Here is a 72,089-nt window from a genome sequence, read left to right on the forward strand (position 1 = left end):
ACTGCATTAGGAAGTCTGCGCACGTTTCCACACAGCCTCCGTACGGTTCGGGAGGACTTATGTAAGCTTCAGGGGACGGTGGGGGGGGTAGTTGAACGGCCAGTGGAACATCTATATTAGGCTCCGGGCCAGCAGGAGGAGACACTGCAGCGACGCTCGACTCGCGTGCTTCCACTCTGGCGTTGAGAGCCTCCATCCTCCGACTGAGGATTGCATTTTGCTCAGTTACCAGCTGTAACTGAGCAGTGAAAGCGGTAAGGATTTGCTGCAGATCACTTACCACACCTCCTGCTGACGCCCGCGCTCCTTGTTCTCCCATTGGCTGTTCAAGCTGTGGTTGACGCCCCTCGGGATCCATGACGAATGGCCGAGAAATCCTGTTGGGAAAGTGTCGTAACACGGACCCACAACAGGGGCGCAAATGAACGGACAATGGATAAGAAAAGGAGTAACAATTTAATGTTGTGAAAGTACACAACGGAATACAAACAGAAATAATGGGTGCCAATTGTACACAAGAGGACTGTGGGCAGGCTCGAAGATAGGAGACCTCTGATGATCGAAGAGCCGGAGCCCACACCGCTTCCACCACCAACGGCCTGAAGAACACCGGAGCCGCCAAGTCCTGAGTCCCCAGGTGGTCTCTGTCCTCCGTTGTCGGCCCTGGTACTGCTGGCAGACAAGAAACAGAAGGCGGTGAGTGTGAGTCCTCACACCCAGCAACCTTTATACTCAATTCCTCCGGGAGGGAAAGCCTCCACCTCCAGATACGTTTTCTCTCGTGCAGCTCCTGTTTGTCCCTCTTCTGGATCTCCACAGGAATGCGGCTGCACACAGAACAATGTTAGACAATCGATAATTCAGCAGAGAAGGTTACCTCTAGTGGTAGATGATTTCTCGGCGAGGAGGTGGAGTTGTAATCCGCTTCTTATGAGGTGGGTGATGAGAGACAGCTGGTGTGGTTGACAAGTGACAGCTGTCACTTCCAATGGCTCCGGCGCCCTCTCATGCTTGAAGCCCGCACTCCAAGCAGGGCGCCGACTGGTGGTGGTGGGCCAGCAGTACCTCCTCTTCAGCGGCCCACACAACAAATAGCCCAATTTCATAGCCTTAAGAGTGTGCATATCATGAATGCTTGGTCTTGTTGGATTTGTGAGAATCTAATGAATCTACTGGTACCTTGTTTCCCATGTAACAATAAGAAATATACTCAAAACCTGGATTAATCTTTTTAGTCACATAGCACTACTATTATTCTGAACACTACTGTAGGTTGAAGAGGATTTGCAAATCACTGTATTCTGTTGTTATTTACATTTTACACAACATCCCAACTTCATTGGAATTGGGGTTGTAAGTCATGGCGACTGCAATCAGGGGGCTTCGCACTGCTTGTGACAACTTTCTGAGTACTTGGTGAGGGGCCAAAACCTCAAGCAGTCAGCAGCAAAACTGGGTCTGGGTCATCGCTTTGTCTTCCAACACACACGACCCAAAACATATGTCTCTCCTGATGAAGAACTACCTCCAGAAGACCAACATGAATGTTATTGACAGGCCTGCACAAAGTCCTGACATGAGTCCCACTGAAAATCTGTGGGGTGAGTTGAAGATTAAGTTCCATGCCAGAAGACCATCTAATATAAGGAGTCTGAGAGATCCATCAAAGAAGAATGGACTGGGATTCCTTAGGAAACATTTCTGAGTTGCTGAAAACTACAACAAATGATTGTAGGTTGTTATCAAACAAAAAGGCCACAGAATTGACTATTAGCGTTGGGGGGCTAATAATTTTGACCCTGGTAGTTTTTGTTTTAGTGAAATAATTTTGTTTCTGTGTTCAAAAGTAAAATATTGCAAGCATCCAATATAAAACTAGGATGTTGAGAATTGCTATGTTGAAAATCCCTTCCTTTGTTAAAAAAGCAGTTGAAAGGGGGGCTAATAATTTTGCCCTCATCTGTAAAGCAAAATAAACCTTGTCAGTTACATTTTTGACTTCTGTTGATGTTTTATCCTTGCCTATAAACAACACTGAGAAGCATCTCTTTTGGAATAAAATGATGTTGAGACAGCAAAGAACACATAAAATACATGTGGCTATGCAAGATTTCATGATGTATGGAATATTTTCATTCTGGTGTTTTTGCAGAACTGCTGATCCACAGTCTGGAAGTGGCAATAAAAAAGTTCCTCTTTGCTGGCAACACAGCTGATTGGTTTGCTTCTTGCCTGAAAAATGAAAAATGACATTATATGACTCAGTCTAATGAAAACAATGATGTATGAGGCGGCAGTGGACATTTCATAATGTGTTAACTGATTACCTTGGGTTTCTTCCATTGCACTGGGTGGTGTTTTCCCTTGTAGTACTGGCAAATCGACAACAAGCAGCAATGACACTCTTCCTTATTGTCACCTTCCTAAAATAATGGCCTAAGTCATGTTTGGAAAATATGACTTAGGCCATTATTTTAGGAAGGTGACGTTATAAGAGCTTCATATTGTCAGTTAATGTAGCAAAACATTTATTGTACATCACAGTTGTGATGCACATTTCAGAGTAAACATGACATTATTGTCATAGCATCTCAGTATAACATATAAGCAAAGCCAATGGATAACTGTGCATTACAGTTTTACATCTATTTAGTCTTCGCTGTACAGTTGTGTTCAAAATAACAGCTGCGTGTTTAAAAAGTGAGTAAAGCTCAAAATCCCAATAATAGCTTTTATTTCCATACATGCAAATGCACTGGGAACACTGTACATTCTATTCCAAATCAAATCAAGAAAAAAAATGATCAAATTTGTTAATGCTTTACAGAAAGTGGAGAAAAAAGAATATTAGGTTGTTCAAAGAATATTGTCTGCATTTTTCTTTCTATGAAAAAACAGGTAGCCCTTATTTATGCACAAAGGCAGCAAATGTTGTACATGCTGGTTGTAGTGTATTTCTGAGTAACATGGATCATTCCAGACATTGATCACAAGAACAGCGTACCTTAACTAAAAAGTTGATTGCAGAAGGGCAAACATATAAAGAAGTGCAAAAAATGATAGGCTCCTCAGCTAAAATCAATCAATCAATCAATTTATTTATATATGGTACTATGAGGTCCCTAAGATAAGATGGGACCTGATTATTCAAAACCTTATAAGTAAGAAGAAGAATTTTAAATTCTATACTAGAATTAACAGGAAGCCAATGAAGAGAGGCCAATATGGGTGAGATATGCTCTCTCCTTCTAGTCCCCGTTAGTACTCTAGCTGCAGCATTTTGAATTAACTGAAGGCTTTTCAGGGAACTTTTAGGACAACCTGATAATAATGAAATACAATAGTCCAGCCTAGAGGAAATAAAGGCATGAATTAGTTTTTCAGCATCACTCTGAGACAAGACCTTTCTAATTTTAGATATATTGCGTAAATGCAAAAAAGCAGTCCTACATATTTGTTTAATATGCGCTTTGAATGACATATCCTGATCAAAAATGACTCCAAGATTTCTCACAGTATTACTAGAGGTCAGGGTAATGCCATCCAGAGTAAGGAACTGGTTAGATACCATGTTCTAAGATTTGTGGGCCAAGTACAATAACTTCAGTTTTATCTGAGTTTAAAAGCAGAAAATTAGAGGTCATCCATGTCTTTATGTCTGTAAGACAATCTGCAGTTTAGCTAATGGTGTGTGTCCCTCTGGCTTCAGGATAGATAAAGCTGGGTATCATATGCGTAACAATGAAAATTTAAGCAATGCCGTCTAATAATACTGCCTAAGGGAAGCATGTATAAAGTGAATAAAATTGGTCCTAGCACAGAACCTTGTGGAACTCCATAATTAACCTTAGTCTGTGAAGAAGATTCCCCATTTACATGAACAAATTGTAATCTATTAGATAAATATGATTCAACACCACCGCAGCGCAGTGCCTTTAATACCTATGGCATGCTCTAATCTCTGTAATAAAATTTTTATGGTCAACAGTATCAAAAGCAGCACTTGAGGTCTAACAGAACAAGCACAGAGATGAGTCCACTGTCCGAAGCATAAGAAGATCATTTGTAACCTTCACTAATGCTGTTTCTGTACTATGATGAATTCTAAAACCTGACTGAAACTCTTCAAATAGACCATTCCTCTGCAGATGATCAGTTAGCTGTTTTACAACTACCCTTTCAAGAATTTTTGAGAGAAAAGGAAGGTTGGAGATTGGCCTATAATTAGCTAAGATGCTGGGTCAAGTGATGGCTTTTTAAGTAATGGTTTAATTACTGCCACCTTAAAAGCCTGTGGTACATAGCCAACTAATAAAGATAGATTGATCATATTTAAGATCGAAGCATTAATTAATGGTAGGGCTTCCTTGAGCAGCCTGGTAGGAATGGGGTCTAACAGACATGTTGATGGTTTGGAGGAAGTAACTAATGAAAATAAGAAACCTGGGGCTGTTCTTATTTTCTTCAATTAGTAATGAGTAGTAAGATGTCCTAGCTTTACGGAGGGCTTTTTTATAGAGCAACAGACTCTTTTTCCAGGCTAAGTGAAGATCTTCTAAATTAGTGAGATGCCATTTCCTCTCCAACTTACGGGTTATCTGCTTTAAGCTGCGAGTTTGTGAGTTATACCACGGAGTCAGGCACTTCTGATTTAAAGCTCTCTTTTTCAGAGGAGCTACAGCATCCAAAGTTGTCTTCAATGAGGATGTAAAACTATTGACGAGATACTCTATCTCACTTACAGAGTTTAGGTAGCTACTCTGCACTGTGTTGGTATATGGCATTAGAGAACATAAAGAAGGAATTATATCCTTAAACCTAGTTACAGCACTTCTAGTGTAATGAAACTTATTCCCCACTGCTGGGTAGTCCATCAGAGTAAATGTAAATGTTATTAAGAAATGATCAGACAGAAGGGAGTTTTCAGGGAATACTGTTAAGTCTTCAATTTCCATACCATAAGTCAGAACAAGATCTAAGATATGATTAAAGTGGTGGGTCGACTCATTTACATTTTGAGCAAAGCCAATTGAGTCTAATAATAGATTAAATGCAGTGTTGAGGCTGTCATTCTCAGCATCTGTGTGGATGTTAAAATCGCCCACTATAATTATCTTATCTGAGCTAAGCACTAAGTCAGACAAAGGTCTGAAAATTCACAGAGAAACTCACAGTAACGACCAGGTGGACGATAGATAATAACAAATAAAACTGGTTTTTGGGACTTCCAATTTGGATGGACAAGACTAAGAGTCAAGCTTTCAAATGAATTAAAGCTCTGTCTGGGTTTTGATTAATTAATAAGCTGGAATGGAAGATTGCTGCTAATCCTCCACCTCGGCCCGTGCTACGAGCATTCTGGCAGTTAGTGTGACTCGGGGGAGTTGACTCATTTAAACTAACATATTCATCCTGCTGTAACCAGGTTTCTGTAAGGCAGAATAAATCAATATGTTGATCATTATTATATCATTTACTAACAGGGACTTAGAAGAGAGAGACCTAATGTTTAATAGACCACATTTAACTGTTTAAGTCTGTGGTGCAGTTGAAGGTGCTATATTATTTTTTCTTTTGAATTTTTATGCTTAAATAGATTTTTGCTGGTTATTGGTGGTCTGGGAGCAGGCACCATCTCTACGGGGATGGGGTAATGAGGGGATGGCAGGGGGAGAGAAGCTGCAGAGAGTTGTGTAAGACTACAACTCTGCTTCCTGGTCCCAACCCTGGATAGTCACGGTTTGGAGGATTTAAGAAAATTGGCCAGATTTCTAGAAATGAGAGCTGCTCCATCCAAAGTGGGATGGATGCCGTCTCTCCTAACAAGACCAGGTTTTCCCCAGAAGCTTTGCCAATTATCTATGAAGCCCACCTCATTTTTTGGACACCACTCAGACAGCCAGCAATTCAAAGAGAACATGCGGCTAAACATGTCACTCCCGGTCCGATTGGGGAGGGGCCCAGAGAAAACTACAGAGTCCGACATTGTTTTTGCAAAGTTACACACCGATTCATTGTTAATTTTAGTGACCTCCGATTGGCGTAACCGGGTGTCATTACTGCCGACGTGAATTACAGTCTTACCAAATTTACGCTTAGCCTTAGCCAGCAGTTTCAAATTTCCTTCAATGTCGCCTGCTCTGGCCCCCGGAAGACAATTGACTATGGTTGCTGGTGTCGCTAACTTCACATTTCTCAAAACAGAGTCGCCAATAACAAAATTTGATCCTCGGCGGGTGTGTCGTCGAGTGGGGAAAAACGGTTAGAAATGTGAACGGGTTGGCGGTGTACACGGGGCTTCTGTTTAGGGCTACACTTCCTCCTCACAGTCACCCAGTCAGCCTGCTTTCCCGGCTGCTCGGGATCTGCCAGAGGGAAACTAACGGCGGCTAAGCTACCTTGGTCCGCACCGACTACAGGGGCCTGGCTAGCTGTAGAATTTTCCACGGTGCGGAGCCGAGTCTCCAATTCGCCCAGCCTGGCCTCCAAAGCTACGAATAAGCTACACTTATTACAAGTACCATTACTGCTAAAGGAGGCAGAGGAATAACTAAACATTTCACACCCAGAGCAGAAAAGTGCGGGAGAGACAGGAGAAGCCGCCATGCTAAACCGGCTAAGAGCTAGTAGCTGCGCTAAGCTAGCGGATTCCTAAAAACACACAAAGTGAACAATGTGTAAATAATTTAGAGGTGATTCAGCAGACGGAGTGCTTTAGTTAAGGCACGTGAAGATTACACTGTGAAACAAATCGTTATCTAGGTAACTAGATCAATCTAATTGCGCAGATTAAACAGCTAACAGATACAGCAAAACACCGCTGTGCTCCAGAAAAGGAAGTGATACAATACCGCAGTGAGAGCCAACCACCAGTAGAGCAAAATGCAAAATGATCACAAATGCTTTAAAATGGGAAGCAAATCCAGAAAGATGTACAAAAAAATGGAAAACCACCATTCAAATGGTTAAAAGAATAGCCAGAATGGCCAGAAGACTCAGCCAATGATCAGCTCCAAGGTGATCAATGAAGGTCTAAAATTACCTTGAAGTACTGTAACAATCAGATTCTTACGTGAAGTCAAACTACGGACAAGAAGCTTCCGTAAACTCCCACTGTTGAAAAAACGACATGCTGAAGAGGTAACAATTTGCCAAACAACACACTGACTGACCGAAGGAGAAATGGCACTAATGGACTGATGAAAGCAAGATTGTTCTTGTTCTTCATGGCTCTCAAGTGAAGCCACAGTACACTGTGAAGACAGTGAAGCATGGTGGAGTAAGCATATGGTATGATATGGGGATGTTTATCATACCATGGTGTTGAGCCTATTTATCACATACCATGGATCACGGGTCAGTTTGAATACGTAGATCAAAATACTTGAAGAAGTTATGTTGCCTTATGCCAAAGAGGGAATGCCCTTGAAATGGATGTTTCAACAAGACAGTGACCCAAAACACACTATCAAGTGAGCAGCATCTTGGTTCCAGACCAACAACATTAACATTACGGAGTGGCCAGCCCATTCCCTGGACCTTATCCGTTAGAAACTTGTGCAGTGACATAAAGAAATGCTGTTTCTGAGGCAAAACCTAGAAATGCAGAGGAACTGTGGAATGTAGTCCAATTGTCCTGGGCTGGAACACCTGGTCACAGGTGCAGGACTTCAACTCCACGCAACATAGATGTAAAGCAATCAGAATCAGTGGTTCTACAACAAAATATTACTTCAGTGATTCAAAGGAAAGCTAAATCTTCAAGCTCTTTTCAGTTTGTACAGTAAATGTTTCAGTTTGTAAAGAAACATGCAGACACTACTGTGTTTTTAAACAGACTAACTAAACAGAAAATTACTATTTCTTCCATTTCTGAAAAAGTAATAATAAATTGGGCAATTTTTTCTTCATGTTTTGTTTTGAAATAGAATGTACAGTGTTCCCAATGCATTTGCATGTATGGTAATAAAAGCTATTATGAGGATTTTGAGCTTTACGCACATTTTAAAAACACTGCTATTATTTTGAACACAACTGTACTTTATGATGTTGCAGCTTTTCAGCTACTCAAATCAGTTTGAGTTTCTCTCAGAAACTGACTTTTGTTCATTTTTAAGATTGTGTGTAAAAGTGAGTCCCTTCGGCTGCTCCCTTGTTCACACTCAGGCTTGCCACAACAAATCTGAGGTGGCTCTTCATGTTTAACCCTCTGGGGCCGACACCGTCATATATTTGATGGCTAAGACCAAGCTTTACTAAATTAAATAACTTTTTAATGATATGAGATAGAAACTTACTTTTTTGTTTTTTGTTTTTTTTTTTTTTGCTGAAAAGTTAACTCCGCGGACTTTTGAGCCAGCCATCAGCCATCTTTGTACTCCTCACAGAAGCTGTGTGGTGACATGCGCATGTGAGTGTCCAATCGGAATTGGTTCACCGTCACATGGTTTTCCAAAATGCAATTGTAGGGCAGATTTACCTCACGCGAAAAGCCAAAGATCATTTCCAGGAGTGATATGTTACTAGTTGGCCCATTTGAATAGCCCCCTGGGTGCTCCAATGAGTACATACTATTGGGGTCCAATGCGTCTGCGCCATTACGCACAGCGATCAGTGAAAGCAAACGGAGCAGACGGAGAGCCTCTGATGACAATCTCACGTGCTCAAACAAAGAGTGTGTAACTATCAGGATTGCTCCACTAGTTTGCATGTGAATGTTACTGGATAACTCTGTTGCTTTCTCAGCGTAAAGCACTGTTTACCATATCAATGGAATGAGGGGGGAGGGCCGCTCCTCAGACTGTAAGGAGCCAAAGTGGGCTAAAGTGTGAATGAAAGCTGCTTTAGGGGCAGCACAGAACACTCCAAAACACAGTAGAACTTGCAATTTGTGATGTAATCTTTGTGTAATAGCAGACAGAAATTGCTGTGAGATGAAGACAAAAAAAAAAAAAAACCACATAGACCATGTTGTATATATTGTTCAAATGTGTTTATTGTTGAACCTTTTGTTGTACAGTCTTTCACACAAGACCTCAAATTGCCTTTATAAGGTGTCAGACAGTTGTTATTATAGTTTGCTGTGTGTTTTGAATAAATGTGTGTGGAAATTATTTCCGCTTTACTTTCCTTTCTTATTTCAGATTGTAAACCTTTATTTACACTTATAAAACCCAACAAAGCATATATATAATGAAAACACAGGTTGTCCTGAAAAAAGAGACATAAACTTGATTGTGCATGCAGGGAGGCGCTGTTAACAGCAATAATAAACATTTATGCCAGGCGAGTGAAACTGTCCAAAAAATGCCCTCGGACCCCAGAGGGTTACTTGGCACAAGTTCTACACCGGATGCACTCCACGTTACATGGAGAAATGTGGCAGGGGTGAGGTTTGAACCAAGAACCTTCCATACTGAAACCAAGTGCACTAACCACTTGCCCACCACCCCATAATTTTTTACGATGAGTTTTTCAAGTAAAGAGCAAATTTGTGAGTCCACATTTTCTGCTCAATGCCAAAAGTGTTTTTGTTAACTTAAATTTTTTTCTCCACAACTTTCTTTGCAAAGCCTTAAACTTTTTTCTAAATTCTTTCAAAGAGTTTAAATTGATCTTCCACAGGTTTTAGAAGCTGCCAGAGCATTTTTGACAACAAATGCATACCAGCTTGGGACTCCAACAAGGGCAGTCGCATCTCCTCCACTCTCCCTTTTCTCTGCTCTCTGCTTTAACCTTCAAGTCCCTACTTCACCAGACTGTGAATTCCTCAAATTATATTGGATACTAGTTTTATTGGACTACTATTGGATTAAACATGGAACTGATCAGCTGGTCTCTGAACGCTATTGACACCATCTTTTCTACAAGAAGGTCAGGAATGGGGATCCTACCTGCCCAGATGGAACGTATCCTGCTGGCTATGTTCTTGACTCCTGGGGGTCGTGGCATGTTGCATGCTTGGCGCCTTTCTCCGTTGAGGACGTCGAGGATTTATTCATATTTGTTCTTATGGTAGCAGGGCTGGTACTTTCTGGCTTATGTGCTGCCCTGATCTACCGGAAAATTGGCAAGACGGCAGCATCAAGAACCACGGCCCCTCGCTTGTCCATCATGACTAACAAGGTGGGCAAGGCAGTGCATTCTCAGACTGCTATGACTTTTGAACTCAGATGCAAATTGGATGACATCTTGGAGCAGATGCGTGCCTTGCAGATGAAGTTGGAGATTTCCGAGGCCGGGGAATATTCTTAATTCATAATTGGGAATATTCTTAATTCATAATTTTGATTTGGTTGTTCAAGTGAAGCTGTAAAAGGTGTTTTTCACTGCTCAAACCACAACACCGAAGGCGTATCAGCCTGAAGGACAAATTGCCCGACTGTTTCTCCTCCAGAGGAATGTCTTCAGGCCTTGGTGATTATTTGGCTGTTTTCTTATCTCAACTCACAAAGACAATAAACTGTTTCACAGGACTGAAGTATGCTCCACTCCCTCTCCCCACCCCCTACCCCCCATCACACACACACCCCACTCCGGCTTCTGCTCATGTCACCCCCTTCTCTTCTGCGGGGGCGGCGCAGTTTTAGCTGCTGCTGGTCCCCGTTCCCCCCCCCCCAAGCTTCAAATTTAGTGCACATAAACAATGTCAAATGTGTATGTGCTGTCTTTAATTCTGATGTGTGCCATTATTACGGTAAACAAGTAATAATTGTGGACTAATTGCTGTCTGAGGTAACTGGAGTGTAAACATAATTCCTCCACTGTGAGATCAATAAAGTATATCTCATCTCAAACACCAAAGCCTTCATCCTGGGTTGGTCAGTGAACCAAACATCTATGGAACTGCCAAACCAGTACATTCAGTCCTGCTGAGAAACCAACCAAGGCATCCGCATGCCTGTAGTCATTTGGAATGACTCAGTGGGTTTTACCTCAATGCAGGTCAATTAAGGAAGGCCAGCAAATGGTGAATCAGGAAAATGAACCGGACCAAAATGAGCCTCTTCACTCCACCCGATCCAAAGGACCCAGATAAGTGAACCTTCAAGGGATCCGATGGACTTTGCAGTCAGTGATGCAAAGTGGCTGTCTTTGTTTCATCTTTTTAATAATCATAATAATAATAATAATAACAATAATTTGTGAACGCAATATTTGCCGCTAAATTGTAATCAGGTTTATTACCTCTGCCAAGGAGGTTATGTTTTCGGTCACATCTGTCTGTTTGTTGGTTGGTTGGTTGGTTGGTTGGTTGGTTGGTTGGTTGGTTGGTTGGTTGGTTGGTTAGCAGGATTACTCAAAAAATCCTCAACGGATTTCAATGAAATTTTTACCAGGGGTGTATCTTGGCCTAACTTAGAAGTCATTCAATTTTGGTAATGATCCGGAACACGATCCGGATCCAGTAATTTTTTTTTCAGGATTCTTTATCATTGCAGATATGGCCAATTTCAGCATTTTTGCATCTAACTTCATAAAGACGGCTCACAAACGCTGAACAAAAATTAAGTTACGACACAACAATAATTTAGCATTTGTTTCTCCTTATTGAATAAACTTATTAGAAAATAAAAAAAAAAACTTCTGTAGTTCATGCAGTTTCTCTTTATAAATACATTTGCTGAAGATCTAAGGGTTTAACCCTCTGGGGCCGACGCAGTCGTATACAACGGCTGAGACCAAGCTTTACTAAATTAAAAATAACTTTTTAATTATACAAGATAGAAACTTACTTTTTTTTTGCTGAAAAGGTAACTCCGTGGACATTTGAGCCACCATCCACCATCTTTGTACTCCTCCTGTTTACGGTGCAGGTGGGGAGCTGTTGACCCTGACTGGGGATGTAGTCGGGCGGTGGAAGGAGTACTTCGAGGATCTCCTCAATCCCATCGTCACGTCTTCTGAAGCGGAAGCAGAGACTGGGGACTCAGAGGCGGACTCATCCATTACCCAGGCCGAAGTCACCGAGGTGGTTAGAAAGCTCCTCGGTGGCAAGGCTCCTGGGGTGGATGAAATCTGTCCTGAGTACCTTAAGTCTCTGGATGTTGTGGGACTGTCTTGGCTGACACGCCTCTGCAAGATCGCGTGGCGTTCGGGGACAGTGCCTCTGGATTGGCAGACCGGGGTGGTGGTCCCTCTGTTTAAGAAGCGGGACCGGAGGGTGTGTTCCAACTATAGGGGGATCACACTCCTCAGCCTCCCCAGTAAGGTCTATTCCAGAGTACTGGAGAGGAGAATTGGACCGATGGTCGAACCTCGGATTCAGGAGGAGCAGTGTGGTTTTCGTCCTGGTCGCAGCACACTGGACCAGCTCTACACGCTCCATTGGGTGCTCAAGGGTTCATGGGAGTTCGCCCAACCAGTCCACATGTGTTTTGTGGATCTGGAGAAGGCGTTCGACCGTGTCCCTCGGGGCACCCTGTGGGGAGTGCTCCGGGAGTACAGGGTCCGGGGTCTTTTGCTAAGGGCTATCCGGTCCCTGTACGACCACAGCAGGAGCTTGGTTCGCATTGCTGGTAGTAAGCCAAACTTGTTTCCAGTGCACGTTGGCCTCCGCCAGGGCTGCCCTTTGTCACAGGTTCTGTTCATTATTTTTATGGACAGAATTTCTAGGCGCAGCCAGGGTGTAGAGGGGGTCTGGTTTGGGAACCACAGAATCTCATCTCTGCTGTTTGCGGATGATGTGGTTCTGTTGGCTTCGTCAAATCAGGACCTTCAGCGTGCACTGGGGCGGTTTGCAGCTGAGTGTGAAGCGTCCAGGATGAAAATCAGCACCTCTAAATCCGACGCCATGGTTCTCGACCATAAAAAGGTGCTTTGCCCTCTTCAGGTCGGTGGAGTGTCCTTGCCTCAAGTGGAGGAGTTTAAGTATCTCGGGGTCTTGTTCACGAGTGAGGGACGGATGGAGCGTGAGATTGATAGACGGATGGGTGCAGCATCTGCAGTGATGCAGTCGCTGTATCGGACCATCATGGTGAAGAGAGAGCTGAGTATGGGGGCAAAGCTCTCGATTTACCGATCGCTCTATGTTCTGATCCTCACCTATGGTCATGAGATTTGGCTCATGACTGAAAGAACGAGATCGCGAGTACAAGCGGCCGAGATGAGTTTCCTCCGCAGGGTGGCTGGGCGCTCCCTTAGAGATAGGGTGAGGAGCTCTGTCACTCGGGAGGAGCTCAGAGTCGAGCCGCTGCTCCTCCACGTCCAAAGGAGTCAGTTGAGGTGGCTCGGGCATCTTTTCCGGATGCCCCCTGGATGCCTCGCTGGAGAGGTGTTCCGGGCACGTCCCATTGGGAGGAGGCCCCGGGGAAGACCCAGGACACGCTGGAGGGACTACATCTCTCGGCTGGCTTGGGAACGCCTTGGGGTTCCCCCGGAGAAGCTGGGGGAGGTGTGTGTGGATCGGGAGGTCTGGGCGGCTTTGCTTGAGCTGCTGCCCCTGCGACCCAACTCCGGATAAAGCGGAAGAAAATGGATGGATGGATGAATGTGTTACTAGTTTATTATAGTTTGCTGTGTGTTTTGAATAAATGTGTGTGGAAAATTATTTCCGCTTTACTTTTTCCTTGCATATTTCTGATTGTAAACCTTTATTACACTTATAAAACACAACTATAGCATATATATTTTGAAAGTACAGGTTTTCCTGAAAAAAGAGACATAAAACCTGATTGTAGGATGCAGGGAGATCTGTTAACAGCAATAATCAAACATTTATGCCAGGCGAGTGAACTGTCCAAAAAATGCCCGAGGACCCCAGAGGGTTAACCACTGAATTTGAAAAATGATGGTAGATGCGTGAAACAACGTGGAATAAGTTTCTTTGCCAAAGGGTATTCCATGTGACATCAGTGACCCTATGGCCTTAGCAGAGGTTTGCGCTCTCCGAGTGCTTATAGTTCTTATTCATTGCTATATTTAGTGCCTTGTTCTTTTCTTATTCCTTGCTTTTCACGTCTCATCAACATATCATGTCACTAATAAAATACAAATCATTGTCCATATTTTCAGATTCTCAGTCACCTGTGTTTATACCTGCACATATGTGAAAAAAATTCTGTAAATATTACACCGATTGTCTTGTGTCCAGTTGAAGACAAATGTTTAATCCAGAATTTATGACTTTCAGATCAACGACTGATTAATATTGAATATTACATTTCCTGTTTCTAAGCAGGTGGTGCCCCTTTGATCTATTTAAATTAGAACCCATGAGTTTTCCTCACCCTCAGCTGTTTCCCCATCTTTGCAATCTTACTAATTGTTCTTGACTTGCAGCTGATTGGCAGCCACCAGAAACCTGACGCTGAAAATGCCAGCAACGCGGCAGGAGGATCAGTTGTGTACAACTGCTCGAGTAGCCAGTCTAACAGGACAGTACAACAGATGCATCTGTGAGGACCAAGCCATCACCCTCTGTGACGGATGGGATGAGGGGTAGGTTTGGAGAAATATAGCATTTTGATCCCAGTATTTACAGACTGGGAATCATTAACCACACATAAAGGCAAGTAACCTAATCATCTAACAAACACCACCTTGTCTACCCTCAAGGCTCATAATCTGTTTCCAGTCTTGTATACAGTACCTCAAAGTGATACTTGAGTGAAAGCACAAGTGTCTTAGCATAAAATTACTTTGGTAAAAGTTAAAAGTCTCCTTTAAAAATATTACTTGGGTAAAAGTCTTAAAGTATCTGATACTTACTGTACTTAAGTATCAAAAGTAAAATTCGCATATAAAATGTACTTAAAGTAAAAGTATTGAGTAAAAGTAAAATCCAAAACAAGTGGAGAATGAAACAGCGACATGAAAAGAACCAGCAGGGTGCTTCAGCCTGTGGCCAAGCAGTTGGTGTTGGTGAAGGGATGAGTGAAGCAGGTGGATGTATACAGCTGTACAGAAAGCTGTCGTTCTTTTTCTGAATACGCAGTTGTTTTACTGGAAGCTCCCCACACACTCATTTTCCTGTTAAACACAACAGCCAGGCCCTTGTGAAACAGACCAGTCATTTATAGCTACACAGTTGTGCCAAATTTAAGGAAAAGTAAAAAAAAACAAAAAAAACAACAACTTTTCACCACAACAAACCACTGCAAACTTTGTCACCACAACAAACCACTGCAAAGCAACCAAACACACTCTTTGTGCTCTTGAATATGCGAAAATTTCAAATAAAATAAAACGAAACAGACACGCCGGCCAGTTTTGTCAGTTTTCCCCTTAAGTGTGCATTAACTCAGATGCGCTGGACTCTAGCGGGAGCCAATCCGTGTGTGTGTGTGTGTGTGTGTGTGCGTCAGTGTGTGCACATTTGGAATCCAAAGCGCATATGGTTTTCACCCTCCACGGTCTCCTCTTCCTCAGCGGGGACCCTGATTCAACCAGTCATGTTTTATTTTTCATCTTTTAAACGTGTTTTATGTCAAACACGACACTTGATGCTGCAGGAGAGAAAGGCGCTGTGCTCCGATTAAAGAGAGGATTGTGTCTGCTGCGCCCCAGCCTAATTACTTTCACCTCTGCAAACAGGCATTGCCTAATCAAATTTCTTTTATACGAGGTCTGTTAGAAAAGTATCCGACCTTTTTATTTTTTGCAAAAACCATATGGATTTGAATCACGTGTGATTGCATCAGCCAAACTTGAACCTTCGTGCGCATGCGTGAGTTTTTTCACGCCTGTCGGTTGCGTCATTCGCCTGTGAGCAGGCTTTGTGTGAGCAGTGGTCCACCTCTCTCGTCGGATTTTTATTGCGAATAAATGTCTGAACGATTTGGAGCTTTGCTGCATCAAATTTTTCCAGAAACTGTGAGAGACCTCCAGGTGGACACCATTCGGACAATTCAGATGGCTTTCAGGGACGATTTTATGGGGATTATACAGATTAAGGAGTGCTCCAGCTGTCTTAAAGACCGCCCACAGCATCTGAGAGCGCGGCGCACTCGACAGGCTAACACCCCGCTGAAACAACCAGATCATTTCCAGCGTGAACGCTTTGTTGATCCAGGACGTCGTCTGACTTCCACAAAAATGGCAGAAGACGTGGACATCAAGACTTTTTCGGCACATTCCACTATTACAGGAGTTTTTTTCATGGAAAGAGAAGTGGAGGGATACGCCACAGAGCCGGGAATGGCACGGGACAAAAGCACCTCCGTGTTGGTCTCACAGGATGGCTTTCAGATGGCTTTCAGACGGCTTTCGGTGGCTTTTCAGTCGTGTGAATATCCGAGAAATTGTGAATGAGCTGGACATGCCAGGACATGTCCTGTGAGGCTTCATCACGGCCTTGCTTTGCGCCATGCGGCTCCACCGCGATGCGCGGAATTCCTCCGCTCCTCTTTCCATGACAAATACTCCTGTAACAGTGAAATATGCGATTCATTTCCACACTGGACGCTGTGTTGATCCGGGACGTCGTCACAGGAATTGCGGAAGACGTGGACATCAGCACTTTTTCGGCACATTGAGACAGACGTGCAGAGGAATTCCGCGCGTCCCCCCTGAACCCCCTGAACCCCCTCTATATACGGGCTTGAGTATTAAGCTTGTAGACTCTTCTCAAATGTCATAAAACTGTCAATCTCTATAAGGAACGAGGAGAATTAATGTTGAATAATCCCTTAATAAAAAAACAGCTGACATGCCGGCTAAAACAGCTGTTACACTGTTTTAACCCGCATGTCAGCTGTGTATTGCCAGTTAATGGGCGTGGAATGTCTCCGTGATGACACAGATATATATTTATTAGATTGTTCACAGTTATATACAACACTTATTAGTGTTTTATCAGACACGATTTTAACAGGCTGCATTTATGACTAATTGCCGCAGGTGCACTAAATTTTCTCACAGCTGCTGCTTTTACCGTGACTGCATGAAAATGAACAATTAACACTTAAAAATGAGTCATCATAACACAACATCACACTTATGTAAACTTTAGAATTAATCTGTGCCTCAGCTCACTGAAGCGCACGCTGGGACGCTTCTATTAACTACATCACCTGTCGGAAACACTCGAGTACTCACTAGTACTTTGTTTTTGGAAGTCTCCATAGCTGTTTGCTGCGAATGCCATATACTTTGAAACCGGTCACAGAAGTGCACAAAGTAATCCTGGTGGAGCAGCGGATGGCCACTAACAGCTTAAATCTAAATTGCTACAACCCCTGGCAAAAATTATGGAATCACCGGCCTCAGAGGATGTTCATTCAGTTGTTTAATTTTGTAGAAAAAAAGCAGATCACAGACACAAAACTAAAGTCATTTCAAATGGCAACTTTCTGGCTTTAAGAAACACTATAAGAAATCAAGAAAAAAAGATTGTGGCAGTCAGTAACGGTTACTTTTTTAGACCAAGCAGAGGAAAAAAATATGGAATCACTCAATTCTGAGGAAAAAATTATGGAATCACCCTGTAAATTTTCATCCCCCAAATTAACACCTGCATCAAATCAGATCTGCTCATTGACATTGACCCTATGCCATGACATTGACCCTATGTGTCTTTTTGCAAGGAATGTTTTTGCAGTTTTTGCTCTATGGCAAGATGCATTATCATCTTGAAAAATGATTTCATCATCCCCAAACATCCTTTCAATTGTCCAAAATATCAACATAAACTTGTGCATTTATTGATGAAATAATGACAGCCATCTGCCCAGTGCCTTTACCTGACATGCAGCCCCATATCATCAATGACTGTGGAAATTTACATGTTCTCTTCAGGCAGTCATCTTTATAAATCTCATTGGAAAGGCACCAAACAAAAGTTCCAGCATCATCACCTTGCCCAATGCAGATTCGAGATTCATCACTGAATATGACTTTCATCCAGTCATCCACAGTCCACAATTGCTTTTCCTTAGCCCATTGTAACCTTGTTTTTTTTCTGTTTAGGTGTGAATGATGCCTTTTGTTTAGCTTTTCTGTATGTAAATCCCATTTCCTTTAGGCGGTTTCTTACAGTTCGGTCACAGACGTTGACTCCAGTTTCCTCCCATTCTTTCCTTTTGTTTTGTTGTGCATTTTTCGATTTTTGAGACATATTGCTTTAAGTTTTCTGTCTTGACGCTTTGTCTTCCTTGGTCTACCAGTATGTTTGCCTTTAACAACCTTCCCATGTTGTTTGTATTTGGTCCAGAGTTTAGACACAGCTGACTGTGAACAACCAACATCTTTTGCAACATTGCGTGATGATTTACTCTCTTTTAAGAGTTTGATAATCCTCTCCTTTGTTTCAATTGACATCTCTCATGTTGGAGCCATGATTCATGTCAGTCCACTTGGTGCAACAGCTCTCCAAGGTGTGTTCACTCCTTTTTAGATGCAGACTAACGAGCAGATCTGATTTGATGCAGGTGTTAGTTTTGGGGATGAAAAATTACAGGGTGATTCCATAATTTTTTCCTCAGAATTGAGTGATTCCATATTTTTTTCCTCTGCTTGGTCTAAAAAAGTAACCGTTACTGACTGCCACAATCTTTTTTTCTTGATTTCTTATAGTGTTTCTTAAAGCCAGAAAGTTGCCATTTGAAATGACTTTAGTTTTGTGTCATGTCTGTGATCTGCTTTTTTTCTACAAAATTAAACAACTGAATGAACATCCTCCGAGGCCGGTGATTCCATACTTTTTGCCAGGGGTTGTATGATTTCAGTGCGACATGTCCTTTCGGGGACATGTATCAGAGTAAAAGTATACATTTTAATGAGAAAATGTAGTGGAGTAAAAGTGAAAGTCACCATATGTTATGTGCCGACGCGGGTTGAGGAGCGGACCTGCGTCTGACTGAACCCAGCGCTAAATAACTAGGAAGCGGTTCCAAAAACAAAACAATTTTATTTTTCCCTCTTGTGCAATACTCGGTGTACAACATAAAATAGGGTTTGTCTGGCGGAGTGAAGGACGGCGCGCTCTCCAGCGCCCAAAGGGATCGAAGCCCGGAGCTTCTGGACTCACATTCACCACCAAACACCCCCCAGGTGGACACGACAAACTGACTCTGTGAAGGATAGAAGAGGTGAGGTAAGTCAACAGCTACAACTAATATCCTTCAAAGGCACACACTATCAGCAACACATTCAGGTCTGAATTTAAGCTTTATGTAAATGAGCAGCTTCTCACAACAGGTGGAGGATCATTAGTCCGCACGCCATGGCCGTGAGAAGCGAGCTGCACAATTCTCATCAATGTTCAAATATACTGCGTAATAAAATACTAAATTACTATTAACACTTATTCAGACAATCAATCACCTCTGATGTGTGCTGATAGCATGTGTCCCTCACCCGTCCTCCTTCACAGGCACGATGTGTCAAACCCAGGCGCGGTCCTCAGCGTCTCACAAACGAACGTCACAAGGTCGAGTTCCCGGCAATTCTGCTTGAATCACTCATGGCTTATATGCAGAACGCCATCTCATTATCTGCTTCAGCTGAAAGTCTTTAAGTTTGCACGTGAGCATCATCCACAGGTGCTGCAAATCATGCTGATGAGGGTGAAGGACTCTTCTGCCAGCACCTTCTCCACAGACAAAAACCAGTTTGCATACCACCTGGAGAGCAAAGAAAAGAAAACAACACAAAAACATCCAGCCAAACCCCCCAACACACAACACCATAAATGTAAATAAAGTACAGATATGTCAAAATTCTACTTAAGTACAGTAACAAAGTATTTCTACTTCATTACATTACAAAACTACCCACTTCAAACCTTCTTATGTTATATGAGAGGCTTGGTATTCTGCTTAACCACAATAAAAAAGGTTGCATTCTTCTTTGAGTCACCTTTTCCCATCAGTCTTGGTTGTTAACATATCTGTAGTGATGTGTATATTCTTCCTTTACTGTATCATGGCTCATTGCCCACCAGCACATCTTTTGTAAAGCACATGAGGTCTTACTTTAAGACATTCCCATGGGTTCAACAATGAAAAACTTGCAAGCAAATCTTTATTGTTGAGAATGTTGACTATTTCTTTGTCCTACTGGGAAAACATCCCAGGGTAGACTCAAAACACAATGCCAAGATTATACATGTATATTTTATCTGGCCTGTATGTGCTTTGGGATGGCGAGGAGGAGTTGAAGGGTATGGCTGATAAAACAGTTGTCACTGCTACCTCACTATCCCAACCACAACAGAGAGATGGTTAAGTACTTTCCCAGAAAAGAAAAGTTAAATTGATTAAATACTGTACAATTTTTTCCAATGCTTTTGACTCATATGGAGTTTGTTTTATGTAGATGCACTTGGAAAAGTGCCTGGCAACTATATTCAGGAGTGAGTATGGTTTTAAGTATGAGCATAAATCAAAAAATTGGATATGATAGTACCTATATCTGAAATTGTACCTGTATGTACTAATTTCTTTCATTATATATATATATATATATATATATATATATATATATATATATATATATATATATATATATATATATATATATATATATATATATATATATATATTGCCACTTCACAAAGCTCCTTTTGAGCACTTTTAAAATTCCATTAGTGTCCCTCCAAATTAAAATATAACGCAATGCTAAAATACCCTTGGCTGTATAGACATAGTCTTTATCATTTGCAGTTGTTCAATTGGTATATGTGTGTTTATGAATATTGTTATTTACATTAATTATTAAGATCCTATTGTCTTATTTATAATTTATAGATGTTCAACCAAACCCCTCCATTTTGTCACATGATAATTTCACAAGGAACACAATGGAAATAAGCGTTTATACTTCATTCTGTTATCTGGTATTATTGATACATTCACCTCTGTATGTTTATACTGATGTTGCAGAATAAACTCAATGAATAAATGAATGAATCAATCATAAATAGTATTTTACTTACATTTTAATGGCGTGTGCATGAGGGCGTGCTTGTGCGCATACATGAGCTTTTGAAAAGACCGTAAGTTATCTTTGACTGCACGTGCACGGTAACGTCCGCGAGATATCTTGTAAATCACTCCATAGGTGTTATCAGGTTACAAAAATAGCATTTTCAGTTTTAGAGGAGCTTATTTCTCACTAGCTTTTACATAATATACTGTCTGAGACACGTTAGATTTACAGAGAAGCGAAACTGTTTCGCAGATTCCACCATATTAAATTATCAGCCAGAGAGAGACCAGCCAGTGATGTTACGGTACCTGTCTACTCTGATTGGCTGTCACACACCCCCCCCCCCCCCCCCAAAAAAATGTATTTGCATGATGCACAGCATAAAAATAGGAAAGAGAATGTGACCTTTTGACCTCTTAAAATAGGTCAGGGTTAGCCAACTTTGAACTTGACCAAAGTCTATGTCCCAAGAATGTTCCCTGTGAATTTGAAGAACCTGACCATAATAGGAATGGACTTATGCCGAGCACAGACGGACAGACCAACAGATGGCCAGACTGATGGATGGCAAGTCTTCGTAATACCTGATGGCCATATTTTGTTTTGATAAATGCATTCATGATTTTTTTTTTTTTTTTTTTTTTTTTTTTTTTTTTGCATCAGTTTACTTCATTTGATTCTTTAATGAGTAACTGTGGGTAGAAAAACTTGAAATAGCATCTGGAAATTATTTAAATCACTTCACTTTTCCACATTGTGTTACGTTACAGCCTTACTTCAAAATGCAATAAATTTCATTTTCATTTGCTCCCGGTGTGTAGTGAGTACCTTGTATGGCAGCACCCTCACATCAGGATGAATGTGAGGCATTATTTGTAAAGTGCTTTGAGCATCTGATGCAGATGGAAAGTGCTAAATAAATGCAGTCCATTTATATTTACCATTTAACAAAATGTGGAAAAAGTGAAGCACGGTGAATACTTTCTGGATGAACTGTATACATTCTTTATTTCCTCAAAAAAAAAAGCACAATTAGTAATTATGTCAAGTTAGAAAGCTTCATTGGTATCAAAACCTACAAATGACATCTGTGTGAACTCAACAACAACATGAAAAATGAAGATAAAAGCCATTACCATCAAAAACACTTTGACTTCCACCCGTTACTACAAGGCAAAGAAAAAATGGCTTTCCTTCTGCAATTTTATATTAAAAATTAACGCACATTATTTTCACTGGTCAAATTTTGACCACTTTGTGAGCCAAACTTTATGAAATAATCTGAAGGAGGTGTCTTTCATTTGGGAGGTAATGCACATTTCTAAGAGTGTCCTATAAATCCTGTGGCAATATGGAAACTGTTTAGGTGACAGAACTTAATTTCAATTTCAATTTTCAATTTATTTTCATTTATATAGCACCAAATCAAATCAAATCAATTTTATTTATATAGCACCAAATCACAACAAACAGTTGCCCCAAGGCGCTTTATATTGTAAGGCAAGGCCATACAATAATTACGGAAAAACCCCAACGGTCAAAACGACCCCCTGTGAGCAAGCACTTGGCAACAGTGGGAAGGAAAAACTCCCTTTTAACAGGAAGAAACCTCCAGCAGAACCAGGCTCAGGGAGGGGCAGTCTTCTGCTGGGACTGGTTGGGGCTGAGGGAGAGAACCAGGAAAAAGACATGCTGAGGAGGGGAGCAGAGATCAATCACTAATGATTAAATGCAGAGTGGTGCATACAGAGCAAAAAGAGAAAGAAACACTCAGTGCATCATGGGAACCCCCCAGCAGTCTAAGTCTATAGCAGCATAACTAAGGGATGGTTCAGGGTCACCTGATCCAGCCCTAACTATAAGCTTTAGCAAAAAGGAAAGTTTTAAGCCTAATCTTAAAAGTAGAGAGGGTGTCTATCTCCCTGATCTGAATTGGGAGCTGGTTCCACAGGAGAGGAGCCTGAAAGCTGAAGGCTCTGCCTCCCATTCTACTCTTACAAACCCTAGGAACTACAAGTAAGCCTGCAGTCTGAGAGCGAAGCGCTCTATTGGGGTGATATGGTACTATGAGGTCCCTAAGATAAGATGGGACCTGATTATTCAAAACCTTATAGGTAAGAAGAAGAACTTTAAATTCTATTCTAGAATTAACAGGAAGCCAATGAAGAGAGGCCAATATGGGTGAGATATGCTCTCTCCTTCTAGTCCCTGTCAGCACTCTAGCTGCAGCATTTTGAATTAACTGAAGGCTTTTCAGGGAACTTTTAGGACAACCTGATAATGAATTACAATAGTCCAGCCTAGAGGAAATAAATGCATGAATTAGTTTTTCAGCATCACTCTGAGATAAGACCTTTCTAATTTTAGAGATATTGCGCAAATGCAAAAAAGCAGTCCTACATATTTGTTTAATATGCGCATTGAATGGCATATCCTGATCAAAAATGACTCCAAGATTTCTCACAGTATTACTAGAGGTCAGGGTAATGCCATCCAGAGTAAGGATCTGGTTAGACACCATGTTTCTAAGATTTGTGGGGCCAAGTACAATAACTTCAGTTTAATCTGAGTTTAAAAGCAGGAAATTAGAGGTCATCCATGTCTTTATGTCTGTAAGACAATCCTGCAGTTTAGCTAATTGGTGTGTGTCCTCTGGCTTCATGGATAGATAAAGCTGGGTATCATCTGCGTAACAATGAAAATTTAAGCAATGCCGTCTAATAATACTGCCTAAGAGAAACATGTATAAAATGAATAAAATTGGTCCTAGCACAGAACCTTGTGGAACTCCATAATTAACCTTAGTCTGTGAAGAAGATTCCCCATTTACATGAACAAATTGTAATCTATTAGATAAATATGATTCAAACCACTGCAGCGCAGGGCCTTTAATATCTATGGCATGCTCTAATCTCTGTAATAAAATTTTATGGTCAACAGTATCAAAAGCAGCACTGAGGTCTAACAGAACAAGCACAGAGATGAGTCCACTCTCCGAGGCCATAAGAAGATCATTTGTAACCTTCACTAATGCTGTTTCTGTACTATGATGAATTCTAAAACCTGACTGAAACTCTTCAAATAGACCATTCCTCTGCAGATGATCAGTTAGCTGTTTTACAACTACCCTTTCAAGACTTTTTGAGAGAAAAGGAAGGTTGGAGATTGGCATATAATTAGCTAAGATAGCTGGGTCAAGTGATGGCTTTTTAAGTAATGGTTTAATTACTGCCACCTTAAAAGCCTGTGGTACATAGCCAACTAATAAAGATAGATTGATCATATTTAAGATCGAAGCATTAATTAATGGTAGGGCTTCCTTGAGCAGCCTGGTAGGAATGGGGTCTAATAGACATGTTGATGGTTTGGAGGAAGTAACTAATGAAAATAACTCAGACAGAACAATCGGAGAGAAAGAGTCTAACCAAATACCACCATCACTGAAAGCAGCCAAAGATAACGATACGTCTTTGGGATGGTTATGAGTAATTTTTTCTCTAATAGTTAAAATTTATTAGCAAAGAAAGTCATGAAGTCATTACTAGTTAAAGTTAAAGGAATACTCGGCTCAATAGAGCTCTGACTCTTTGTCAGCCTGGCTACAGTGCTGAAAAGAAACCTGGGGTTGTTCTTATTTTCTTCAATTAGTGATGAGTAGTAAGATGTCCTAGCTTTACGGAGGGCTTTTTTTTATAGAGCAACAGACTCTTTTTCCAGGCTAAGTGAAGATCTTCTAAATTAGTGAGACCCCATTTCCTCTCCAACTTACGGGTTATCTGCTTTAAACTGCGAGTTTGTGAGTTATACCATGGAGTCAGGCACTTCTGATTTAAAGCTCTCTTTTTCAGAGGAGCTACAGCATCCAAAGTTGTCTTCAGTGAGGATGTAAAACTATTGTTGAGATACTCTATCTCACTTACAGAGTTTAGGTAGCTACTCTGCACTGTGTTGGTATATGGCATTAGAGAACATAAAGAAGGAATCATATCCTTAAACCTAGTTACAGCGCTTTCTGAAAGACTTCTAGTGTTATGAAACTTATTCCCCACTGCTGGGTAGTCCATCAGAGTAAATGTAAATGTTATTAAGAAATGATCAGACAGAAGTGAGTTTTCAGGGAATACTGTTAAGTCTTAAATTTCCATAGTCAGAACAAGATCTAAGGTATGATTAAAGTGGTGGGTGGACTCATTTACATTTTGAGCAAAGCCAATTGAGTCTAATAATAGATTAAATGCAGTGTTGAGACTGTCATTCTCAGCATCTGTGTGGATGTTAAAATCACCCACTATAATTATCTTATCTGAGCTAAGCACTAAGTCAGACAAAAGGTCTGAAAATTCACAGAGAAACTCACAGTAACGACCAGGTGGACGATAGATAATAACAAATAAAACTGGTTTTTGGGACTTCCAATTTGGATGGACAAGACTAAGAGTCAAGCTTTCAAATGAATTAAAGCTCTGTCTGGGTTTTTGATTAATTAATAAGCTGGAATGGAAGATTGCTGCTAATCCTCCGCCTCGGCCCGTGCTACGAGATTCGGCAGTTAGTGTGACTCGGGGGTGTTGACTCATTTAAACTAACATATTCATCCTGCTGTAACCAGGTTTCTGTAAGGCAGAATGAATCAATATGTTGATCAATTATTATATCATTTACTAACAGGGACTTAGAAGAGCGAGACCTAATGTTTAATAGACCACATTTAACTGTTTTAGTCTGTGGTGCAGTTGAAGGTGCTATATTATTTTTTCTTTTTGAATTTTTATGCTTAAATAGATTTTTACTGGTTATTGGTGGTCTGGGAGCAGGCACCGTCTCTACGGGGATGGGGTAATGAGGGGATGGCAGGGGGAGAGAAGCTGCAGAGAGGTGTGTAAGACTACAACTCTGCTTCCTGGTCCCAACCCTGGATAGTCACGGTTTGGAGGATTTAAGAAAATTGGCCAGATTTCTAGAAATGAGAGCTGCTCCATCCAAGTGGGATGGATGCCGTCTCTCCTAACAAGACCAGGTTTTCCCCAGAAGCTTTGCCAATTATCTATGAAGCCCACCTCATTTTTTGGACACCACTCAGACAGCCAGCAATTCAAAGAGAACATGCGGCTAAACATGTCACTCCCGGTCCGATTGGGGAGGGGCCCAGAGAAAACTACAGAGTCCGACATTGTTTTTTTGCAAAGTTACACACCGATTCAATGTTAATTTTAGTGACCTCCGATTGGCGTAACCGGGTGTCATTACTGCCGACGTGAATTACAGTCTTACCAAATTTACGCTTAGCCTTAGCCAGCAGTTTCAAATTTCCTTCAATGTCGCCTGCTCTGGCCCCCGGAAGACAATTGACTATGGTTGCTGGTGTCGCTAACTTCACATTTCTCAAAACAGAGTCGCCAATAACCAGAGTTTGATCCTCGGTGGGTGTGTTGCCGAGTGGGGAAAAACGGTTAGAAATGTGAATGGGTTGGCGGTGTACACGGGGCTTCTGTTTAGGGCTACGCTTCCTCCTCACAGTCACCCAGTCAGCCTGCTTTCCTGGCTGCTCAGGATCTGCTGGAAGGGAACTAAGGGTGGCTAAGCTACCTTGATCCGCACCGACTACAGGGGCCTGGCTAGCTGTAGAATTTTCCACGGTGCGGAGCCGAGTCTCCAATTCGCCCAGCCTGGCCTCCAAAGCTACGAATAAGCTACACTTATTACAAGTACCATTACTGCTAAAGGAGGCCGAGGAATAACTAACATTTCACACCCAGAGCAGAAAAGTGCGGGAGAGACAGGAGAAGCCGCCATGCTAAACCGGCTAAGAGCTAGTAGCTGCGTTAAGCTAGCGGATTCCTAAAAACACACAAAGTGAATAATATGTAAATAATTTAGAGGTGATTCAGCAGAGGGAGTGCTTTAGTTATGGCACGTGAAGATTACACTGTGAAACAAATCGTTATCTAGTTAACTAGATCAATCTAACTGCGCAGATTAAACAACTAACAGATACAGCAAAACACTGCTGTGCTCCGGAACAGGAAGTGATACAATACTGCAGTGAGAGCCAACCACCAGTAGAGGCAAGCAAGAGTTTATAAGCAAATCACAACAAAGTTGCCTCAAGGCGCTTCAGACAAGAAAGGTCTAACCTTACCAACCTCTAGAGCAGCACACAGGTGACAGTGGTAAGGAAAAACTCACTCTGATGATTTGAGGAAGAAACCACAAGCAGCCCAAACTCAAAGGGGTGACCCTCTGCTTGGGCCATGCTACCAACACATTTATAAAACAATTCACAAAACGAATATACACGAAATGTTGCTGGTGCACAGGACAGGAGGGTACAGAAACAGAAACCAGACACCACACCCATCTCTGGATAGAGCCGCACTTTAAACAGAGAGGAAAGAAAGAACAGAATCAGGCATCAGAAAGTATGGAACATGGGAGAGGTCACTTAAAGTGATTTTTTGCAGGGGCATGATAATTTGTGCACGTGTCCCTTTAATTGAGCCCTCGAATGAATAAAACGTGCTCTCAAATTAATAAAAGGTGCACACGTTTTCCTGGCCATGATAATTTGTGCGCACGTTTTCCTGGCCGTGATAATATGTACACATTTTCTTTTAATTAAACCCTCGAATTAATAAAACGTGCGCACGTTTTCCTTTAATTGAGCCCTCGAATTAATAAAACGCGTGCACGTTTTCCTTTAATTGAGCCCTCGAATTAATAAAATGTGTGCACGTTTTCGTTTTGTCCAAAAAAATGAACTCCATAATATGACCTAAATTGTCATCCTCACGACGGGGACGTGCTTCGCCCTCAGCATCCTTTTTAATGTGCTTAAACTCCAGATGATGCCATGCTGGGTAGCTAGAGTTCTCTATATGTCCTTGTGCGCCCAAACCATGATGATACACCCTGACTTTTATTACAGAGATTAGAGCATGTCATAGGTATTAAAGGCATTGCGCTGCGGTGGTTTGAATCATATTTGTCTAATAGATTACAGTTTGTTCATGTAAATGGGGAATCCTCTTCACAGACTAAAGTTAATTATGGAGTTCCACAAGGTTCTGTGCTAGGACCAATTTTATTCACTTTATACATGCTTCCCTTGGGCAGTATTATTAGACGGTATTGCTTAAATTTTCATTGTTACGCAGATGATACCCAGCTTTATCTATCCATGAAGCCAGAGGATACACACCAATTAGCTAACTGCAGGATTGTCTTACAGACATAAAGACATGGATGACCTCTAATTTCCTGCTTTTAAACTCAGATAAAACTGAAGTTATTGTACTTGGCCCCACAAATCTTAGAAGCATGGTGTCTAACCAGATCGTTACTCTGGATGGCATTTCCCTGATCTCTGGTAATACTGTGAGAAATCTTGGAGTTATTTTTGATCAGGATATGTCATTCAAAGCGCATATTAAACAAATATGTAGGACTGCCTTTTTGCATTTACGCAATATCTCTAAAATCAGAAAGGTCTTGTCTCAGAGTGATGCTGAAAAACTAATTCATGCATTTATTTCCTCTAGGCTGGACTATTGTAATTCATTATTATCAGGTTGTCCTAAAAGTTCCCTAAAAAGCCTCAGTTGGTTCAGAATGCTGCAGCTAGAGTACTGACGGGGACTAGCAGGAGAGAGCATATCTCACCCGTGTTGGCCTCCCTTCATTGGCTTCCTGTTAATGCTAGAATAGAATTTAAAATTCTTCTTCTTACTTATAAGGTTTGAATAATCAGGTCCCATCTTATCTTAGGGACCTCGTAGTACCATATTACCCATTAGAGCGCTTCGCTCTCAGACTGCGGGCTTACTTGTAGTTCCTAGGGTTTGTAAGAGTAGAATGGGAGGCAGAGCCTTCAGCTTTCAGGCTCCTCTCCTGTGGAACCAGCTCCCAATTCAGATCAGGGAGACAGATACCCTCTCTACTTTTAAGATTAGGCTTAAAACTTTCCTTTTCGCTAAGGCTTATAGTTAGGGCTGGATCGGGTGACCCTGGACCATCCCTTGGTTATGTTGCTTTAGACGTAGACTGTGGGGGGGTTCCCATGATGCACTGTTTCTTTCTCTTTTTGCTCCGTATGCATCACTCTGCATTTAATCATTAGTGATCGATCTCTTTTTCCTGGTTCTTTCCCTCAGCCACAACCAGTCTCAGCAGAAGACTGCCCCTCCCTGAGCCTGGTTCTGCTGGAGGTTTCTTCCTGTTAAAAGGGAGTTTTTCCTTCCCACTGTGGCCAAGTGCTTGCTCATAGGGGGTCGTTTTGACCGTTGGGGTTTTTCATAATTATTGTATGGCCTTGCCTTGCAATGTGGAGCGCCTTGGGGCAACTGTTTGTTGTGATTTGGCGCTATATAAGAAACAAGTTGATTGATTGATTGACCAGATCCATTTCTAATGGGGAAATGTATTACACTGTCTCCTGGTTTGTTGACTATTAGCCAACATTTATGTGTCAAGACAATACTGAGTGCACATTTTACAAATTGTGGCTACGTTTAAGTAGATCGTGTCCTTGTTTTACTCAAACGATGCTTAAAATGTATAATAATATAACAATATAATAAAACGTGCACACAATATAACAAAATGTGGGCACAATATAATAAAACATGCACACAATATAATAAAATGTGCGCACAATATAATAAAATGAGTGCATAATATAACAAAACGAGCGCACAATATAATAAAACGAGCACACAATATAACAAAATGTGTGCACAATATAAGAAGACGTGCGCACAATATAATAAAACATGCGCACAATAAAACGTGCGCACAATATAACAAAACAAGCACACAATATAATAAAACGAGCGCACAATATAACAAAACGTGTGCACAATATAATAAAACGTGCGCAATATAATGAGCACACAATATAATAAAACATGCGCACAATATAATTAAATGAGCACACAATATAATAAAACATGCGCACAATATAATAAAACGTGCACAAAATATAATAAAACGTGCGCACAATATAATAAAACGAGCGCACAATAAAACATGCACACAATATAATAATTAATAACAATATAATAACATATAATTACAATAATAATATAATAATATAATTTCTCAAATACGGCACGCTCCGTTTACTAATAAAATGAATTAAAAGAGTAAAAAGCATAGTAACATGCTATGCCAGTATGCTAACCATACGAAAGGGAAAATACGAGGTCTGTCAAAGTATAGGTCCTTTTCATTTTTTTCAAAAACTATATGGATTTCATTCATATGTTTTTATGTCAGACATGCTTGAACCCTTGTGCGCATGCGTGAGTTTTTCCACGCCTGTCGGTGACGTCATTCGCCTGTGAGCGCTCCTTGTGGGAGGAGTCATCCAGCCCCTCGTCGGAATTCCTTTGTCTGAGAAGTTGCTGAGAGACTGGCGCTTTGTTTGATCAAAATTTTTTCAAAACCTGTGAGGCACATCGAAGTGGACACGGTTCGAAAAATTCAGCTGGTTTTCGGTGAGAATTTTAACGGCTGATGAGAGATTTTGAGGTGATACTGTCACTTTAAAGACTTCCCACGGAGCGGGACGTTGCGCAGCGCTCCCAGGCGCCGTCGTCAGCCTGTTTCAAGCTGAAAACCTCCACATTTCAGGCTCTATTGATCCAGGACGTTGTGAGAGAACAGAGAAGTTTCAGAAGAAGTCGGTTTCAGCATTTTATCCCGATATTCCACTGTTAAAGAAGATTTTTTTAATGAAAGACGTGCGGATGGATTGCAGTGTCGGCTCGTAGCCGCCGTGACGCTCCGCCACAGGAAAAACACCTCCGTGTTGATAACCATTTGTAAAATCCAGGCGGCTTTTGATGGCTTTCAGTGGAGTGAGTATCTGAGAAATTGTTTAACAGCTGGGCATGTTCCAACTTGTCCTTAAGGCTTCCAACAGAGGTGTTTTTCCAGTGGCGGCGCCGCCGCGACAATCCGTTCGCACGTCTTTCATTAAAAAAATCTCCTTTAACAGTGGAATATCTGGATAAAATGCTGAAACCGACTTCTTCTGAAACTTCTCTGTTCTCTCACGACGTCCTGGATCAATAGAGCCTGAAATGTGGAGGTTTTCAGCTTGAAACAGGCTGAGGACGGCGCCTGGGGGTGCTGCGCGACGTCCCGCTCCGTGGGAAGTCCTTAAAGCGACAGTATCACCTCAAAATCTCTCATCAGCTGTTAAAATTTTCACCGAAAACCAGCTGAATTTTTCGAACCGTGTCCACTTCGATGTGCCTCACAGGTTTTGAAAAAATTTTTATCAAACAAAGCGCCAGTCTCTCAGCAACTTCTCAGACAAAGGAATTCTGACGAGGGGGCTGGACCACCCCTCCCACAAGGCGTGCTCACAGGCGAATGACGTCACCGACAGGCGTGGAAAAACTCACGTATGCGTACGAGGGTTCAAGCATGTCTGACGTACAAACATATAAATGAAATCCATATAGTTTTTGAAAAAAATAAAAAGGACCTATACTTTATTGACAGACCTCGTAAGTGTGTATTAAGTCTGGACTTGAAAGTCTCTGCACATATCTGACTGTTTTATTGACGCAGGAAGATCATTCCACAGAACATTAACCGTCCACTGTCTTATTTTTTAGTTACTCTGCCTCTGTATTTGTTCTTTGTGCAGCTGAATTTGCAGCATCACACTCGGCTCTGCTTCTGTTTACAAAAATGTTCCCGTAAGCCTTATGATGGGACAATCTTATCAAAGTCCCTTTCAGCCTCTGCACAGCTTAACACACCTGCAGCTGATTTTACTCTGTCAGCAGAAGAACAGTAGATGAACAGAACAATCTTCATGGGGAAGTAGATATGTCAAACACAAATCAGAATTTGTGATTAAACTCCACAAAAATCCTCATAGTAGTAAAGAGATTTTTCATCTGTACAAGTCTGCATTATGCACTGATGGGCCTCTATCTCCCCCTACTGGACAGCCAGCATTTGTAAAGGATCAAATAATGTACATCTGACTGTGTTCAGTCTCCTATACACTTCTGTACTGTAAATTAGTTTATACTGCTGTTTGCAGCAGGAACACTGAAGTGTGTGTCTCCACTGATAATTACTGGAGCATAGAATTAGTAAATAAATTACTTTAGAAGAGTTAATTTGTAGTCCATCCTACATCGCTGTTAAACCTTCAAGTACTGCAGCGTTGAGAGGTTCACACAAGGCCCAGGAAGAACTGCAGCAGAGCCTCACCAGATCACCAGCCACAGTGAACGAGTGAGTAAATGAGTGCATTTAACCACTGTAGACTTTATGTGTATACAAATGTAGTGGTTTATGTATTATTATTATTATTATTATTACATCAGTTATTCATCAGAACATCTCATTGGAAATGGCCAAATATTTGTTTGCTAACACAAATCACTTTTTCTATTTTACTCAAAAAAATAACCAATTAACTTAATGTTTTGATTTCTTTATAGTACATGCCAACAACAAAGACCAGTATGATCAAATAATTCTACAAACTGTTCTATCAGAGAAACATTCTGCATCCAATGTCATTATTTCAATAACAAGCCAAATACGTATCAAAGTGAAACAGGTACAAGAGTAATCCTTTACCTACTGACTATCACTACAACAAACATTTTCTCCTGCAATTTCAGGCTTGCACAGAATTGCATCCAGTGTAACATGCATAGGAGCCAGGAGAAGATGACAACATATGTGGATGTACGTTTGAAAGAATGTGTTATTGAATTCCTCATGGCGGAGGGTTGTGCACCTGTGGACATTCATCGACAAATGACTGCTTTCTCTGATGATGCGTGTGTGGATGGCAGAACACTCAGGAGGTGGGCAAGGAATATGAAGTGCAAAAATCCTTCCATGACGTGTGTGCATGATCAAGCCTGTAGGGGGCGCCCATAACAGCCACAGATGCACAGCATCATGTGTGGCTGCAATGGCATAGTCTGTTGTTTGAATGAATGAATGTTTGGGACTCAACAACACTGTCAACTCTGATCAATATGTGGACACTTGGCAAAAGCTGTGAACAGCTGAAGTGGGTTCACCATGACAATACTCATCCACACACAAGGACCCACTGCAGCAGCTCAAATTTTAAGAGCTCTTATCACACCTGCCACACAGTCCAAATCTCACACCGCCTGACTTTTTTACTTTTTCCCAAGTTGAAAGAACACCTGAAGGGACATCATTAAATTAATGATGCAGATGTGCAAACAGTTGTGTGTCACTGGCGCCAAGAGAAGACACCCACTTTCTTCACTGACAGGATGCAAAAAGTTGTCCGGCTTTGGCCTAAGTGTGTGGAAAAGGAAAGGGAAGGTGACTACATTGAAAAATAACAACACTGTCTGATAGAGAATAATCCAAGCTTTAAGCAGATATGTGATATATGTGAGTATCTTGCTTGTTATTGAAATAACTGCACAGGAGACAAAATGTTTCAGCAGACCATGTTCATCAATCACAAAGACATTCAAACAGTGTGGTACTGTGTGGGAAATGTGGCTGGAGCAGCCAATTGTCAAAAGAGACCAGTGAGGTGTAGCCGTAAAGACACTCAGTCCAAAAAGCCTCTGTGTCTGGAGAAACTGCACATAGTGAAATGTTTTCCTGTTGCAGCACCAGTTATATAGCTTCATGGTGAAGTGGCACAGATGTTGTTCATTCGGCTGCTCCCAGTTTTGTTCGGGGTCGCCACAGCGGATACAGCCAGATCCACATTGGTAATTGGCACAAGTTTTACGCCGGATGCCCTTCCTGACGCAACTCCAGTTTTACCTGGAGAAACACACACAGCCGCTGGTGTTCCAAAGAGGTCTCCCATCCAAGTACTAACCAGATCTGCTCTGCTTAGCTTCTGACATCTGACGGGATCAGGCTGACACAGAGCAGACCGGCTGCTACACAGAGCAGACCGAAGATTTGAATTTCAACAACAGTTTGCCAGAAGGCACACTGGTGACTTAAGACTAGAGCTCATCTGTTTTTATGTCCGCCAAGGACGTAATGAAATAATTGGCATTTATTTATATATTTATTTGTCCGTCTGTCTGACTTACTTTTAGCAAGATTACATTAAAACTGTTGCATGGATTTTGATGAAATACAACCCCAGGCAAAAATTATGGAATCACCGGCCTCGGAGGATGTTCATTCAGTTGTTTAATTTTGTAGAAAAAAAAAGCAGATTACAGACATGACACAAAACTAAAGTCATTTCAAATGGCAACTTTCTGGCTTAAAGAAACACTATAAGAAATCAAGAAAAAAAAAAACGGTGGCAGTCAGTAACGGTTACTTTTTTATACCAAGCAGAGGGAAAAAAAATATGGACTCACTCAATTCTGAGGAATAAATTATGGAATCACCCTGTAAATTTTCATCCCCAAAACTAACACCTGCATCGACTCCGATCTGCTCATTAGTCTGCATCTAAAAAGGAGTGTTCACACCTTGGAGAGCTGTTGCACCAAGTGGACTGACATGAATCATGGCTCCAACACGAGAGATGTCAATTGAAACAAAGGAGAGGATTATCAAACTCTTAAAAGAGGGTAAATCATCACGTAATGTTGCAAAAGATGTTGGTTGTTCACAGTCAGCTGTGTCTAAACTCTGGACCAAATACAAACAACATGGGAAGGTTGTTAAAGGCAAACATACTGGTAGACCAAGGAAGACGTCAAAGCGTCAAGACAGAAATTTAAATCAATATGTCTCAAAAATCGAAAATGCACAACAAAACAAATGAGGAAAGAATGGGAGGAAACTGGAGTCAACGTCTGTGACCGAACTGAAAGAAACCGCCTAAAGGAAATGGGATTTACATACAGAAAAGCTAAACAAAAGGCATCATTAACACCTAAACAGAAAAAACAAGGTTACAGTGGGCTAAGGAAAAGCAATCATGGACTATGGATGACTGGATGAAAGTCATATTCAGTGATGAATCTTGAATCTGCATTGGGCAAGGTGATGATGCTGGAACCTTTGTTTGGTGCCGTTCCAATGAGATTTATAAAGATGACTGCCTGAAGAGAACATGTAAATTTCCACAGTCATTGATGATATGGGGCTGCATGTCAGGTAAAGGCACTGGGGAGATGGCTGTCATTACATCATCAATAAATGCACAAGTTTACGTTGATATTTTGGACACTTTTCTTATCCCATCAATTGAAAGGATGTTTGGGGATGATGAAATCATTTTTCAAGATGATAATGCATCTTGCCATAGAGCAAAAACTGTGAAAACATTCCTTGCAAAAAGACACATAGGGTCAATGTCATGGCCTGCAAATAGTCCGGATCTTAATCCAATTGAAAATCTTTGGTGGAAGTTGAAGAAAATGGTCCATGACAAGGCTCCAACCTGCAAAGCTGATCTGGCAACAGCAATCAGAGAAAGTCTGAGCCAGATTGATGAAGAGTACTGTTTGTCACTCATTAAGTCCATACCTCAGAGACTGCAAGCTGTTATAAAAGCCAGAGGTGGTGCAACAAAATACTAGTGATGTGTTGGAGCGTTCTTTTGTTTTTCATGATTCCATAATTTTTTTTAGAATTGAGTGATTCCATTTTTTTTTCCCTCTGCTTGGTCTAAAAAAGTAACCGTTACTGACTGCCACAATTTTTTTTTCCTGATTTCTTATAGTGTTTCTTAAAGCCAGAAAGTTGCCATTTGAAATGACTTTAGTTTTGTGTCATGTCTGTGATCTGCTTTTTTCTACAAAATTAAACAACTGAATGAACATCCTCCGAGGCCGGTGATTCCATAATTTTTGCCAGGGGTTGTATTCACCACAGATAGATATTAGACAACCTGGTCTCACTGCAAGTCATGATTCAGCAGCACAAAATATACTATTGGTTCGTGATATTGTGACAAAAAGCACCTCGTTTTCGTCACGGCAGCACAGATTAATTCTAATTCATTCCGTGATAGCTGCATGAAATTAAAAGTGAAGCGGGGGGTGGGGTGCTTATGGTTAGGGTTGAGGGAAGGAGTAGGGTTAGTAATAGTGAGTTAAAAAAAACCCTGTCACGAAAATTTGACTCATTTCGTCACGGGAGCACGAAAAAAAAATGAGACTGGGTTGATATTAGACCAAGAAAGCCTCCATTAACTTCTGGAGGTTATCCAGATCAAGATCAGGATTCTGGATCAAGTTTCACTTTATATAGCCTTTGAAGGATTACAGTGGTCCCTCGCTATATCGCGGTTCACCTTTCACGGCCTCGCAGTTTCGCAGATTTTTTTTTTTGTGCAATTTTGCATGCTTCTTCTTCTTTCTTTTTTTTACAGCGCACTGTGTTCTGCGTCCTCATCAGGTGGGCCAGTCGCCATCACCGTGATTGCTGTCAATGCCTCCGATGCGCTTACCGAGTCTCCGGGCTCGGTAAGCGCCGCAGCGGGCCACTCACACCGCCCCACTGTCTGCTGTGCGGAGTTGCAGCCAAAATCTGGCAACAGGTCCAGAGACTACACTCACTGTTTTGATGCAGAGTGCTCCAGCAGCCCGAAAGGATAGAATTCAGCAGCGCTGCACGGTCTCGGTAACCGCAGGTGCAGAGCTCCGTGGCCACTGAGAGAAGTTTGTATCCTTTTAATGACTTGGATTCTTTGCAGGTCCCACATCCGTCCCGCAACGGTAACACCGGAGGCAGTGAGCAAAGGGAGAGCACGCGCATTGTGTTCTGTGTGTGTCTGTTTATAAGAATCTTCTCGCCTAGAAAAAAAAAATAGCGCCAACAACTACCCATAACTGTGTTCTTCACTCAGAAAAAGACACCTGCACCGAGGTGTCACTCAATGGAAAAAGGCGCTACAGCAGAGCGGTGCCAGGATGAAGAGGCGCGATCAGAGGAACTGTGAAATACTGGTCAGTCACTATTAATAATTTCTTATATGTGTCCAACCTCGTAGGTTGATCGTTAAAATTAAATTTGTTAGTTCTACAAGCCATCATAATTATTTATAGGAAAACGTTCTATTTTTATTTCTCAAACAGATGTTTGGGCCTGAAAACAGGTTTTGATCTTTGGTTTCATTCTATAATACTGGACTTATTTTTCTACTAAGGTTTGAACTTTGAGAGTGTTTACACAGGAGAGAAAAGTGAGAAAATGTTAATGCCTGTTTGAGAAAAGTGTACAAGGTCTATTAAAAAAGTATCCTACCTTTTTATTTTTTAAAAAAACTATATGGGTTTCATTCATATGTTTGTACGTCAGACATGCTTGAACCCTTGTGCGCATGCGTGAGTTTTTCCACGCCTGTCGGTGACGTCATTCGCCTGTGAGCACTCCTTGTGGGAGGAGTGGTCCAGCCCCCTCGTCGGATTTTCATTGTCTGAGAAGTTGCTGAAAGACTGGCGCTGTGCTTCATCAAAATTTTTTCCAAAACTGTGAGGCACATCCGAGTGGATACCATTCGACAAATTAAGCTGGTTTTTGGTGAAAATTTTAACGGCTGATGAGAGATTTTGGATTGTTTCTATCGCTGTAAGGACTTCCCATAGAGCGGGACATCACGCAGCGCTCCGAGGCGACGTCGTCATCCTGTTTCAAGCTGAAAACCTCCAAATTTAAGCCTCTGTTGACCCAGGACGTCGTGAGAGAACAGAAAACTTTCAGAAGAGGTCGGGATCAGCAGTTTATCCGGATATTCCACTGTTAAAGGAGATTTTTTTAATGAAAGACGTGCGGACGGATTGGTGCGTCGGCTCGCAGCCAGCACAGCGCGCCCGCCACAGGAAAAACACCTCCGTTGGAAGCCTTAAGGACAAGTTGGTGTTGTGAAAGTGTAGTGACACGGACCCACAACAGGGGGCGTAAATGAACGGACAATGAACGAGTCAAATATGAACACTTTACTGTTGTGGAAAGCACAACCAAACACAGTAGATTACAGAATGTGTACAATAGTCAGTTAACAAAGGTGACGTGTGGGCAGGTTTGAGGACAGAGGACGTCTGTCCTGAGAAGAACCGGAACCACACGATTTCCTCCACCACCGAACCTGGAGAATACTGGAGCCGCCAAGTCCCGAAAACCCCAGGTGGCCACCGTCTCCGCGTGTCGGATCTGCTACTGCTGGCGAGGAGCAGAGACAATCAGATGTGGGTGTGTGAACACCCAGTAACAACAATGGTGGAAATTCCACCTCCACCTCTCATTCAGAAAGCTGGCACATGCAGTAGTACGTGTACTTATCAAAGGTTTGGAGTGAAGACGTCAGTCCAAACCCAGCCTCCAGCTGCAAGCACTCACAAAACCTACTGCAAAAATAACACAAGCAAATACTGTCTATGGTAGACAAAACAGTGGCTGAGATCAAATTACCTCCTAAGGTAGACAATATCTTGGCAACGAGGTGGAGATGACGTCCGGTCTTTATGGCGTGGGATGATGAAGTGTAGATGGGTGACAGCTGTCAAGAGATAATGAGTGACAGCTGTCACCCCCGGCTGTGTCCGAGGCGGCAGCGCCCTCTCGTGCCTGAAGCCCGCACTTCAGGCAGGGCACCCTCTGGTGGTGGGCCAGCAGTACCTCCTCTTCTGGCGGCCCACACAACAGTTGGAACATGCCCTGCTGTTAAACAATTTCTCAGAAACTCACTCAACTGAAAGCCACCAAAAGCCGCCTGGATTTTACAAATGGTTATCAACACGGAGGTGTTTTTCCTGTGGCGGGCGCCGTCCGCACGTCTTTCATTAAAAAAAATCTCCTTTAACAGTGGAATGTCCGGATAAACTGCTGATCCCGACCTCTTCTGAAAGTTCTCTGTTCTCTCACGACGTCCTGGGTCAACAGAGGGTTAAATTTGGAGGTTTTCAGCTTTCAGCCTCGGAGCGCTGCGTGACGTCCCGCTCCGTGGGAAGTCCTTACAGCGATAGAAACAATCCAAAATCTCTCATCAGCTGTTAAAATTTTCACCGAAAACCAGCTTAATTTGTCGAATGGTATCCACTCGAATGTGCCTCACAGTTTTTGAAAAAATTTTGATGAAGCACAGCGCCAGTCTCTCAGCAACTTCTCAGACAATGAAAATCTGACAAGGGGGCTGGACCACTCCTCCCACAAGGCGTGCTCACAGGCGAATGACATCACCGACAGGCGTGGAAAAACTCACGCATGCGCACGAAGGTTCAAGCTTGGCTGACGTAAAAACATATGAATCAAATCCATATAGTTTTTTAAAAAAATAAAAAGGTAGGATACTTTTCTAATAGACCTCGTATAAAGTGTGTAGTGAGGGGTTTTACAGCCTTAACATGTCTATAATAATTGTAAAAAATAACGCTGACTACTTCGCAGATTTCACCTATCGCCGGCTATTTTTAGAACGTAACTCCCGCGATAAACGAGGAACCACTGTACTGTTAGCAGGATTACTTCAAAACTGCTGCACAGATTTTGATGAAATTTTCAGAACAGATACATATTAGGCCATGGAAGACTCGATTACATTTTGGAGGTGATCTGGATCCAGATACTGGATCACGCTTCACTGTATATAGGCTATAAAGGGTTACATCAAACTACTTCATGGATTCTCACCAAATTTGTACCATGGGCACATATTAGGACATGAAAGACTCCATTAATTTTGGAGGTGATCTAGATCAAGATCCAGAATCTTGATCAATATTTCACTTTATGTAGGGTTTGAAGGATTACATCAAAACTACTTCAAAGATTTTCACCAGATTTGCACCTCAGATAGATATTAGGGCAAGGAAGACTGCTCTGCATTTTGGAAGTGATCAGGATCCGGATTGGTGGATGTCAGAAATCTCTGATTGTTCTTGTCTTGTATATAAATCCTTCTGTGTCACTTCACCATGAAGCTAAGAGTGGTAGTTTAACAGACAAATGTTGCACTCTGCACAGTTTCTCCAACCACAGTGACAGAAGTCTATAACTCCTTCAGAGTTGTCTTGGTGGCTTCTCTCACTTGTCTCCTTGCAGGGTCAGTGTTTTTAAAACTGCCTGTCCCAGACATATTATCTATACAGTGCATCCGGAAAGTATTCACAGCACTTCACTTTTTCCACATATTTTATGGTACAGCCTTATTCCAAAATTGAGTAAATTCTTTTTTTGTGTGTATCAAAATTGTACTCACAACACCCCATAATAACAACATGAAAATTTTTTTTTTTGCAAATTTATTCAAAATAAAATAAAAAATAAAATAAAGAAAAAAACCTAAGAAATCGTATACATAAGTATTCGCACCCTTTGCTCAATACTTCCTTGATGCACGTCGGGCAACAATTACAGCCTCAAGTCTTGCAGAATATGATGCTACAAGTGTAATGCACCTATCACTGGGCAGTTTTGCCTCTTCCTCTTTGCAGCACCTCTCAAGCTTCATTAGGTTGGATAGAGTGTTAGGGATGACCCAGAAACTGAAAGATAGTGCCCAAAGTGCAAACACAACCTGGAAACAGAATGGCTGTTTTACAGTTTATTTTGCGTGAGATACAGGCAGGCTTGGCTGGTGCAGTCTGATAGCTGAAGACATGAAAGGCCTAGGCAGGGCAGGCAGAGGTGGTGATTATGAGTAGATCAGGATCAGATGGGCAGGCCGGAGGAGGGAACACAGAGTCCCCACCCAGCAACAGAGACAGACATACAAACATGACACACCAGGGAGGGAAAATGACAAAACACACAAGGAAATGGTAAAGCAAAGCCTAAACCCTAACATAGGAAGCGTCGGTGCACAGCCATTTTCAAATCTCTCCAGAGATGTTCAATCGAATTCAGATCTGGGCTCTGGCTGGGCCACTCAGGGACCATCACAGAGTTGTGGTAAAACCACTCCTTTGATATCTTAGCTGTGTACTTAGGGTCATTGTCCTGCTGAAAGATGAACCATCACCCCAGTCTGAGTTCCAGAGCACTCTGGAGCAGGTTTTCATCCAGGACGTCTCTGTAAATTGCTGCATTCATCTTTCCCTTAATCATGACTAGTCTCCCAGTTCCTGCCACTGAAAAACATCCCCACATCATGATGCTGCCACCACCATGCTTCACTGTAGGGATCGTGTCTGGTTTCCTCCAAACATGGCACATGGCATTCACACCAAAGAGGTCAATCCTTGTCTCATCAGACCAGAGAATTTTGTTTCTCATGGTCTGAAAGTCCTTCAGGTGCCTTTTTGCAAACTCCAGGGCGGTTGCCATGTGCCTTTTACTAAGGAATGACTTCCTTCTGGCCACTCTACCATACGGATTGCTGCAGAGATGGTTGTCCTTCTGGAAGGTTATCCTCTCTCCACAGAGGTCTGACAGACCACTGGGTTTAGACAGCCAGCCGTATGAAGAGTCCTGATGGATCTGAGCTTCTTTCATTTATGGATGACGAAGGCCACTGTGCTCATTGTACCTTTAAAGCAGCAGAAATGTTTCTGTACCCTACCCCAGATTTGTGCCTTGAGACAATCCTGTCTCGAAGGTCTGCAGACAATTCTTATGACTTCATGCTTGGTTTGTGCTCTGACATCGCTTCCAAATCATGTCCAATCAAATGAATTTACTCCAGATGGATAAGAATTAAGCTGTAGAAGCATCTCAAGGATGATCAGTGGAAAGAGGATACACCTGAGCTCAACTTTGGGCTTCATGGCAAAGGCTGTGATTACCTATGTACATGTGGTTTCTTAGGTGTTTCATATTATATATATATATATATATATATATATATATATATATATATATATATATATATATATATATATATATACACACGAGGTCTAATAGAAAAGTATCCGACCTTATTATTTTTTTCAAAAACCATATGGATTTGAATCACGTGTGATTACATCAGACATGCTTGAACCCTCGTGGGCATGCAAGAGTTTTTTCACGCCTGTCGGTTACGTCATTCACCTGTGGGCAGTCTTTGAGTGAGGAGTCGCCCACCCTCTCGTCGATTTTTTCATTGTTTAGGAATGGCTCAGAGACTGCTGCTTTGTTTGATCAAAATTTTTTCAAAACTGTAAGGCACAACTGAGTGGACACCATTCGATAAATTCAGCTGGTTTTTCGGTGCCTGACGGCGATCTGTGCTTCGAGGCGGCAGCGTCTCGCCGTTTCAAGTTGAAAACTTCCACATTTCAGGCTCTGTTGACCCAGTAAGTCGTCAGAGAACAGAGAACTTTCAGAAGAAGTCGGCATGAGGAGTTTATTCGGACATTCCATTGTTAACGGACATTTTGTAATGAAAGAACGTGCAGGCAGAGTCGCATGTCGGGCCGAACCCGACCACGGGGGGTCGCGACAGGAAAAACACCTCCATTGGAAACCTTAACAGGCAAGTTGGAACATGCCCAAGCTGTTAAACAATTTCTCAGTTACTCACTTGTTGAAAGCCATCAAAAGCCACCTGAATTTTACACATGGTTTTCAACACGGAGGTGTTTTTCCTGTGCACACACAGATTTGCCGAGTCATCACGGAAACGACTCGGCGAATTTGCGCGCACGTCTTTCATTAAAAAATGTCCTTAAACAGTGGAATGTCCGCATAAAGTCCTCATGCCGGCCTCTTCTGAATCTTTTCTGTTCTCTCACGATGTCCTGGGTCAACAGAGCCTTAAATTAGGATGTTTTCAGGTCGAAACAGGCCGACGACGGCGCCTGGAAGCACTGCGCGACGTCCCGCTCCGTGGGAAGTCCTTACACCGACAGAAACACCCCATAATCTCTCATCAGCCGTTAACCTTTTCACCGAAAACCATCTTAATTTCTCGAATAGTGTCCTCTCGGATATTCCTCACATGTCCAGAAAAAATTTTGATAAAGCAACGCGCGCCGTCTCGAGCAGCGTGTGAAACAAAGGAATTCAGCCGAGAGGGCGGGACCACATCTCACTCAAGGCCTGCCCACAGGGAAATGACGTCACCGACACACGTGAAAAAACTCACGCATGCACACGAGGGTTCAAGCATGATTGGTGTAATCGCACGTCATTCAAATCCATATAGTTAAAAAAATATATAAAAGTGTCGATTTCTTATCTAATAGACCTCGTGTGTATATATATATATATATATATATATATATATATATATATATATATATATATATATATATACGCAAAAATAAATACTTTTTTTACATTGTCATTATGGGGTATTGTGTGTAGAACCTTGAGGAAAAAATGAATTTCATCCAATTTGGAATAAAGGTGTAACATAAAATGTGGAAAAAGTGAAGTACCGTGAATACTTTCCTGCTGTACAGTGCCATACCATTTGTATTTCTTGTTAACTGATGATGCAAATGAAGTTCAAGACATATTCAGTGACTAGTAAATGTTCATGTGTCTATTCCCTGACATCTAAAGAAAACAGGCCAAAAACATGATGATGCATTAAAAAATTACCTATATTTTGGTTGTCCAATTATTTAAGACCTCTGAAAATGGAGGAACTATGTCTAAAAATGTCTGCAACTCCTAAATGCAATACTTTAATTAAACCACCTTAAAGCTGAACGTGTACACTACAATCACATATTAACTGCTTTATTTTAATTCTATTGTGGTACTGTAGCCAAAATTTAAAAATGTTGACACTTTCCAAATATTTATAGATTTGACTCTAGCTCACAATTAAAAAAGTATTGCTGCTATGGTTGCAGGACATCAAAGTTTACCTGCTCAAAGAAGCATATATGTGCACAAGGTGCCTGCAGAGGACTCACAGGCACAGAGCTCTGCAGGAACAAGGAGACATTCTGCCAGCTGCTGTCACACTCAAAGCCTCAGTCATTACAATAAGCTGCCATTGTTAGAGTTTGGAGGTTGATACAAAGTGATGGAAATGTCAATAATGACCCTCTGGACATTCAGAGGAAATGCTCTCACTGTGATGAAGACATCATTTTGATTCACAGTAGGTAGACACCATGACATCTTCAAAATACGAGGTCTGTTAGAAAAGTATTGGACCTTTTTTTTTTCAAAAACCTGATGGATTTGAATCACGTGTGCTTGCACGAGCAAACCTTGAACCTTCGTGCGCATGCGTGAATTTTTTCACGCCTGTTGATTGCGTCATTTGCTGGCAAGCAGACTTTGTGTGACGTCGTGTGCAGCGCTCTCGTCGGATTTTCATTGCAAGGATAAAGACGGAATGACTGGAGCAGCGCTACTGCCTTAAATTTTGCCAGAAACTGGGCGACAGCCAGGTGGAAACCATTGGGAAGGTTCAGATGGCTTTCGGTGACAATCCTATGGGCATCACACAGATTAAGGAGCGGTACAACCGGTTTAAAGACGGCCGCACAACGGTGGAGAGCGAGCCACGCTCCGGTTGGCCATCAACAAGCTGAAATGACCAGATCATTTCCAAAGTGAACGCTGTGGTGATGTAGGAATGTCGTGTGACTATCCGAGAGATTGCGGAAGAGGTGGACATCAGCACTTTTTTAGTACATTCCATTGTGACAGAAGATTTGGCCATGAAAAGAGTGACGATGAAATTCGTGCCAAAGCTGCTGACGGCGGATCAAAAGCACCTTCGTATTGAAGTCTCATAGGACATGCTGTGACATGCCCACCTCTTCCACAATTTCTTGGATAGTCACACGACTGAAAAGTCACCGAAAGGCGTCTGAATCTTCCGAATGGTTTCCACCTGGCTGTCGCCCAGTTTCTGTCAAAATTTGATGCGGCACTGCTCCAGTCGTTCCGTCTTTTTCCTTGCAATGAAAATCCGACGTCCTCACACAAAGGCTGCTTGCCAGCAAATGACGCAATCGACAGGCGTGAAAAATTCACGTATGCACACGAAGGTTCAAGGTTGGCTCATGCAAGCACACATAATTGAAATCCATCAGGTTTTTGCAAAAAATAAAAAGGTCTGATACTTTTCTAACAGACCTCATATAGAGAAATCAGCAGCACAAAACTTTCTCCTCAAACCTTTCCTTCACATTTCATAGTCAAAGAAACTGAATTCCTCTTTCAAACATTTGCTTGCACACACTTGGAAATGATGCAACTCATTTAACTAAACAGGTTCAGTATAGAGAATTAGGCCATGTAATGTTAGTGGGTGGACAAGTGAGGAGAGTGTGTTGAGAAGGTGGAGGGAATATTTTGAGGCTTTGATGAATGAAAAAAATGAGACAGAAAGCAGGCTGGATGATGTGGAGAGAGTAAACCAGGAAGTTTAGCTGATTAATCAAACAATCAATCAATCAATTTTTTATATAGCGCCAAATCACAACAAACAGTTGCCCCAAGGCACTTTATATTGTAAGGCAAAAGCCATACAATAATTACAGAAAAACCCCAACGGTCAAACGGCCCCCTATGAGCAAGCACTTGGCGACAACAGGAAGGAACCTCCAGCAGAACCAGGCTCAGGGAGGGGCAGTCTTCTGCTGGGACTGGTTGGGGCTGAGGGGAGAGAATCAGGAAAAAGACATGCTGTGGAAAAGAGGAGAGATCAGTCACCAATGATTAAAAGCAGAGTGGTGCATACAGAGCAAAAAGAGGTGAATAAAAAGAAACACTGGGTGCATCATGGGAAACCCCCCAGCAGTCTAAGTCTATAGCAGCATAACTAAGGGATGGTTCAGGGTCACCTGATCCAGCCCTAACTATAAGCTTTTTCAAAAAGGAAAGTTTTAAGCTTAATCTTAAAAGTAGAGAGGTTGTCTTTCTCCCTAATCTGAATTGGGAGCTGGTTCCACAGGAGAGGAGCCTGAAAGCTGAAGGCTCTGCCTCCCATTCTACTCTTACAAACCCTAGGAACTACAAGTAAGCCTGCAGTCTGAGAGCGAAGCGCTCTATTGGGGTGATATGGTACTATGAGATCCCTAAGATAAGATGGGACCTGATTATTCAAAACCTTATAAGTAAGAAGAATAATTTTAAATTTTATTCTGGAATTAACAGGGAGCCAATGAAGAGAGGCCAATATGGGTGAAATGCAGCATTTTGAATTAACTGAAGGCAACAGGATAGTAGATCCTGTCCCTGCAGGATCTACTATCCTGTTGTCCATGTCCACTCTACAATCCACTGCTTATATGAGCCTTTTATTCTCCTGCATTTTGGCTCAGAAGGATATATGATGTCAAATTTCTACAGCATGGCATTTAGCAGAAGGATTTTCCCGGTTTAAAGACACATATGTCCGCTGTGGGAGCTGGATATGAGCAGAATGCCATTTAATGAAAGCATATTGTCATACTTCCTCACCGTTTGTGCATCCCTCACAATAATCACATCAAAGAACTCCCTGCCTACATCCTCACAGACAGAGAGAGAGAGAGAGAGAGAGAGAGAGAGAGAGAGAGATGTGGGACAACAGTCTATCAGAGGCTACTTCACCAGCCATGTTCCATGCCCGTTTGCAGTTTGGTTGACTGAGACAATGCAGATTAAGTGTCTCATTCAAGGACACAGACGAGTGTGAAACATAGACCTGGATTTGAATCCCAGTCTATATATTGGTAGTTCAACTCCTCAGAGAGCCACCTGCTTTGCTAAACATAGTTTGACAAAAAAAAAAAAAAAAAAATCACCACTTTTATACTCCATCTTCTTTTGACAAGTCAGGGGATGGATACATAAACTATCCAAATTTCTGAGTAAGTGTTATACCAGGGTTCTGTTACATATTTTTGGCCCAAATTTCCATCAGACTGCAAAAATTAGGAAATTTGGCCTGATTCATCAAAACAGCAAGCAAAATTTGTGTACTATTACTGCTGATTAAACCGTGTCCAATGGCACAAGTACTTGTGCACAAGCACCTCACAACACTGCTGTATACAGTCCATGTGATACTCCTGCAGTTATTAAATCACATTTCCACAAAGTTTCTGTGGTTATTACCACATCTTTGCAATAAGCACCCAAAGATATTGTACTTTTCAACAAAGCTAAAATGTATCTGTTAACATCTCAAAACTGTGTTCTGTTGAAGAGTGTGACATGTTTTTCATGGGATTTGTTATGTGGGCCGCTGAAGAGGAGGTACTGCTGGCCCACCACCACCAGAGGGCGCCCTGCTTGGAGTGCGGGCTCCAAGCACGAGAGGGCGCCAGACCCGGAAGAAGTGACAGCTGTCATTCATCCTCTGCACCAGCTGTCACTCGTTCATCATCATCATCATCATCACCATAAAGGCCGGACTGCAACTCCACCTCCTCGCCGAGAAATCGACTACTGAAGAGGTAATTTCTCTGCTGACTCATACGTTGTGTAATAATCTGAACTTCTGTTGCAGCCGTTTTCCTGGTGTTTTCCTTATCTGTGGGATTGGCGTTTGGTGTGACAGCGACGGCTTCGCCTCACACCCCAAACCAGATAAGTGGTTAATCAGGAGCTGCACGAGTGTGTGATTGGAGGTGGAGGTGCTCCCTCCTAACTGTGTGCAGACTGTGGATTACTGAGTGTGCGGACTCACACTCATTCATCTTATCTCTGCTTTCTGCCAGCAGTACCAGGGTCGACAACCGAAGACAGAGGCCACCTGGGGACTCGGGACTTGGCGGCTCCGGTGTTCTTCAGACCGTTGGTGGTGGAAGCCGTGTGGGACGCGGCTTCTCTCTCGTCGGGGGTCTTCTATCTTCGAGCCTGCCCACACGTCACCTGGTGTCAATTGACTTTGCAAATTTTGTGTATTTAGTTGTGTATTATCACAACATTAAATTGTTACTTTTTGGCTTATTCATTGTCCGTTCATTTGCGCCCCCTGTTGTGGGTCCGTGCTATGACACCTTCCCAACAGGATTCCTGCTATGGGTTTATCTTAAAGATGAGAAGCAGAAGGAGGCTTCTGTTGAACAAACAGTAGGTTGCTGTCACTGCATGTTCTACCAACATGGCTACAGACATCCAACTTTTGCCACGTACATATACACATGTATAATACAATATGGTACATCTTCTCATTGCTCTGGCCAAAGCATAGGTATCATACAAGTGTGTGATATCTGTCCTTTTGTAAGAGCTACTCCAGGCTGCTATGCTCGACATCACGCACTGCTTGCTCCAAAACAGAAAATGATGTGCATTGTATTTTCATTTTAGCTTAAATTGTAAACCTGGCATCAAAATAACTCAGCAGCCTAATCCACATTTAAGCAGAAATTATTTATTTCAAGAAGCACTAACAAATACAAATCTATGGGTGTCTTCCTAGTCTTCCAAAATGGGTGTATGTATGTATGTGTGTGTGTTTGTATATACATGCATGAATAGACATATACAGTGCATCCGGAAAGTATCCACTGTGCTTCACTTTTCCCACATTTTGTTATATTACAGCCTTATTCCGAAATGGAGTAAATCAATTTTCCCCCTCAAAACTCTACATAAATGATAAAAGATTTTTTTTCAGATTTATTAATAATAAAAAACAAACTAAGAATTCACATGTACATAAGTATTCACATCCTTTGCTCAGTACTTTGTTGATGCACCTTTGGCAGCCATTATAGCCTCAAGTCTTCTTGAATATGATGCCACAAGTTTGGTGCACCTATCTTTGGGCAATTTTGCCCATTCCTCTTTGCAGCACCCCTCAAGCTCCATCAGGTTGGATGGGGAGCGTCGGTGCACAGCCATTTTCAGATCTCTCCAGAGATGTTCAGTTGGATTCAGGTCTGGGCTCTGGCTGGGCCACTCAAGGACCTTCACAGAGTTGTCTGAAGCCATTCCTTTGATATATTGGCTGTGTGTTTTGAGTCATTGTCTTGCTGAAAAATGAACTGTTGAAAGTTCCTACTGCTGAAAAACATCCCAGAGGCATGATGCTGCCACAACCATGCTTCTTTGTAGGGCTGGTGCCTGCCTGGTTTCCTTCAGACATTTGGCATTCACACCAAAGAGTTCAATCTTTCTCTCATTTTTTTTGTTTCTCATGGTCGGAGATGGGGTTTGACTTTTGGTTGTGATGTGTTCCTTTTTTAAGCCGACTCCAAAACAATGTTTGAAAAGCTTTCAAAGCAGTATTTTCAATTTGCAGTATCAGTGGAATGATCTGGCACCATCCCCAATCACCTGTTCTATCTATTCTTTTATTCTGGTTTCAGTTTTCTGTTCTGATGTTTACTGTTCTGTATTTTATGTCATATTCACCCACGTACTAGCCATCATGTTTCCATATGGAGCTGCTTCCTTAACTCCACTCTTCAGTTGATGATAATGTGAGGCCTGCAGCAGGCATATCTGTGGGATATTGCATAGGCAAAAGAAAACTGCATTTCTGATTCATGCAGTGCAACAAATTCCCCTTGAGCTAAACATTCTCATTGTGCCATTTTTTTAAGAGGAGGTAAAAGAGGTATTCCGTAATGAGGCCCTCAAATACTGACGTATTTGGTGAATGAGTTGGATGACTGCTGCATCTTGCATGCATCTACATTTTGTGCACAGATATATTTCTTCACCAGAAAAACTCTCACTTCTGATTCTGCAGTCTAAACAGCAATGCACCAGATGCCAGGACAAGTTTGGACATGTCCAGCTCTCCACAATTTCACTGATACTTACTGGACTGGTAAGCATTGAAAGCCGAGATAGACATGTCCAAACTTGTCCTCTGACACGCCGAAATGGAGGTATTCCTTTGTCTCGCTTCCAAAGCGAATCGGTCGTGACGTGCGAAGCCTCCGCGCGGCTTTCCATGACAAAGTCTCTTGTTAAAAGTGAAATCTGCCAGAAAATGGCTGATGTCCAGCTCTTGTGATAACCAGAGAAAGAGCACACGATGGTCTCGTATCCACAGAGCCATCCGTTTAGAAATGGTCCGGTGGCTTGTGCTGCGTCGTTGCAGCTCAGAGCGTGGCACGCCGAGCGTCCTTAATGGGGTCCTTAAAGCTGTAGTAACAGTCCTTATTCTCTGTGAAGCCCGTAAAATTTTCACCGAAAGCCAGATAAATTTTTCGAATGGTTTCCAGGTGCCAGTCTCTAACAGCTTCTGAAAAAAGTCTGATGGAAAAAAGGTCCTTTTCATTCCGCCATTTCCAGACAATGAAAATCCGACAAGGGGGCGGGACCACTCCTTCCCAAGGCGTGCTCACAGGCGAATGACGTCACTGATAGGTGTGGAAAAACTCACGCATGCGCACGAGGGTTCAAGCATGTCTGACATAAAAACATATGAATGAAATCCATATAGTTTTTGAAAAAAATAAAAAGGACCGTTACTTTATTGACAGACCTCGTACATAGCGTATTCATGACCAGCTGGATGTCATATTCTTAACTTATACAGAGCATTTCAATGAATTTTCACAGACGACTGCAAGTTCCAATTACGCAATGTACGTATGAGCAAGCTGGCAGGAATTCTCCTGGCCGTGGTCTTAAGGAGGATCCATGATAAATAGAAGTAAAGAAAATCTGTAGTTTTTTGTCAAAAGTGCTTCCTTTCAGACAGGGTCGGACTGGGAACAAATTTCGGCCCTGGCATTTTTCCTCTGGACCAGCCCACTATTGGCCCGACCGAATCCACCCCCAAGCCCACCCGTCCATACCGAACCCCCAATGAACAAATACTATACACCTAAAAACCATGAATACACACCTAAACACACACTTTCACTGTCATTTCACCTTGATCATAGTACAAAATGGAAGCAAAAGCACACAAGCGGAAAAAAGCTTTTGTGTCCCCAAAGTGTGTGTGAGAGAGAGAGAAAGGTAATGTGTGTGTGTGAGAGAGAGAGTTAGAGAGAGAGGGAGAGAGAGAGAGAGAGAGAGAGAGAGAGGTAATGTGTGTGTGTCGGAGAGAGAAAGGTAATGTGTGTGTGTTTAGTTTATCTTACCTTACAGCAGACAGTCTCGGGGATGGCCATGCACATGTTAGGCGATGAGAAGGCGTCTCCTTAGGCTGTTCTTTTCTGCTACCATGTCAACAACTGTGTCTGTGTCCAAGGACATCAAAATGTCTTTTTCACTTGACATTAGCATGAATGCCTCCAGGTGGTCCTGGGCTGTAGTGCTCCGTAACCGGTTTTTAATAAATTTCAGTGTGGAGAAGCTGCGTTCACATGCCACTTTGGTAACAGACAGGGTGAGAAGGAATTTATATCCCAGTCCAATAAGGTGGTAGGCATCCGTTAACAAATTGTAACGAGAAAGGATGTGGTAGCAGCACACTGGACAGTTTTTGCATGATGTGCAGGCCTTAGTCAACACTTCACATTCCCCGTCACATTGGTCCTGTCCATAGTCATCGTCATTCTCAGTGCTGGTTCTCACCATATATTCCTCCGAAACAGACAACTTCAGTCTGTCCCAATGAGAAGCCAGACTTTCCAGCTCCCCCTTAAGGGCATCTGCAGTAGCACAGCTGTCATATCTGAGAAGCTGTTTACTCAGCTCTTGGAACTGTGATGCCTGCACACCTGTTGATTAACGACCTAATTATGGATCATCACTTGGACATTGGGTTATGTGAAACCTGGGTCAAACCCACAGCTGTTCTTCCTCTGAATGAGGCCTGCCCACCAGCATATACATTTAGTCATGTGTCTCGTGGTGCAAAGCAAGGCGGGGGTGTTGCTTTTATTTATAAATCTAGGTTGACCTTATTGACTGTTGGGGGACATAAATATAATTCGTTTGAGCATCTGACTGTCCGCTCTGCCCATGATGCTACGTACTGTCAGGGTGAGAAGTATGGAAATCAGTCATGTTATTTTGTCACTGTTTATATGCCTCCCAGCCCATATTCTGAATTCTTAGATGAATTTTGTGTGTTCATCTCTAGCCTGTCAGCTAGTGCGGACAACATTTTGATTATTGGTGACTTTAACATTCATATAAATAAGCCCGCTGATCCCCTTTGCAAATCATTTATGGAACTTGTGGATGCGTTAGGATTCCAGCAATGCATTCAGGACTCGACGCACATTAGTGGAAATACCCTTGATTTGGTTCTCACGCATGGCCTTGCTGTCACAAACATTGACATTCTGCCTCTTGCCTCGGTGGTCTCTTACCACTCATTTATTAGGTTTACATTTACGTTGCCACGTTTAGTGGAGCGAAAGCCTTGTCTACTTCTGCGGTGACGCATTAATCACAAACTATGACTGAACTTGAAGCCAGACTGCCTGAAATTTTGGCTTCAGGGTTGGAGAATGTTCCATCAGTGGATAGTCTTGCAGATGGCTTGAATTCAGTGCTCAAGGCTACACTGGATAAGGTTGCACCTCCTCTTTTAAGGCCATGCCTTCCCAAGGCACAGTCGCCTTGGTTCAATGGTTACTTGCGTGACCTTAGACAGAAGGCTAGAGGTATGGAACGGAAATGGCGTAGTTCCAAATTACAGGTGTTCCACGTTGCATGGCGTGATGATATCTTAGATTATAAGCATAAGCCAGTACTCCTGGCTACAAAGCGGGCCTATTATTCTGATTTGATCAATCAATCAATCAATCAATTTTTTTTTATATAGCGCCAAATCACAACAAACAGTTGCCCCAAGGTGCTTTATATTGTAAGGCAAGACAATAATTATGTAAAACCCCAATGGTCAAAACGACCCCCTGTGAGCAAGCACTTGGCTACAGTGGGAAGGAAAAACTCCCTTTTAACAGGAAGAAACCTCCAGCAAAACCAGGCTCAGGGAGGGGCAGTCTTCTGCTGGGACTGGTTGGGGCTGAGGGAGAGAACCAGGAAAAAGACATGCTGTGGAGGGGAGCAGAGATCGATCACTAATGATTAAGTGCAGAGTGGTGCATACAGAGCAAAAAGAGAAAGAAACAGTGCATCATGGGAACCCCCCAGCAGTCTACGTCTATAGCAGCATAACTAAGGGATGGTTCAGGGTCACCTGATCCAGCCCAAACTATAAGCTTTAGCAAAAAGGAAAGTTTTAAGCCTAATCTTAAAAGTAGAGAGGGTGTCTGTCTCCCTGATCTGAATTGGGAGCTGGTTCCACAGGAGAGGAGCCTGAAAGCTGAAGGCTCTGCCTCCCATTCTACTCTTACAAACCCTAGGAACTACAAGTAAGCCTGCAGTCTGAGAGCGAAGCGCTCTATTGGGGTGATATGGTACTACGAGGTCCCTAAGATAAGATGGGACCTGATTATTCAAAACCTTATAAGTAAGAAGGAGAATTTTAAATTCTATTCTAGAATTAACAGGAAGCCAATGAAGAGAGGCCAATATGGGTGAGATATGCTCTCTCCTTCTAGTCCCCGTTAGTACTCTAGCTGCAGCATTTTGAATTAACTGAAGGCTTTTTAGGGAACTTTTAGGACAACCTGATAATAATGAATTACAGTAGTCCAGCCTAGAGGAAATAAATGCATGAATTAGTTTTTCAGCATCACTCTGAGACAAGACCTTTCTAATTTTAGAGATATTGCGTAAATGCAAAAAAGCAGTCCTACATATTTGTTTAATATGCGCTTTGAATGACATATCCTGATCAAAAATGACTCCAAGATTTCTCACAGTATTACTAGAGGTCAGGGTAATGCCATCCAGAATAAGCATCTGGTTAGACACCATGTTTCTAAGATTTGTGGGGCCAAGTACAATAACTTCAGTTCTATCTGAGTTTAAAAGCAGGAAATTAGAGGTCATCCATGTCTTTATGTCTGTAAGACAATCCTGCAGTTTAGCTAATTGGTGTGTGTCCTCTGGCTTCATGGATAGATAAAGCTGGGTATCATCTGCGTAACAATGAAAATTTAATAATAATAATAATACTGCCTAAGGGAAGCATGTATAAAGTGAATAAAATTGGTCCTAGCACAGAACCTTGTGGAACTCCATAATTAACTTTAGTCTGTGAAGAAGATTCCCCATTTACATGAACAAATTGTAATCTATTAGACAAATATGATTCAAACCACCGCAGCGCAGTGCCTTTAATACCTATGGCATGCTCTAATCTCTGTAATAAAATTTTATGGTCAACAGTATCAAAAGCAGCACTGAGGTCTAACAGAACAAGCACAGAGATGAGTCCACTCTCCGAGGCCATAAGAAGATCATTTGTAACCTTCACTAATGCTGTTTCTGTACTATGATGAATTCTAAAACCTGACTGAAACTCTTCAAATAGACCATTCCTCTGCAGATGATCAGTTAGCTGTTTTACAACTACCCTTTCAAGAATTTTTGAGAGAAAAGGAAGGTTGGAGATTGGCCTATAATTAGCTAAGATAGCTGGGTCAAGTGATGGCTTTTTAAGTAATGGTTTAATTACTGCCACCTTAAAAGCCTGTGGTACATAGCCAACTAACAAAGATAGATTGATCATATTTAAGATCGAAGCATTAAATAATGGTAGGGCTTCCTTGAGCAGCCTGGTAGGAATGGGGTCTAATAGACATGTTGATGGTTTGGATGAAGTAACTAATGAAAATAACTCAGACAGAACAATCGGAGAGAAAGAGTCTAACCAAATACCGGCATCACTGAAAGCAGCCAAAGATAACGATACGTCTTTGGGATGGTTATGAGTAATTTTTTCTCTAATAGTTAAAATTTTTATTAGCAAAGAAAGTCATGAAGTCATTACTAGTTAAAGTTAATGGAATACTCAGCTCATTGTCAGCCTGGCTACATTGCTGAAAAGAAACCTGGGGTTGTTCTTATTTTCTTCAATTAGTGATGAGTAGAAAGATGTCCTAGCTTTACGGAGGGCTTTTTTATAGAGCAACAGACTCTTTTTCCAGGCTAAGTGAAGATCTTCTAAATTAGTGAGACGCCATTTCCTCTCCAACTTACGGGTTATCTGCTTTAAGCTACGAGTTTGTGAGTTATACCACGGAGTCAGGCACTTCTGATTTAAAGCTCTCTTTTTCAGAGGAGCTACAGCATCCAAAGTTGTCTTCAATGAGGATGTAAAACTATTGACGAGATACTCTATCTCACTTACAGAGTTTAGGTAGCTACTCTGCACTGTGTTGGTATATGGCATTAGAGAACATAAAGAAGGAATCATATCCTTAAACCTAGTTACAGCGCTTTCTGAAAGACTTCAAGTGTAATGAAACTTATTCTCCACTGCTGGGTAGTCCATCTGAGTAAATGTAAATGTTATTAAGAAATGATCAGACAGAAGGGAGTTTTCAGGGAATACTGTTAAGTCTTCTATTTCCATACCATAAGTCAGAACAAGATCTAAGATATGATTAAAGTGGTGGGTGGACTCATTTACATTTTGAGCAAAGCCAATAGAGTCTAATAATAGATTAAATGCAGTGTTGAGGCTGTCATTCTCAGCATCTGTGTGGATGTTAAAATCGCCCACTATAATTATCTTATCTGAGCTAAGCACTAAGTCAGACAAAAGGTCTGAAAATTCACAGAGAAACTCACAGTAACGACCAGGTGGACGATAGATAATAACAAATAAAACTGGTTTTTGGGACTTCCAATTTGGATGGACAAGACTAAGAGTCAAGCTTTCAAATGAATTAAAGCTCTGTCTGGGTTTTTGATTAATTAATAAGCTGGAGTGGAAGATTGCTGCTAATCCTCCGCCTCGGCCTGTGCTACGAGCATTCTGGCAGTTAGTGTGACTCGGGGGCGTTGACTCATTTAAACTAACGTATTCATCCTGCTGTAACCAGGTTTCTGTAAGGCAGAATAAATCAATATGTTGATCAGTTATTATATCATTTACTAACAGGGACTTAGAAGAGAGAGACCTAATGTTTAATAGACCACATTTAACTGTTTTAGTCTGTGGTGCAGTTGAAGGTGCTATATTATTTTTTCTTTTTGAATTTTTATGCTTAAATAGATTTTTGCTGGTTATTGGTGGTCTGGGAGCAGGCACCGTCTCTACAGGGATGGGGTAATGAGGGAATGGCAGGGGGAGAGAAGCTGCAGAGAGGTGTGTAAGACTACAACTCTGCTTCCTGGTCCCAACCCTGGATAGTCATGATTTGGAGGATTTAAGAAAATTGGCCAGATTTCTAGAAATGAGAGCTGCTCCATCCAAAGTGGGATGGATGCCGTCTCTCCTAACAAGACCAGGTTTTCCCCAGAAGCTTTGCCAATTATCTATGAAGCCCACCTCATTTTTTGGACACCACTCAGACAGCCAGCAATTCAAGGAGAACATGCGGCTAAACATGTCACTCCCGGTCCGATTGGGGAGGGGCCCAGAGAAAACTACAGAGTCCGACATTGTTTTTGCAAAGTTACACACCGATTCAATGTTAATTTTAGTGACCTCCGATTGGCGTAACCGGGTGTCATTACTGCTGACGTGAATTACAATATTACCAAATTTACGCTTAGCCTTAGCCAGCAGTTTCAAATTTCCTTCAATGTCGCCTGCTCTGGCCCCCGGAAGACAATTGACTATGGTTGCTGGTGTCGCTAACTTCACATTTCTCAAAACAGAGTCGCCAATAACCAGAGTTTGATCCTCGGCGGGTGTGTCGTCGAGTGGGGAAAAACGGTTAGAAATGTGAACGGGTTGGCGGTGTACACGGGGCTTCTGTTTAGGGCTACGCTTCCTCCTCACAGTCACCCAGTCGGCCTGCTTTCCCGGCTGCTCGGGATCTGCCAGAGGGGAACTAACGGCGGCTAAGCTGCGTTGGTCCGCACCGACTACAGGGGCCTGGCTAGCTGTAGAATTTTCCATGGTGTGGAGCCGAGTCTCCAATTCGCCCAGCCTGGCCCAAAGGTATGAATAAGCTACACTTATTACAAGTACCGTTACTGCTAAAGGAGGCCGAGGAATAACTAAACATTTCACACCCAGAGCAGAAAAGTGCGGGAGAGACAGGAGAAGCCGCCATGCTAAATCGGCTAAGAGCTAGTAGCTGCGCCAAGCTAGCGGATTCCTAAAAACACGCAAAGTGAATAATGTGTAAATAATTTAGAGGTGATTCAGCAGAAGGAGTGTTTTAGTTAAGGCACGTGAAGATTACACTGGGAAACAAATCGTTATCTAGATAACTAGATCAATCTAACTGCGCAGATTAAACAGCTAACAGATACAGAAAAACACCGCTGTGCTCCGGAACAGGAAGTGATACAATACCGCAGTGAGAGCCAACCACCAGTAGAGGCCTTGATCAATAAAAACAAGCATAACTCAAAGTTTTTGTTTGAAGCTGTAGCTTTTCTCATTCATGGACGGCCACCTGTTATTCACTCTCCCTTTTCAGCACAGGACTTCTTGGACTATTTCAAGAAGAAAATTGAGGATATTAGGTTGAGCATATCTCAGCAAGCCTTGGTCCAACCACCGCATACTGCTATGGAGGTGGATGGTCCCACTGAGGTGTTACCCAGATTTACAGATTTTGATGGTATCTCGCTAGGCGTGCTGACAAAGCTCGTGACATCTACAAAAAGCACAACCTGCTTATTTGATCCCATTCCAACAAAACTGTTTAAGGACCTGTGGCCCATTCTTGGGCCGACTGTGCTGGAAATGATAAATCTCTCATTAACCTCTGGATCTGTTTCTAAATGTTTCAAGTCTGCAGTGATTAAACCATTGCTGAAGAAATCCAATCTCAACCCTAGTGTATTGAAAAATTATAGACCGATATCAAATCTATCATTTTCTTCTAAAATCCTGGAAAAAGTGGTTTCGTGACAGCTCGTGGACTACCTCACTGAGAATAATCTTTTTGAGTCATTGCAGTCTGGTTTTAGAAAATATCACTCCACAGAGATAGCACTTACTAAAGTTGTGAATGACCTTTTGCGAGCAATGGACTTGGATACCACTACAGTCTTGGTGCTGTTGGATCTTAGTGCTGTGTTTGATACTGTGGATCATCATATTTTACTCGACAGACTGGAGAATCAATTTGGGATTATGGGAACTGCCCTTGCATGGTTGACATCATACCTGTCTAGTCGTTCTTACTGTGTGTTGTGTAATGGCATTTCTTCTGATTTTAGGGATATGAAGTTTGGGGTTCCGCAGGGATCCGTTTTAGGCCCTCTGCTTTTTCCCTTTATGTAGCACCCCTTGGGAATATACTGCAGCGTTTTGGGATTGTCTTTCATTGCTATGCTGATGATACCCAATTGTATATGCCGATAACTGCTGGTAATCTCATTCACATAAAATCTTTAGAAGATTGCATCAGTGAAAAGTTGGATGTCTACTAACTTCCTCCTTTTAAATTCTGATAAGACTGAAGTGATGGTTCTTGGTCCAGTGAGGTATCGACATCAATTTGATCAGCTAGCGCTTAGCTTAGGTTTGTGTGTTATACATTATACGGATAAAGTGAGGAATCTTGGGGTAATTTTTGATCCTATGTTGTCTTTTGACCTCCATATTAGAGACATTACGAGGACTGCTTTCTTCCATTTGCAAAATATAGCGAAGATTCGTCCCATCCTGTCTATGGCTGATGCTGAGACTTTGATTCATGCATTTGTCTCTTCTAGATTGGACTATTGTAATGGTCTATTTTCTGGTTTACCGCAGTCCAGGATTAGGGGTCTTCAACTGGTTCAAAATGCTGCTGCCAGACTTTTGACACAAAGCAGAAAATTCAACCACATTACGCCTGTTTTGGCATCCCTACACTGGCTCTCAATCGCTGCAAGATCGGATTTTAAGGAACTGTTATTAGTTTATAAGATTGTTCATGGACTTGCACCTCCTTATCTGGCTGACCTGGTAAGCCCGTATGTACCAGCTTGGCCCCTGCATTCTCAGGGTGCAGGACTTTTATGTGTTCCCAGGGTGAATAAAAAGTCTGCCAGTCACAGAGCTTTCTCCTACCGTGCCCCAGCTCTGTGGAACGATCTCCCGGCACACATATGGCAGTTGGATCCTGTGGAGACTTTTAAATCGCGTCTAAAGACTCGTTTGTTTTCCTTGTTTTATCATTAGTTTTATGATGTGTTTTTATTCTTGTATTCTTTTATGGTTGTTTTATTATTGTGTTTTTTAATTTTTAATTCAGTTCTTTCTGTTTTTATTACGTTGTGTGAAGCGCCTTGAGACGATTTCATTGTGAATTGGCGCTTTATAAATGAATAACTTTGAATTTTAATTTTGAATTTGAAATTTTGAATGGTGGAGAAGCTTTTACGTATGAGTGTGTTGCAAAGTAATGACTTATTAATGGTCTTATCAACAAGAACTCAAGACAATTTCAGTTATTTGAGATAAGGGATATGTTTACACCTATCCCAGAGTGAGCTAAATCAGCTAAATTGCATCTCCAGTATCCAGAAAGATAAAGATAAAGTTCAACTGTATTTATCCTGAAGGAAATTATTTTGCCAGACTACAGAAACCATAAACAATGGTTAGTTAAATACACAATTACAAAAAATGTTGGTGTTATCAATCTTTTTTTTTTTTACAATAAGTACAACAAATTGCACCTGGAGCTCTGCTTCAGCCGCGAGATGATAGCTGGATGGAACCTGGGAATCTGCCCCAGGTGCAAGCAGACTGCCAGATGGCACCCTGCACTCCTCCTCAGCTACAGGTGGATTGCCAAATGGTCCAACAGGATCTGCCCCAGCCGAATGGTTGGATGGCACCTTGGGATCCGCCTCTGCCACGGGTGGATGGCCGGACGGCACCTGGAGCTCTGTTCCAGCTGTGGGCAGATGGCCGGACAGCACATGGAGCTCTGCTCTAGCCATGGGCGGATGGTCAAAGAGTGCCTTGGGATCTAATTCGGCCATGGGCGGACTACCAGAAGGCCCTACAGGATCCACCTGTGCTGTGGATGGATTGTGGATGCCCCCACGAGCTCCGCTTCAGCCACAGGGCAGCCAGGTTCATCCACACCTCTCTAAAACAATCTACAGCCATTAAAAGTCCCCACCCCCACCCCGGAGCCAAGTAGTGCAGGAGCTGGGTGACTTTTATTCAACATGAAAGGTGCAGAAGGTCTGTAGTATCAAAAATGCTTATTAGGCTAAACTGTGCCAGGAAATGTGATTCTTAAGTTTCGCAAGTGGTGGGTGTGGCTAGGGGCCACACCCAAATTACCCCCCAAAACGGGTTCATTTAACATGGGAGGTGCAGACTTTATTGCAGTGACAATTGATGTGGGACTGTTCACTGAATGGAAAATCCCAACTTAAGAACATTTATTTTGGTGGAAGCACTAATTAAGAACATAGTTAATTAGCGCTAATTACAGTTTTATTTAACATAAAAGGTGCGAAGTTGAAACAACTTCATTACATAGTGCCACATCTCAGTAGTCAGGAAAATTAACTTAAGAACAAAAATGATGGTGCAAAGACCCCTTTAGAATGTCATACCAAGATACCCCCAAATGGTATTATATAGCACAATAGGTTTAGACTTAATTTCAATCACTGAAGGGGTATTCACTGAAACCCTATTGTTAAATCCTTTTGGAAGGTCACAGTTGAAACCAACTTCATTACATAATACGACATCTCGGGAGGTATGAGGAAAAAGTAATGCCGAAAGTCACTCCTTACAGATAAAATAAGAAGGATGGTTTGTATAAAAGCAAAGAGGTATAATATATAATATATGCTTTTATACAAATTATCATCCTTAAAGTATTAAATAGCAGACATCATAATGCTCCTACCTGTGCAATTGGTATATTCAAATGCTATACTTTCTAAAACATGTTGAATGACCATCAGTGTTGCCACAGTTACTTTGAAAAAGTAATCCAATTACTGATTACTGATTACTCCTTGAAAAAGTAACTTAGTTACTTTACTGATTACTCAATTGTAAAAGTAACTAAGTTAGATTACTAGTTACTTTTTAGTTACTTTTCCCAGCTGCCGAAAACAACCCTCTGCCACCTCAACATGATAATGATACCTGTTTTGCCAAAACTCACTTTATAGTCACCCTTTCTTGACTTCAATGAAAATAAATACGTTTTATAAAAAGTAAAATAAAGACCTCTTTCTTGACCTCATATTTAACTGTTGACAGCACTGTAACAGTAAAACTTGCAATTTCGAACCTACATTGTTTATAAATGTAACTATTAAATTCTAACATTTTTCTAACATTTAAATTCTCTATAAACATTTTTCTTGTCGAAATTATTATTATTTTAAGCAATATTAGTAGTTGTAGTAAAAAACGGCTTCAAAACTGGACCTTTAATCTAGGGGTGTTGTGGGGGGCACATCCCTGCCCCACGCCCCCATTCCATCTGGATTCGCCCCTGCTTTGGTGTTTGAGCACAAAGAATGGATAACATTTATTTATGCAAAAAACATGACCAGATTTACAGGTAAGAAAGTTTTATTGCGTTTTCACATCATGTGGTTTAGTGCATTTGAGTGGAAAATAGTGTTAGTTGTTGACGTGTCGCGGAGGATCAGCTGTTTTTAACGAGACGATACAGAGTGGCTCAGCTCACAATTCTAAATAAAGGAGGAAAAACAGTATAAAAATGTCTTTGTAAAGCGCAGTGCAGGTGTGCTGATCATCGTGCTTTAAGAGGTGACGACGAGTCGAGCAGCTGCAAAAAAACACAGATTAAAAGCTCACAGTTCGCTTAAAGTGGGCAGTTCAGTTGAACCCCGACCTCCTGCCCACAGACCAAGTTTAATGCTGCTATCGACCCACAATGAAAAATAATAGTAACGCACAGTGACATGGAGAAGTAACTTTAATCTGATTACTGATTTGGAAATATTAACGCGTTAGATTACTCGTTACTAAAAAAAGTGGTCAGATTAGAGTAACGCGTTAACGCGTTACCGGCATCACTGATGACCATTAGGTAATCAGAGGAAAAAAGGTATAACTACTATTTTGGGCAAAATATACTTTGTTCAGAAGACAAAATTGGATAGTCTTCCAACGTTTTAGCATTGTAGATTGACATGAAATATGTATGACTGTAACTAAAGCCATCTAAATATAGGCATATGCAAGCTATCTAATAATACATTTGACACAACAACATATTCACAATCAAAATATCTCAGAATACATTTGTCTCTGAGTATCAACAACATAATCACAATCAAAATTAGCTGTTGTGTTTTCGGTTTGCTCCATTCTGATTACAGCATTTACTTAGTAGGACAACAAATTATTGAATTTATATTACACCTGTAGTAAACTGCACTTTTACCCAATGATCAAGATGGACACTTCTTATAAAGGAGCTAGTAAGAGAACCATCAAAGGAACCCCTGAATGTGGTGTAGCTGACAGTGTTCGCTTCATTTTAACTACCGCTGGTGGCTTTGAGAGCTAAATTGTCAATGATTTATTGTCACCGTGCAGCCGCTCGGTGCAAAGCAACACCGTGATGAAGCCTCACGGGACATGTTCTGGCATGTCCAGCTCATGCACAATCACAATTGGATATTCACACGACTGGAAAGCAACCGGAATCCGTCTGAAATCCACCTGAAAGCTGTCCTGAGAGACCAACACCGAGGTGGTTTTGTCCCGCGTAATGAACGGCTCCGTGGCGCGTACCTCCGCTTTTCTTTCCATGAAAAAAACTCCTGTAACGGTGGAATGTGCCGGCAGTAAAGCAGCAGTAACACCCCGTAATCTGTTTAATCCCCATAAAATCGTCCCTGAAAGCCATATTAATTTTTTGAACGGTGTCCACCTGGAGGTCTCTCACAGTTTCTGGAAAAAAAATTGATGCAGCAAAGCTCCAAATTGTTCAGACATTTATTCGCAATAAAAAATAGACGAGAGGGATGGACCACACCTCACTCAAAGCCTGCTCACAGGCGAATGACGCAACCGACACGAAAAAACTCACGCATGCGCACGAGGGTTCAAGCTTGTCTGACGCAATCACACGTGATTCAAATCCATATGGTTTTTTAAAAAAAATAATAAGGTCGGATACTTTTCTAACAGACCTCGTATATTCATATATCTTCATATCAAATCGCAAACAGCAGAGATCAGAGAGTCAGTGCATTCTGTGGCCACAGAGCTGTGAAGTAGAGGTGGGCGATACCAGTAATTTTGGTATTGATCCAATACCCAGTAAATACAGGCCCAGTATCGCCGATATCGATACCAAAACTTTTTCATATTTAAGCTTCATAGATCCAAAGGATCCAAAAGACCTAGGATAGAATTTCACCAAACATTATAAGTGACAACAAAATACTTTATTATCACAATCAACATTTTTGTTTAAAAAAAATATCACTCAACACAACTTAAAACAAAATCTCCTGAGGTAGAGGGCTGACAAACCACAATACAAGGGTGCGCTACTCCATGTTGTGTGACACAGCGCAGTGCTGCTCTTACAGACGGAGAGTAGACTTTGATGAATCTACGTCCACAGCAGTCAGTGCGTGCGGGAGAGAAAAAAAAGCTTGAGTATTGATCTTTTTACATGAGGATCGTTCAATATCAATACCAGCATTGGTATTGATATTATTGATATTGATTATACGATTATATATATATATATATATATATATATATATATATATATATACGATTGATCTGCCCACCTCTACTGTGAAGAGCAGCAGCTGAAAACAGCGTTCCTGCTGCGCTCTGAACTGAAGAAAAAAATACCGCACCATGAAAATTCTACATTAAATAATCCAGAGGTCCTTCTGTGTCTGTATGTGATGATATATTTAGAAATTTACAGTTTATTTGACAGTTGAATGACTTTGTGTTTTCAAAAAGCTCAGAGTTTGAAAAGTAGAAGAGCGATCAGCGGGGTAGGGAGAGACAGAGAAAGAGAGCAGAGGAGGAGAGGGAGGGAGATAGATAGAGAGAGAGAGAGAGAGAGAGAGAGAGAGAGAGAGAGAGAGAGAGAGAGAGAGCAAGAGAGAGAGAGAGAGAGAGAGCGGAGCAGGAGGGGTGGAGAGGAGGAAGGGCACAGATTCAGTGAAAAAAGAAAGTGAAACTGATTCACAGGTTTTTCATTTAAAAGAGCAGGTCTGACGAACAAGTCCAGGTTCAGCTCTTGTTCAAACAAGGCATTTAGGTGTTATATTGTTAAAAAAGAATTGCCATACAGTCCCACTCAAAAATGTTGAAAAACAAACCAAAAAAAAAAAAAAAAAAAACTGTCAGGATGACAGAAAAACTGCCTGCTTCACTGGATTAAAAACTACTGTGTGTCAGGGGTTGTGTTTGATCTGCTTTTATTTCTTGGTTGTAGGCTGTTTTTGTTTGTAGGCTGTCTTCTCTTTTTTGTTTATCTCCTTGTTGGATGCTTTTCTGTTTGGGTCTTTCTGTCTTTCTTAAAGGTGGGCGTGTCTGTCTCTCTCTCTCTCCCTGGTCACGCCCCCCTTCTAGTGCTTTCCATGCTCACCTGTGTTCAGTTTGCAGCTCATCGCTGGGGTGCATATATACTGCTCATTCTGCTTTGTTTCTTTGCCAGATTGATGCGTCCTGTGCCTTCTTTCCAGCTTTCGTTCGTGTTCCATAGTCCTGCCTGCCTCAAAGTGATTCCGACCTCCTGCCCATTTGTTCCGACCACGATTAAGCCTGATGTTAATAATACTACTGCTGTTGTGTTTTCTGGACTGTCTACCCAGTACCGACCACTGCCTGTCATACCACTAAAGTTTGTCAACCAGAGCTGTGTTTGTGAGTCTTGCATTTGTGTCCAAACCAAACCTCCTGGCAGATCAGTCTGGCCAATGATGGACACAGCAGGCTCAGACCCTTTTCAGCTAGCGGTACGACACCACAGCCAGCAACTCGCGCAGCAGGAAGACCAACTCACTAAACTGAGTTCAGGAATTAGCGAACTTGCTAAACGCCAGGACACTTTCATGTCCACAGTCAGCGCACAGATGACACAGCTTCTGGCGCAATTCAGCCCTCAGGCTTCGTAGGACGTGGCCACCGGGGTCTCCAGCCCACCTTCACCAGGGCCGCCAGCAGCCGCACCGATTCCCGCCTCTGCTCCAGTGGTCTGTAACCAACTGTCGCAACCGGAACGTTTCTCTGGAGAATCCGGCGACGTCAAACCGTTTATTACACAGTGTGAGCTCCACTCCGAGCTGATGTCCCCCATGTTCCCGACAGACAGAGCTAAGATCGCATATATGATCACTCACCTTTCCGGTCGAGCGGCTGCCTGGGCAACAGCGGAGTGGAGCTGACAATCTCCCGCCTGTGCTTCTCTCCCGGCGTTTACCACAGCTCTCCAACAGGTTTTCCAGCACACAGCCCCGGGATGCGAGGCTGCGCGCTCCCTCATGAGGCTGAGGCAGGGCAGCCGCCGGGTAACAGACTACACGATTGACTTTCGCATTCTCACAGCCAAGAGTGAATGGAACCCGGCGGCCCTCCTCGATGTGTTTTTCCAGGGTATGTCTGCAGATATCCAGGATCAGTTAATAGCCGCCGACCTGCCGGATGATCTCGATGAATTGATAGCACTGGCCATCCGCACTGACCGCCGTCTGCAGGACCGTCCACGGCGAGTAAACCGCAATTCCGACCACCGGACGGACATGCCTCCAGCCCGTTACTCCTCCTCCTCCACTCACGCTCGGCCTGAGGCCCCACCACACAGTACTGAGGAGCCAATGCAGCTGGGGAGAATGCGACTGTCATAAACAGAGCGACAGCGCCGCCGTGAGGATGGCCTCTGCTTCTACTGTGGACATTCAGGACATTTGATTTCCAATTGTCAGGCCAGGGGTGCCACCGTGCGGCCAAGATCTGAGGTACGGGTGAGTCTAAATTCCATCTCCTCTGTTTCAACTCAAAATATAATCCCAGCTAAATTAACATCTGACCATATCACCATAGACATATCTGCTTTTGTAGATTCAGGTTCTGATGCCAATTTGATCTTGTCCTCTCTTGTCAGGCACCTTCACCTTAAAACGTTTAAGCTCCCGCGCCTCCTGGTGGTACGTGCCGTGGATGGTCACGTGCTTGGTGAAATCACTCACCACACTCAGTCTGTCAAACTGCTAATCTCCCACTCTCACTCTGAATCAATTAGCTTTCATGTGATGGATAATATGACTCACCCGATCATTCTGGGGCACCCCTGGCTTCAACGCCATGGACCAAATTTTGATTGGATGAAAGGAGAGATTATATCCTGGAGTCCATCTTGTAGCAATGTATGCTTGCCAAAGTCTGTCTGTAGTTCGCAGGAAAGCAACCCAGATCTTACTGGGGCCCCGTGTGCTACCATGATCTCGCAGCTGTTTTTAGCAAAGCAAAAGCTAAATCATTACCACCACATCGCAGTTATGACTGTGCCATAGAGCTTCTCCCTGGGGCAACTCCTCCAACTCCTCGGGGAAAGCTATACTCCTTATCCGCACCTGAACGCCAAGCTATGAATGAGTACATACAGGAGTCCTTAGCGGCAGGGTTAATACGCTCATCCTCTTCTCCAGCAGGGGCGGGTTTCTTCTTTGTAGGAAAGAAGGACGGAACACTCCATCCCTGCATCGATTACCGCGGTTTGAATGAGGTCACAGTGAAGAATCGTTACCCGTTGCCGCTAATCTCTTCTGTGTTTGAATTGTTGGAAGGTGCCAGAGTTTTTACTAAGCTCGACTTACGTAACGCATACCATTTGGTAAGAATAAAGCAAGGTGATGAATGGAAAACGGCCTTCAACACTCCCTCTGGTCACTACGAATACCTCGTGATGCCATTTGGTCTCACGAACGGGCCTGCAGTGTTCCAAAATTTAGTTAATGATGTGCTACATGACTTCCTGAATAGATTTGTTTTTGTCTACCTGGATGATATCCTCATTTTCTCCCCCGATCTGACTGCTCATATTCACCACGTTCGCCAGGTATTGCAAACATTATTGCAAAATGGGCTGTTTGTGAAGGCAGAAAAATGCGAGTTTCATAAGTCCACGGTCTCCTTTTTAGGTTTTCTAATTTCCGCAGGGGAGATTAAGATGGACCCTGCAAAGGTGGTGGCAGTACAGGAGTGGGCGGTACCCACCTCCCGTAAGGAGGTGCAACGTTTCTTAGGTTTTGCTAATTTGTATCGGAAATTTATTCTAGGATTCAGTTCAGTGGCTGCTCCCCTGCATGCTATCACCTCGTCCCTCCGCCCGTTTGTCTGGTAAACGGAATGTGACGTGGCGTTCCGAGTAATAAAAGATCGCTTCACTACGGCCCCCATGCTACTCCTCCCTGACCCTGCACAACAGTTCGTGGTAGAAGTTGATGCCTCCAATGTAGGTGTGGGGGCCGTTCTGTCCCAGAGGAACCCCACTGACAACAGACTTCACCCATGTGCCTTTTTGTCAAAGAAATTGACCCCCACAGAACGCAATTATAGCATCGGCGACCGCGAGCTGTTAGCAGTTAAAGTGGCTTTGGAGGAGTGGCGGCACTGGCTGGAGGGGGCACAATTCCCGTTCATCGTTTACACTGATCACAAAAACCTAGAATACCTCGCTCTGCCAAACGGCTCAATGCCCGTCAGGCCCGATGGCAATATTTTTTTAGTCGTTTCAATTTTACTCTGTCCTACCGCCTGGGCACCAAGAATGGGAAACCAGACGCCTTATCTCGACTGGGAGATCCAGTAGACACGCCTGTAGATCCAGGAACGATCTTACCCGCTTCATGTTTTGTGTCCGCCTTAACCTGGGACATTGAGAGTAAAATTAAATCAGCAGTCGGGGATGCACCAGTTCCTGCCGGGTGTCCGCGGGGAAAACTTTTTGTTCCACCAGATCTCAGGAGTGAGACGATCCACTGGTGTCACGACAGTCGGATGTTCTGTCATCCCGGAATTAAGAAGACCTTGTTTGTAGTGCAGCAAAGATTTTGGTGGCCAGGCCTAGTAAAGGACGTCTCTGAATACGTATCTGCCTGCCAAGTATGCGCAATGCATAAATCCTCTAACCAACCACCTGCAGGGTCCCTGTTACCTTTGCCAATCCCGTCTCATTCGTGGTCTCATATAGCCGTGGACTTTGTAACCGGCTTCCCTCCCTTCAAGGGACACACTGTGGTTCTAACTGTAGTAGATCGACTCTCCAAGATGGTTCATTTATTCCTCTACGGAAACTACCGTCAGCCAGGGAAACAGCTGTGGTTATGCTAAACCAGGTCTTTAAACTACACGGCTTACCACAGCATATAGTCTCCGACCGGGGCCCGCAGTTTGTATCCCGATTCTGGCGAGAGTTTTGCCGTCTCCTCGGGGTTACTTCCAGTTTGACTTCGGGTTACCATCCACAGGCCAATGGGCAGGCGGAATGGATAAATCAGGACCTGGAGAAAGGTCTGCTGTTGCTTGTGTCGCGGCATCCTGCCTCCTGGTCGGACCAACTTCCTTGGGTTGAACTTGCCCATAACAGTTTGCCCTCTTCTTCCACCGGTTATTCCCCCTTCCATGTTGTTTTTGGACACCAGCCTGCGTTTTTTCCCTCGGTTAACCTTAACTCGTCAGTTCCCTCGGCTCTCGGTTTGATTCTTCGTTGCCGGCGAACCTGGGAGCATGCTCGGACGATTTTGTCCCGTTTTGTGGGAGCTTATAAGACGGCCGCTGACCGTCGGAGGTCCGCGGCCCCATCCTACCTCCCTGGGCAGCGGGTGTGGCTCTCTACACGGCACTTGTCACTTCGGGGTGTGCCTAAGAAGTTGGCTCCCAGGTTTGTCGGTCCCTTTCCGGTCGCCAAGGTTGTTAATCCTGTTTCGGTCCGTCTCTGTCTTCCTCGGTCCATGCACGTCCACCCTACTTTCCACGTCAAGCCTGTTCGGTCGAGCACTTTGTGCCCTCCTGCCGTTCCCCCGCCCCCCGCCCGGTGTGTGGATGGTGGCCCGGTCTTCTCCGTGTGCCGGCTCCTGGCCTATCGCCGGTGCGGTCGTGGTTTTCAGTATCTGGTCGATTGGGAGGGTTATGGCCCCGAGGAGCGGTCATGGGTCCCCTCTCGCTTTATTTTGGATCCTGTGCTTATTCGCGACTTTCATGCCGCTCACTCCGGTTCTCCTGGGCCGTCCGGGGCCGGCCGTGGTGGAGGGGGTACTGTCAGGGGGTGTGTTTGATCTGCTTTTATTTCTTGGTTGTAGCCTGTTTTTGTTTGTAGGCTGTCTTCTCTTTTTTGTTTATCTCCTTGTTGGATGCTTTTCTGTTTGGGTCTTTCTGTCTTTCTTAAAGGTGGGCGTGTCTGTCTCTCTCTCTCTCTCTCTCCCTGGTCACGCCCCCCTTCTAGTGCTTTCCATGTGTTCAGTTTGCAGCTCGTCGCTGGGGTGCATATATACTGCTCATTCTGCTTTGTTTCTTTGCCAGATTGATGTGCCCTGTGCCTTCTTTCCAGCTCTCGTTCGTGTTCCATAGTCCTGCCTGCCTCAAAGTGATTCCGACCTCCTGCCCGTTTGTTCTGACCACAATTAAGCCTGATGTTAATAATACTGCTGCTGTTGTGTTTTCTGGACTGTCTACCCGTGTACCGACCACTGCCTGTCATACCACTAAAGTTTGTCAACCAGAGCTGTGTTTGTGAGTCTTGCATTTGAGTCCAAACCAAACCTCCTGTCACTGTGTGTCATTTTTGAAGAAGAGAGTAAATGCTATGTCCATTAAATATTAATGTGTTTTTGACATTTTCAATTTTATTTAATTTATTAACTTAGACTTTGACAGAAACATGCAAAAAAAAAAAAACTTTGATCTCACAACATAAATATAATTTTTTTGTTTATTATTCTTGTTTTCAGTGCATCTAAAACATCTCAAAATTAGTTAGAATAGGGCTTGCCAATAATGTTTTAGTGGTATAAAACCACGATAGCTAAGCTATAAGCCACGATCGCATCATTTACCCAGTACCAAAATAGTCCTAGCTAGAACCCTGGAATGCAGCGCGCATGTTTCCCAGACTGGACAGGGTAAATTTTTTTTATCTTGCATCCATCCTTGATTTTGTGTCAGCGTGAACCCTGCCTTTTGGCAGCCCAGTTGACAAAAATCCACAGTAATGACGGAGAACTTTAATGCCTTTAGTCTTTACTTTTTACTTTTACATTACTCAAACAAACTATAACCAAACCTTAAATGTCTCTGTACTACACACATTTAACAAATTCCTGTTGTTACAAGGAAGTCTCTACCTATAGCTGTCTGCCTCGCTGGACCTGTTTCTCACTCTCTCTCTATTTTTCCAATTTTGCAATGCTTAAGAGATCTGTGGCTGTTAAATTAACCACCGTGGAAGCATACCGGAGAATTTTAATCTCACTTCTTGGCTTTAGTGCACACACATGTGCACATGCAGACTGGTTATTTCTGACAGTAATTAAGAGACGTTTGACTTAAAAGAAGGACAACATGGGAATGAACAAAGCTTTTTTAATCCACATATTTTGCATCTTTTGTATGACATTTATTCCACGGAAGCGTGAACCATCCCTTTAAATATTCCATCAGAATGTACAATGACAGTTCTCCCATGCTCCACTGTTTTAGTCAGTCGAATTCTTAGACTGTGTTCAAGGCAAATTAGTCATTTTTGCACACGGTCTGTAGTGTGATTGCTGAATTTACAACAGGAACGCTTTACACTACTGTGTTACACACAACACCACTGGTGAGTTAAGCAAAGACACAGGCAGAAGATCAAAGACAATAGGAGGGTAGTCCTGAGGCAATGGTGTCCTTGTGGGAAACAGCAATCGGGTTAACCAGATGAAGAAGCAGAAGGACAGGGCACAGTCATGAAACTTACCAGGCAGACAGTTCAATCAGTCGGCAAGGGTCAACAAACATGAGGAAGCTTAAAGTGTGCATCACTAGTAAAGGCAGATTAAAGTGCATATCAAAATCATCATTCAAGTCCCAACTCAAAACCTATCTATTCAATCTGGCATATGACCTGTAGCTGGAGTCTGTCACTTGTTTTTATGTAGATGTTTTGTTTTACTAACATTTGCCATTTTTTTTTTATGCTTTTACTTTTTGTAAGGTGACCTTGGGTGACTTGAAAGGCGCCTCCAAATAAAATCTATTATTATTGTTATTATTATTTGTTATGTGGGCCGCTGAAGAGGAGGTACTGCTGGCCCACCACCACCAGAGGGCGCCCTGCTTGGAGTGCGGGCTCCAAGCACGAGAGGGCGCCAGACCCAGAAGAAGTGACAGCTGTCATTCATCCTCTGCACCAGCTGTCACTCGTTCATCATCATCATCACCATAAAGGCCGGACTGCAACTCCACCTCCTCGCCGAGAAATCGACTACTGAAGAGGTACTTTTCTCTGCTGACTCATACGTTGTGTCATAATCTGAACTTCTGTTGCAGCTGTTTTCCTGGTGTTTTCCTTATCTGTGGGATTGGCGTTTGGTGTGACAGCGATGGCTTCGCCTCACACTCCAAACCAGATAAGTGGTTAATCAGGAGCTGTACGAGTGTGTGATTGGAGGTGGAGGTGCTCCCTCCTAACTGTGTGCAGACTGTGGATTACTGAGTGTGCGGACTCACACTCATTCATCTTGTCTCTGCTTTCTGCCAGCAGTACCAGGGTTGACAGCCGAAGACAGAGGCCACCTGGGGACTCGGGACTTGGCGGCTCCGGTGTTCTTCAGACCGTTGGTGGTGGAAGCCGTGTGGGACGTGGCTTCTCTCTCATCGGGGGTCTTCTATCTTCGAGCCTGCCCACACGTCACCTGGTGTTAATTGACTTTGCAAATCTTGTGTATTTAGTTGTGTATTATCACAACATTAAATTGTTACTTTTTGGCTTATTCATTGTCCGTTCATTTGCGCCCCCTGTTGTGGGTCCGTGCTACGACACCTTCCCAACAATTATTATTATTATTATTATTAAGACATCAAACGAGCTGACTATTCTAAATAAATAAATAATAAATGGCCTTCTTATCAATCTACCCATTGTCAACCCAGAGAACATCGTAAATGTAGGTCTGTGGCAAGGGGACACTCGTGTTAAAATCCGCACACACCCTGTGGTAGCATTCAGTGATGCTAATCCAGAACTGTATTTAGTCCCAAATTTAAAATTGTACATAGTCACCAAAGTTACCTGTGCCCTAGCAAACCTTTCATCTTGGACGACACAGGTGGTATATGTGGTCTTAAAGCCCTTACCGGCCAATCCCACTGTCCTACTATTGTCATGCCATTGAATCAAGGCATGGACACCCAAGTGGAGTCACCCCAGAAAAGTCTGCCATACTAGTTTACGACCATCATGACCAGTGATGCCGGTAACGTGTTACTCTAATCTGACTGTTTTATTCAGTAACAAGTAATCTAACATGTTAATCTTTCCAAATCGGTAATCTGATTGAAGTTACTTCTCCAA

At 42.5% G+C, this 72,089-nt stretch overlaps 1 long non-coding RNA gene across 1 annotated transcript; it reads right to left on the minus strand.

The window, feature by feature from the left end:
* Positions 1 to 17,017: 17,017 nt before the first annotated feature.
* Positions 17,018 to 33,053, minus strand: LOC117519734. The gene is made up of 3 exons (XR_004563397.1): positions 33,043 to 33,053; positions 31,361 to 31,365; positions 17,018 to 17,168 (listed from the first exon to the last, which is right to left on the minus strand). It is a non-coding gene; the product is annotated as an uncharacterized LOC117519734 (long non-coding RNA).
* Between the last annotated feature and the right edge of the window lie 39,036 nt (positions 33,054 to 72,089).

This window comes from Thalassophryne amazonica, chromosome 1, assembly GCF_902500255.1.
Source record: "Thalassophryne amazonica chromosome 1, fThaAma1.1, whole genome shotgun sequence".
NCBI classification, from domain to species: Eukaryota; Metazoa; Chordata; class Actinopteri; order Batrachoidiformes; family Batrachoididae; genus Thalassophryne; species Thalassophryne amazonica.